We start from the raw sequence: 69788 nt of genomic DNA, 5'->3' as shown, positions 1-69788 counted from the left end.
TTTTTATTAGTAAAAGAAAAATACAACAACCAATAGTTGGTAAAAGACAATACAACATCCACTGTTTTGCTTTACATTTGACTACGTTTCAAGACATTCCCGTGATATCAAAATCATTATAGACATCAAAGGTTAGGTATCTTCTTCCCTCCCTTCCTCTTTCCTTCCCTTGTTTCTTCTTTCCCACTCCCCTTCCTTCCTTCCCTCCTTCTCTCCTTCTCTCCTTCCTTCCCTCCTTTCTTTTCCTTTCCTCCTTTCCTTCCCCTTCCCTTTCCTCTCTCCATCCCCCCCTCCTTCTCTCATATCTTCCCTCCCTCCTTTCTTCCTTCCTTCCCTCCTTTCTCTTCTCTTACGTTCCCTCCTTTCTTCCCTCCTTCCTATCTACTCTCCTTCTCTCCTTCCTTCCCTCCCTTTTCCCCTCCTTGCTTCCCTACCTTCTTCCCTCCCTCCTTCCTATCTTCTCTTTCTTCTCTCCTTCCTTCCTTTCCACCTCTCCCTTCCCTTCTCTCCTTTCTCTTCCTCCTTTTTAACCTTCCCCCCTTCTTCTGCCTTTCCCTTTCGGAACAACCAGGTCTTGGTGGCTTTGCAGAAAGCCGGAAGGGTGTTGAGGGTCCGGATCTCAACGGGGAGATCGTTCCAAAGGGCCGGAGCAGCCACAGAGAAGGCCCTCCCCCGGGGAGTTGCCAGTCGACACTGGCTAGTTGATGGAATTCGGAGGAGGCCTAATCTGTGGGATCTAATGGGTCTTTGGGAGGTAATTGGCAGGAGGCGGTCTCTCAAGTACCCAGGTCCAATACCATGTAGGGCTTTAAAAGTAAGGACTAGCACCTTGAACCGTGTCCGGAGACCAATGGGCAGCCAGTGCAGCTCGCGTAGGATAGGTGTGACGTGGGTGTACCGAGGTGCACCCACAATCGCTCGCGCGGCTGCATTCTGGACAAGCTGAAGTCTCAGAATGCGCTTCAAGGGCTGCCCCATGTAGAGCGCGTTGCAGTAGTCCAGTCTTGAGGTCCCGAGGGCCTTTCTCTTAGTTATTATCCTTATCACCTTTTAACACTTTTAAACATTCATTTTTCCATATAAAAAATTAAATACCATCCCATCCATCTATTTTGTTTCCCCCACCCACCCTCCTTTTCTTTCCTTTTCTCCCTCCCTTCTCTACTTTCTTCATTCCTCCTCTCCTTTCCCTTCCCTTCTTTCCCCTTCCTCTCCCATATACTCCTCTCTACCTCTTCCCCTTCCTGCCCCTCTCTCTCCCCTTCCTATCCCTCCCAATCTGGTAAGTTTTTTTTTTCCCATGCCCATTTCTGACATTCCCTTGGAAAGAGTTGGGGGGTCTCGGGGCCTTTGAAAAGGGGACGCATAAAAGTTTGGTTGGCTTTGCAGCACCAGAACAAGACAGCAGAGGGCGCCTCCCTCCATGGGAAAATCCCCTTGCCCAGATGAAGCGAATTCTTTGATAGGTGGTGGCTTATGGTTAATCTCCAGGCAATGCGCCTATCCAGGAAGGATGCTCAGCTGGGGAGGTTTTGGAGAAATCTCATGCATCCTTGGGAGATCCTGGGTTTTGAACCCTAAGCCAGTGTTTCTCAACCTTGGCAACTTGAAGATGTCCGGACTTCAACTCTCAGAATTCCCCAGCCAGCATTCGCTGGCTGGGGAATTCTGGGAGTTGAAGTCCGGACATCTTCAAGTTGTCAAGGTTGAGAAACACTGCTCTAGAGGCTTTGGTGCTCCCTGAGCTGGGTGGTTTTCTTGCAGACGTTTCATGACCCAACTGGGTAACATCATCAGTGCTAGGAAGGTGTGGGGTTTGTGGAATAGAGGAAGAAGAGGAAGACTGTGGGGGTCCTTGGAGCTCTCTGGGCTTGATAATTTTCTTGCAGACATTTCATGACCCAACTAGGCAACATCATCAGTGCTAAGCTGGGGAATAATACAATACAATAGCAGAGTTGGAAGGGACCCTGGAGGTCTTCTAGTCCAACCCCCTGCCTAGGCAGGAAACCCTATACCGTTCCAGACAAATGGCTATCCAACATCTTCTTAAAGACTTCCAGTGTTTACAACTTCTGGAGGCAACTTCTGTTCCACTGATTAATTGTTCTGACTGTCAGGAAATTCCTCCTTCCTTCTAAGTTGCTTCTCTCCTTGATTAGTTTCCACCCATTGCTTCTTGTCCTGCCCTCAGGTGCTTTGGAGAATCCCTCCCTCTCTTGCTCCTTCCTTCCTTCCTTCCTTTCTTTCTTTCTTTCTTTCTTTCTTTCTTTCTTTCTTTCTTTCTTTCTTTCTTTCTTCCTCCCTCCCTCCCTCCCTCCCTCCCTCCCTCCCTCCCTCCCTCCCTCCCTCCCTTCCTTCCTTCCATAGAATAAAATAGAATAAAATAGCAAAGTTGGAAGGGACCTTGGAGGTCTTCTAGTCCAACCCCCTGCCTAAGCAGGAAACCCTATACTGTTTCAGACTAATGGCTATCCAACCTCTTCTTAAAGACTTCCAGTGTTTACAACTTCTGGAGGCAACTTCTGTTCCACTGATTAATTGTTCTCACTGTCAGGAAATTCCTCCTCAATTCTAAGTTGCTTCGCTCCTTGATTAGTTTCCACCCATTGCTTCTTGTCCTGCCTTCAGGTGCTTTGGAGAATAGCTTGACTCCCTCTTCTTTGGGGCAACCCCTGAGATAATTCTGGGAGTTGAAGTCCTCCAGGTTTAAAGTTGCTAAGGTTGGAGCCCCCTGCTCTATATGGTCATGTTCCCCCCCCCTCTGAATTAAATTGCAGAAGAGAAACAGGAGGCTCCTCCTCCTGTATCTTGCTTTGTGACGGAAAAGCAGAATTAAAAAAAAAAGCGCCATCATTTCCCCCTTCCATTAATAGCCACACTTGCGGCTTGCCTTTTCCCCTTTAAAACAAATAATAATAAAGCTGTCGCCTATTTAACGCTGGTCAAAGTCTGCCTGACCTCTGATAGGGTGTGGAAATGCGCGCATGAGCACAGCCCCCCAGCTGAAAGCGCAAAAGGCTTACGACCGTTCACTTAGCGACCGTTTGAAGTCACGGCGCTGGGAAAATAGGAACCTACGACCGTGTTTCCCACACTTTACGACCGTTGCATTGTCACTAAGTTGACACCGCAACGGCCGTAAGCGTGATCGAAATTCAGGCGCTCAGCAAAGTGGGGACGGGAGCCCGATTCGCTTAACGACCACCTGACTCGCTTAACCGCTGCAGCGGTTCACTGTGGCCAAAAGGTTGTCAAATGGGACAGAATTTACTGAGTGAGTGCCTTGTTTAGTAACGGCCTCAGTTGAGATGGCAAATCAAGGAGCAACGGAATATTCTGCCAAAATATCCTCTTTTTCTTCTTCTGATGGGCGTAAGAGCTGGGTGACTTCAACTCCCATGACCCTGGGCAGCTGAGAATTCGTCCTTATCAGGGAGGGGTGAGGTTAAGCTCGGGTGAAGTGGCGTAAAGAGGAAGCCTGATCTGAGCCATGACTTAAGCGGTTTCTTCATTTCACGTTTTCAGGGACACGGCCGCGCTTGAAGGCATCCAACGGCGGCTTTCAGAGGATCTTTGAAGCTCAGGGTTGAACTGTGGGGTCCTTGGTGGCCTTCTTGCAGACGTTTCACGACCCCTCTACGTAACCTCATCAGTGATAGACGGAGTGGGGCAGTGGTGGGATTCAAATAATTTAGCAACCGGTTCTCTGTCCTAATGACCAGCTGGGTAGGCGGGGCTCAGTGGTCATGTGACTGGGTGGGCGTGGCCAACTCAAGGTCACTCGGGTCGATGGGCGATTAGCTGTGACGATGTCGTAAGGGTTAACCGGAGAGGCAGTTTCTGTAAGGAGGTCAAGAAAGTTTAGGCTAGAAACACTAGAACAGTGTTTCTCAACCTTGGCAACTTGAAGATGTCCGGACTTCAACTCCCAGAATTCCCCAGCCAGAAAATGCTGGCTGGGGGATTCTGGGAGTTGAAGTCCGGACATCTTCAAGTTGCCAAGGTTGAGAAACACTGTCCTAACCACTGCTGGGGGATTCTGGGAGTTGAAGTCCGGACATCTTCAAGTTGCCAAGGTTGAGAAATACTGTCCTAACCACTGCTGGAGAATTCTGGGAGTTGAAGTCCGGACATCTTCAAGTTGCCAAGGTTGAGAAACACTGTCCTAACCACTGCTGGGGAATTCTGGGAGTTGAAGTCCGGACATCTTCAAGTTGCCAAGGTTGAGAAACACTGCACTAAAATGCTTCCTGCCTGCCTGCCTTCCTTACAGGATTAGTCCTGCCAAGTGGAAAAAAACAAAATATTTCTTCCAACAATTGGCTCCCTGAACTATTTAGAAAGTTACCAACCGGTCCTCTCGAATAGGTGCGAACCGGCTGAATCCCACCACTACTGGAGTGGGGTGTGTGTGGAGGGAGGAAGAGGACGACTGTGGGAATTCTTGGTGCTTCCTGAGATTGGTGGCTTCCTTGCAGATGTTTCACGACCCAATTAGGTAACATCATCAGTGCCAGAAGGAAGTTGGGCTTGCTCCCTTTAAATACAAGTATCGCCAGTAATGGTTGGATCACATTTTTCTTCTCGGTGGTCAACTTATTTCGGCTGTCGCTTACTGTTTGGCTAGAGTTGTTCCATCCTTCATTGCGATGTTGTTTACCCGCTGGATGATTAATCTACCATTAACCCCCGTCTGAAAGACACCCCCCTCTTCCCACCAAGCCCTTGCAGAACTTACTCCTGAATTTCAAAGTGATGCGGGAAGCAAGGGGAGAACGAAAGCCATCCTCCAAAATGGGAATAAGTGTAATCTTTATTGCCATCGCACTTAAATACAACAAAATTGTGGTGCAGTGGTTAAGAGTGCAGCACTGCAGGCCACTTCAGCTGACTGCAGTTCTGCAGTTCGGCTGTTCAAATCTCACCGGTTGACTCAGCCTTCCATCCTTCCGAGGTGGGTAAAATGAGGACCCGGATTGTTGTTGGGGGCGATATGCTGACTCTGTAAACTGCTTAGAGAGGGCTGAAAGCCCTATGATTGATTGATTGATTGATTGATTGATTGATTGATTGATTACATTTATATGCCGCCCTTTTCCCCAAAGGGGACTCAGGGCGGCTCACAATTCAATCAGGGAAAGGAGGTACAGACAGGGGCATAAAAAAGACGAGACATAACAATACAAAATTTAAAAACACAACAACCATACCATTCGAGAAGGGGGGCAAAAACTCATCAGCCCCAGGCCTGTAGGAACAGCCAGGTTTTAAGGGCTTTGCGGAAGGCCTGGAGGGTGGTGAGGGTTCGAATCTCCACGGGGAGTTCGTTCCAGAGGGTCGGAGCAGCCACAGAGAAGGCTCTCCTCCGAGTAGTCGCCAGTCGGCACTGGCCGGCGGATGGAATTCGGAGGAGGCCTAATCTGTGGGATCTGATCGGCTATTGGAGGTAATTGGCAGCAGGCGGTCTCTCAAGTAGCGATATATAAGTCTAACTGCTATTGCTATTGCTAAAATAACACACTGGAGTTCATTTTGACTTCACACACACACAGACATACCCAACCCAGAGTATAGGGAAATTATCTCATCATTCTCTGGGCCACCTCACCCAGCACCTCCGTGATGTAGAACGTCTGCGTTGCTACTTTTCGAAAGGGGATGTGGCTTTGCAATCATCCCTGCCTGTGTTTCTGGGCCAAACGGCTCCCATCAGCCCGGCCCAGCCTTTTTGAGTAATGCTCAAAAAGACGGTTTCCCCCACCCACGTCTTCCCTTCTTGACTTGAGTTCCAGAGCTGTCGCAAGCCCGTGGATGGGTTGCTCAAACTTCTAGCATTTGCTGACAGAAGAGGAACCCCTGTTGACATCCAGGAGTTTCCTCCATCAGGGGACCGGAGAGAGTCATGCCTTCGGGGGGACTAAGATGCTCAAACTCCCACGGAGAGAGGAGGAGGAGGCTACAGAGAGGGCTTTGAAAAGTAGAATAGAATAGAATAACAGAGTTGGAAGGGACCTTGGAGGTCTTCTAGTCCAACCCCCTGCCTAGGCAGGAAACCCTATACCGTTCCAGACAAATGGCTATCCAACATCTTCTTAAAGACTTCCAGTGTTGGGGCATTCACAACTTCTGGAGGCAACTTCTGTTCCACTGGTTAATTGTTCTCACTGTCAGGAAATTTCCTCCTTACTTCTAAGTTGCTTCTCTCCTTGATTAGTTTCCACCCATTGCTTCTTGTTCTGCCCTCAGGTGCTTTGGAGAATAGTTTGACTCCCTCTTCTTTGGGGCAACCCTGAGATATTGGAAGACTGCTATCATGTCTCCCCTAGTCCTTCTTTTCATTAAACTAGACATACCCAGTTCCTGCAACCGTTCCTCGTATGTTTCAGCCTCCAGTCCCCTTATCCTCTTTGTTGCTCTTCTCTGCCCTCTTTCTAGAGTCTCCACATCTTTTCTACATCGTGGCGACCAAAACTGATGCAAATATTCCAAGTGTGGCCTTCCCAAGGCCTTATAAAGTGGCATTAACCCTTCACGTGATCTTGATTCTCTCCCTCTGTTGATGCAGCCTAGAACTGTGTTGGCTTTTTTGGCAGCTGCTGCCCACGGCTGGCTCCTATTTAAATGGTTGTCCACTAGGACTCCAAGATCTCTCTCACAGTTACTACAAGTGAGCAAGGTACCACCTATCCTGTACTTGTGCATTTCGTTTTTCTTGCCTAAACGCAGAACCTTACATTTTTCAGTGGTTAAGTGGTGTGACTCAACCTCCATCTGGGTGGTGGAAAGGCCCACATTTCCTCCCTCCCTACCCAACATCTTAAGATGAAGGCCATCCCAGTTTGGAAGAAGATGTTCTCGGTTTCCCCCCAGGGCTTCCACTGAGCTCCTCACTCGAAGAGAGGGAGGGATTCGTTGAGTTAGCAAGAGGCTTCATGAAATCATGGGATTGGAAATCGGGGTGGGATAATACTGGTTCGGACAGGTTTGGGCAACCCGAACCGGTTGTTAACCTGGTAGGATGCCCCACTCTGGTTAGAAAGGACCTTAGAGGTCTTCTAGTCCAATCCTCTGCTCTAGCAAGGGAACTATGAACTATATGAGCCGAGGTGGCGCAGTGGTTAGAGTGCAGCACTGCAGGCCACTTCAGCTGACTGCTATCTGCAGTTCGGCGGTTCAAATCTTACCGGCTCAAGGTTGACTCAACTCTCCATCCTTCCGAGGTGGGTGAAATGAGGACCCAGGACTGTGGGGGAAATATGCTGACTCTGTAAACCGCTTAGAGAGGGCTGAAAGCCCCATGAAGCAGTATATAAGTCTAACTGCTATTGTTATTGCTATTGCTAACTTACACCATCTGGGATGAATGGCTAGTCGATCTTTTCTTGAAGAACTCCAGCAATGGAGCACCCACATCTCCAGGAGGGCAACCTTGATCATTGCTTCAGGTTGAGGATTTCATGAAAATGTGTCAAGCCAACCCTCTCTCTTCCCGGAGGACAGAAGAGCTGCGGACTGTTCTCAGGAGGAGATAATGAATTGCTTATAAGCTCTTGGGACTTTTCTTGCAGACTTTTCATTACCCAACTGGGTAACGTCATCCATGCAGTCCGTACACAGATAAGCAGGGATTAACTCCAGGCAAACGATCTAGCAGAGAAACAATATCTTAATCAAGGAACTAACGAGGGGAAAAGCACACTCCAACCCTCAGAGGTAGGGCCAGCTACTTTATATAAAACAGAGCAAACTCCACACTCGCCAGCACTGATGTTGTTATGCAGTTGGGTAATGAAAGGTCTAGAAGAAAAGAAGCTGAGACAGACCCCCCCTCAAGGATGATGTTACCTAATAGGGTCACTGAAATGTCTGCAAGAAAACAAGCGGGCTCAAGAAGTGGAAGAAAAACTGGAGATCTCTGAGGAGTTATGAAGGCATGAAAAGGGATCAGCTGGTCATTGTAATCCCAGAAATAACCGGAGATAGGTCCTGTTTCTCTGGAGTGGCCAAGAACCGGGAGGAATCTGGTGGCATCTTTTCCAGCTAACAAAAGTTATTAAAAGTCAGAAGGTTCTGCAGAAGCTAAAAAAAGTTTTTGTTAGCTGGAAAAACTGCTACCCAAAAGTGCTTCTGATTTCTGATCCGTGGGACGCTTGTCGTTAAGGCCAAATGCTTTCTTCTGCTTTTCCCTTTCAGTTCTGGATTTTCTAACGATGAGAAATAATTCTAAATAGGGGTCAGAAGAACCACGAGTGCAATAGCAATAGCAATAGTTAGACTTATATACCGCTTCATAGGGCTTTCAGCCTCTCTAAGCGGTTTAGAGAGTCAGCATATCGCCCCCAACAACAATCCGGGTCCTCATTTTACCCACCTCGGAAGGATGGAAGGCTGAGTCAACCTTGAGCCTGGTGGGATTTGAACAGCCGAACTGCTGAACTGCAGTCAGCTGAAGTAGCCTGCAGTGCTGCATTTAACCACTGCGCCACCGAAAGGATAAGGTGTTAAGCTTCCACGTGCTTGTCCCTAACTCTGGTCAAAAAAATAAAATAAATCCACTTCGTCCCCAAAGAATCCTAAAACTCCCAGCGAAACATTTGATTTTTCTTTTTCAAAGCCAGCCATGTTTTGTTCTCATTCCCCCCCTCCCCAAAAAACCCACAATCCCATTTGAATTGGGGAAAAAAGATGCTGGGCCAAAAAAATAAAATCAAATAAAAACAAATGGACCCAGCCAGATTCCTTTGGGAGAAGTCAAGCTGTATTGTGGCCTAGTTAAACTGCGGTGGGTGGTTTTTCATTTTTGCAATTTCCCTGCTTGAGTTTACGTGTGGCGTTTCGCAGGTTTACGAGCCGCCGAGCATCTGGAGATCACAGAGATTTAAAAAAAAAATAAAATCTAAGAAATAAGTTAGATGGAGAGATGAAAGTTTATTTTCGATACTTCCTTTAGGTCTTCAAGTACCCGTCCAAGTTCTCTGGATCTCTTCCCTGCGACCAGCAGCATCCTGCCTGAAGTGGTACCCCCAAAAAGTGAGCATCACTACTCACACCCTGAAGCCAGAGAAGGGCTTTGGAGCCCAAGAGGTATCAAGGAAACCCAGGTGGTTCCCTTGTGTTTCTCCCTGTCCCCTCCCTCCAATTTATCCCCCGTTGGAGGCAGAATGGACCTTCCCTTCTCCTGCACCAGAAGCCTCCTCAGAATGTCCTCAACGTTTCTCAACCTGGGTTAGAAGACCTCCAAGGTCCCTTCCAACGCGGTCATCCTTTCCCAATCCGCTTTTCCCAAGGAGACGGTCCTTCTGTCTCTGTCGGTTCTTGGAGTCTCTCGGGGATGGTGGAGGGGGGCCCTTCCCGCCCAGCTCCCCAGGCCCTTCCCCACTGGCCCCCTTCCCCCCCCTGCCACGGAGCCCCGCAGTCCATCATGTTTGAGCAGCAGGGGGGCATCTCAGCAGACCGACTGGGCTTGGCTCTCCTGAATCTGCAGCGTGGCCGTCCCTTTGGGTGGCCGAAACCAGCAGGGCCAGCTGAGCCGGTAGCAGAAGATTCGACGGAGGCTGCGGAAGACGGCGTGGCGGAAGATGATGAAGAGCCACGGTCCACGATGGGGTTGAGCGCGCTCAGGCGGAAGGCCACCATGTCGGAGGCCTCGTTGTGGTCCGGATTGATGCCACCGATGTAGGCTCGGATCTAGAGGGGAAGAGGAAGGAAAAGGTTAGGAAAGGAGGTCAGGGAGCACCAGGGACCCCACAGCCCTCCTCCTCCTCCTCTCCACAAGCCCCTCTCCCTTCCGGCACTGATGATGTTCCCTAGTTGGGTCATGAAACGTCTGCAAGAACCCTCCCTAACTCAGAGAGCATCATGGGCCCCACAGTCCTGGTTCTCCTCTTCCTCCTCCTCCTCCTCCTCCTCTCCACACACCCCACTACCTTCTACCACTGATCGTGTTCTCCACCTTAGGTCATTAAATGTCTGCAAGAAAACAAGCAAGCTCAGAGAGCACCAAGGATTCCTCCTCCTCCTCCTCCTCTTCTTCTTCCTCCTCCTCCTCCTCCTCCCTCTTCTCTCTTTCTCCTCCTTCTCCCTCTTCTTCTTCTTTCCCTCCTTTCTCCCTCTTCTTCTTCTTCTCCTCCTTCTCCCTCTTCTTCTCCTCCCCCTCTTCCTCTTCTTCCTCCTCCTCACCTCTCTTCCTCCTCCTCTTCTTCTTCTTCCTCCTCCTCCCCTCTTCTTCCTCCTCCCCTCCCCTCTTCTTCCTCCTCCTCCTCTTCCTTCCTCCTCCTCCTCCTCCTCCTCCTCCTCCTCCCCTCCTCCTCCCTCTTCTTCTTCTTCTCCTCCTCCTCCCTCTTCTTCTTCTTCTCCTCCTTCTCCCTCTTCTTCCTCCTCCTCCTCTTCCTCTTCTTCCTCCTCCTCCTCCCCTCTTCTTCCTCCTCCTCCTCCCCCTCTTCTTCCTCCTCTCTCTCCTCTTCCTCCTCCTCCTCCTCCTCCTCCTCCTCCTCCTCCTCCCTCCTCCTCCTTTCCCTTCTAGAACTGATGATGTTCCCTAGTTGGGCCATGAAACATCTGCAAGAACCCCTCCCCAACTCAGAGAGCATCATGGGCCCCACAGTCCTAGTCCTTCTCCTCCTCTCCACACACCCCACTACCTTCTGCTACTGATGATGTTCCCTAGTTGGGCCATGAAACGTCTGCAAGAAACCCCCCCAATTCAGAGAGCATCATGGACTTCCCAGTCCCCTCCTTCTCCTCCTCCTCCTCCTCCTCCTCCTCCTCCTCCTCCTCCTCCTCCTCCTCCTCTCCACACACCCCACTACCTTCTACCACTGATAGTGTTCTCTACTTAGGCCATCAAATGTCTGCAAGAAAACAAGCAAGCTCAGAGGATTCCTCCTCTTCTTCCTCCTCCTCCTCCTCCTCCTTTCCCTCCTAGCACTGATGATGTTCCCTAGTTGGGCCATGAAACGCCTGCAAGGAAACCACCCAGCTCAGAGGGAAGCCCCTCATTTCAACCCAGAGCTACAAATATTCAAATCCACAACTCTTAAAAAATTGCCCAGTTTGGAGATCCTGGCGGAGGTCTTCCCAGATCACTCGAAATCATTCCAAGCTTTGAGAAAGGACCCCCCCCCCCAACCTCCACAAGTCAAGGTTCTGGCTTCCGTGGAGGTTCATCTTGAGAGATACGCAGGGTGAATTCGGTCCTCGGTGCAACGAAACCCCTGGAATTTGGGGCTTCTGAAAAATCACCTTTGTTTTTTTCTGATTTTTCACTCTCTTTTTTTTAACATTTTGTCGTTGCAACAATCCCATTTCAGCTTCCTGGGTGGGACTCCCGAATTTAAGATTAATGTTTTTTTTTCCTGCAAAGTTTTGTTTATTTTTATTTTCCTATAAGTAACCACAAGTATACCATTATATCTTAACATACGCTGTTTTGTGTTATCCAATATTATATCAGTTCCTCTTACCATCAACCCACAACTACTCTTATTTGCTCTTCTGCTTTCCATACAACATATTATGCCCTATTTCACCGCCACCCTACTTTCTCCCTCTCTCCTCCTCCCTCCCTCCTTTCTTCCCTCTACCCTCCCTCTCTTCTCTCCTTCCCCTTCTTCTCTCCTCCTCCTCTGTCCTTTTTCTGCTCCTTCTCTCTCCTCCTCTTTTCCGCCTTCTCCTTTCCTCTCTCCAATCCCCTCTCTCCCTCCTCCCTCTGCCTTTCTCCCTCTTTCTCCACTCAGTTTACATGGGGTATTTAAGATTAATGCGAAGACACTAAGGATGGAGTCCATGTTATTTATAATACCCATGATAGATTTTCAGCCTCGCTTCTATTTTCGTCCCAATTGCTCTGTTCTTCCCCCAAATGAATAGCAGAATTTTTGGTGTTGTTTTTTTCCTTCTTCAAGAAAATGGAGAGCGATTTTGACCTCTTAACTCGGCTGATTGCAAAAGTCCTGAGAATGGAGGGTGGGAAGGGAGGGAGGGGCCCTTCTTGTCCCAAGAGGAAAATTAGGTCTGGAGGGAAGGGGAAAAAAATGCAGAAGTGCCGGGACACAGGTGGCCCAAAGAAGGGGCTCATCTTGAGCACAGATGTTTCCTCCAGCTGCACATCCCCTGGCAAGGAACATCTGGAGTTCTGACCCAGAAAACCACAGGTTGCAAGATCAGTTTGGGTGTCTCAGCCTCTGTGTGTATCCAGGGAAGAAAAATATTTGCAGCTCTGGTTGGAACTGTGGGAACCCAACTAGGTAACATCATCAGGGCTAAAAGGGTGTGGGGATTCTGGAGAGGAGAGGAGGAGGAAGAGGAGGAGGAGGAGGAAGAGGAGGAGGAGGAGGAGAATGATGAAGGGGAGGAAGAAGAGGAGGAGAAGGAGGACTGTGGGTCCTTGGTGCTCTCTGAGCTTGGCGACTTTCTTGAAGATGTTTCATTACCCAACTAGGTAACATCATCAGTGCTAGAAGAGAGGGGGGTTGTGGGGAAGAGGAGGGGAGGAGGAGGAGAATGATGAATGGGAGGAAGAGGAGGAGGAAGAAGAGGACTGCAGAGTCCTTGGTGCCCTCTGATCTTGGTGGTTTTCTTGCAGATGTTTCATGACCCAACTAGGGAACATCATCAGTTGTAGAAGGGAGAGGGGTTTGTGGAGAGGAAGAAGAGAAGGAGGAGGAAGGAGAGAGCTGTGGGGTCCTTGATGCTCTCTGAGCTATGTTTTATTCTTGCAGACGTCTCACGACCCAGGTAGGTAACATCATCAGGGCTAGAACGGAATGTGCACAAAATGGAAGAGAAAGGACATTGTATGACGGAGAAGGGAGGAAAAGGGAAGAGAGAGAAGGAGGAAGACTGTGAGGTCCTTGGTTGCTTTCTTGCACACATTTCATGACCAAACTAGGTAACGTCATCAGTATTAGAAGGGGGGGGGGCAGGAGAAGGATGACGACTGTGGGATTCTTGGTGCTCTCTGAGCTTGATGATTTCCTTGCAGAGAATTTGCTTAATCACTTAACAACTGCAGTAATCTAACAACTGTGGCCAAAAGGTCCTAAAATTGACTGCAACTTACTTAACAATTCCTTTGCTTAGCGATGGAAGTTTTGCTGCCCGCTGTGGTCATAAGTCGAGGACCGCCTACATAGGACATTGCAAATGGGAGGTGATGATGCTGTTCCCTTCCTGACCTCTATTCTCTTGACGACAAAACCCAGTAAAAATTTGATCCGTGCCCAGGATGCAAAAATTAAGCCAGGCTTTGTAACGGAGGTGGAAATTTACAAGTAGGATGGCTGTTTAAGCAGAGCTTGTATTTATAAATGTTGGTCTGTATTTTTAGCTTGGGTCTGTCTGTCAGAATAAAAAAACTCTTCCTTTAAAAAAAAAACGAATGGCTGCCCTTAAAAAAAAAAAAACTCAAGGAATAGTTATTTTTGGCAGAAGTTTAACTCCACAAGAAACTTCAGAAAAGTTTTACCCAGTTGGAGAAACCTTTGACCAGGTAAAAGGAGACCCAGAACCAGCCAAATAAAGGGAAGAATTAAAGGATTTACACAAATTCCTGGCGGAGCGAATGGAAAGTTTTGGGATCCTGACATCGCTTCCCAACTGACCTAAATTCATTAGGAGATTTTTGTGTTTAATAATAATAATAATAATAATTGCACAAACCAGCAGTGGTAATTCCAGTGGTAATTGGCACACTGGGTGCTATTCCAAAAGCACTGGAATTACATTTAAAACAGTTAAAAATTGACAAAATCACCATCAGTCAAATGCAAAAAGCTGCACTGCTTGGATCTGCACGTATATTACGAAAATACGTTACGACGTCCTAGGCCCCTGGGTGGGGCCCGACTAGTAACCAATGCCAAATCCGGCGAAACAACTGGCCGCTGTGATACAATTGTATAATAATAATAATAATGATGATGATGATGAATGGTATCTATCTATATACCACTTTATATCTATATACAGGTAGTCTTCGGCGTACGACCACAACGAACCCCAAAATTTCTGTTGCTAAAGGAGACAGTTCTTAAAGTGAGTCGTGCCCCGTTTTATGACCTTGCTTCCCACGGTTGTTAAGCGTATCCCTGCTGTTGTTAAGTTAGTAACTTGGTTGTTAAAGAGAATCTGGCTTTCTATATATACAATATATTATATCTTCTACAGTACGTATACGATATTCTACATCTATACTCTCCATCCTTCTTGGAGGACGGGATCTTGGAGTCCTAGTGGACAACCGTTTAAATAGGAGCCAGCCGTGGGCAGCAGCTGCCAAAAAAGCCAACACAGTTCTAGGCTGCATCCACAGAGGGAGAGAATCAAGATCACGTGAAGGGTTGATTCCTTCCAAGGTGGGTGAAATGAGGACCCAGACTGTGGGGGAAATAATGCTGACTCTGTAAACCGCATAGAGAGGGCTGAAAGCCCTATGAAGCGGTATATAAGTCTAACTGCTATTGCTATTGCTATTAATACCATTTTATAAGGCCACACTTGGAATCCTGCGTCCAGTTTTGATCGCCACGATGTAGAAAAGATGTGGGCACTCTAGAAAGAGTGCAGAGAAGAGCAAGGAAGAGGATTAGGGGACTGGAGGCTAAACCATATGAAGAAGGGTTGCAGGAACTGGGTGTGTCTAGTTTGACAAAAAGAAGGACATGGGGAGAAAAATCCTTGCTGGATGAAACGCAATTTCTTCAGAATGCTGGTTTATAAAGCACTTTTAAAAGCATTTGTAGGGCCTCTTAACAAAGAAATAAAACGTATGTTTGGTGGTGTTGCAAATACTGCAGCTGTGTTTTTATAAAGTGCCTTTTTGTAAGGGGGTGTTTTCTTTAAAAAAAACAAACGGGTTTATTTTTTTTAATTTAAAAAAAACAAAAACCTATCCGAATTCTCCCTTCCATTAAACATCCATCTGATTCTGGATGGAAAAAACGGTCCATTAGTCAGCTGTGTTAAGATTCCCCTGGTTCCAAATGGAAAACTGGAGTGGCTTTGCCACTTTGTAAAAATGCAACCACTTTGGAAATAGGGTCTCCTCACAAGTAACTTGGAAGCTGCCAAAAACAGCCAAGGCTGTATTAACAGAGGGAGAGAATCAAGATCGCGTGGCGTGTTAATACCCCTTTATAAGGCCTTGGTAAAAGCCACGCTTGGAATATTTGCATTCAGTTTTGGTCGCCACGATGTAGAAAAGATGTGGAGACTCTGGAAAGAGGGCAGAGAAGAGCAAGAAAGAGGATTAGGAAGCTAAAACATAACAGTTGCTGGAATTGGGTGTGTCTCGTTTAACGAAAAGAAGGACCCGTGGGGACATGATAGCATCTTCCAATATTTGAGGGGCTGCCCCAAAGAAGAGGGAGTCAAGCTATTCTCCAAAGGACCTGAAGGCAGGACAAGAAGCAATGGGTGGAAACTAATCAAGGAGAGAAGCAACTTGGAACTAAGGAAAAACTTCCTAAAAGTGAAAAAAAAAAACAGTCAGTGGAACTCCTTGCCTCCTGAAGTTGTGGATGCTCCAACTCTGGAAGTTTTCCAGAAGAAACTGGGCAGCCATTTGACCAGGATGATAGGTTTCCTGCTTGAGCAGGGGGTTGGACTAGAACAGTGTTTCTCAACCTTGGGGATTTTAAGTCCTGTGGACTTCAACTCCCAGAATTCCCCAGCCAGCATAGCTGGCTGGGGAATTCTGGGAGTTGAGGTCCACAGGACTTAAAATCCCCAAGGTTGAGAAACACTGGACTAGAAGACCTCCAAGGTCCCTTCCAACTCTTGTTATTCTCTCTTTGTTTTAGAAAAAAATCTTTGCTCCACTTGGAGAAGCGGCTAAGCCTTTCCAGAGAAAAGGCCTCTCGGGATGCTGGTTGAAAAAATGACTAAACTTTGCTTTGCCCTCATTCGAGCCTCATTCGTTGGGCTGGCCGACGTAGGATGGGAACCGTAGTGCATCGGATCTTGGCTTGCAAAATTCTTTGCCCCCGTTTTGTGAGTCTTTTCCCCCAAGGAATAGAAAGGAATATTCTGGGAAGAGACAGCTGACAAGATGAGCTGAATCAGAAGTTGCAAGAAGACGAGGGTGGAGGACCCAGGATAGAAATGACCAGGAAATGGGATTTCTTGGTAAGTTTCTCAGTGTAGGATGAGTGTTTCTCAACTTTGGCCACTTTAAGATGGGTGGACTTCAACTCCCAGAATTCCCCAGACTGATTGGTAATTTTAGATTTAGATTTTTAGATTTTAATGAGCATTTATAATTAATTAATTTATAGTTAATTAACGTGAAAAGAAGTGGACTTCAGGTCCCAGAAGTCCCCAACCAGCATGGCTAGGGAATTTTGGGAGCTGAAGTCCACCTTTCTTAAAGCACCGAACTGGGGATTCTGGGAGTTGAAGTCCACCCCTCTTAAAGCACCGAACTGGGGGATTCTGGGACTTGAAGTCCACCCCTCCTAAAGCACCGAACTGGGGAATTCTGGGAGTTGAAGTCCACCCCTCCTAAAGCACCGAACTGGGGGATTCTGGGAGTTGAAGTCCATTCCTCTTAAGGCACCGAACTGGGGGATTCTGGGAGTTGAAGTCCACCCCTCCTAAAGCACCAAACTGGGGGATTCTGGGAGTTGAAGTCCACCCCTCTTAAAGCACCAAACTGGGGGATTCCGGGAGTTGAAGTCCACCCCTCTTAAAGCACCGAACTGGGGGATTCTGGGAGTTGAAGTCCACCCCTCCTAAAGCATCAAACTGGGGGATTCCGGGAGTTGAAGTCCGCCCTTCTTAAAGTCACTGAGGTTGAGAAACGTTTCTCCAAAGAAAGGGGGATGCTAGTTGTTATAGACCCCGGGACAGGCTGGCTGGGAATTTTGGGAGCTGGAGTCTCAGCACTTCTGGAAGGCGCCAGATTCAAGAGTCTCAAAACCTTTGGCCGCTGACCAAGCGGGCTCCGCATGCCAGGCTTGTCGTAAGTCAACGGCTGCATTTTGTCTTGGAGGACAAGCTTGGCCAGCAGCCAATGCGGGACCCAATTAAACTCGATCCCACCGCTCTGGGCTGAAAACGGCACTCAACGAAACGCAAGCCTCCCCCCTTCCTCCCCCCCTTCCTGGGTATCCAATATTGCCCTGCTTTTACAATAAAAAGGACATTTGGCCAACAACTCTGCAGTGCCTGGCAGTTTTCAGATGGGAGATGGGTGCTGAGATGAGAGGAGGGGGGAAATTGCCTTCTCCTAGTGCTGGCGTGATTCCCTGGCCCATATTCCACAGCTGGGAGCCAGAGACCGGCAGCAGTTGAAGTATTTTCCCACCTTCCCTGAGACCACAAGGAGATGCTCTCCGGAGACTGGCGGTCTGGAGTTTTTCCGGTCCTACAGAGCGATAATTACCGCCTTAATGGCTTCCTGGCTTCGTGCATGCTTTTTCCAATATCTGCAGCATTTGGGGTAACTTTTTTTCCCAGGGATCATGGCAGTTGAAGCCCCCTCCCTTTCTAAGTGCATGGTAATAGCAATAGCAGTTAGACTTATATACCGCTTCATAGGGCTTTCAGCCCTCTCTAAGTGGTTTACAGAGTCAGCATATCGCCCCCAACAACAATCTGGGTCCTCATTTTACCCACCTCGGAAGGATGGAAGGCTGAGTCAACCCTGAGCCGGTGAGATTTGAACCGCTGAACTGCTGATCTAGCAGTAGCCTGCAGTGCTGCATTTAACCACTGCGCCACCTCTCGGCATGGTCAACCCCTCCCCAACAGTCCCGAATCTACGACCTCCGTTGGGCCCCAAATTTGCCTTGCTGAGCGAGGACGCCGTTCAGGGAGTCATGCCTGATTTTATGACCCTTTTTTTTTTTGGCCAAGGTTGAGCGAATCACTTCCGTTGTTAAGCGAACCATATGGTCGTTAGGTGAATCCTGCTCCCCCCCCCCACTGACTTTGCTGTGTCGGAAAGAAGCCAGTGGGGGAAATCGCGAGATTCCCCGGACGCTCCAACCTTCGTAAATACGTCCTGATTGCCAAGTGCCCCCAATTCTGGGAGGATCCTGAAAGCAGTCGTAAGTGTGAGGACTGGTTGTAAGTCACTTTTCCCAGGGGTGCCGTAACTTTGAACAGACGTTAAATTGAATGGCTGTAAGTCGAGAACTATCTGTAATTCTCTTCCTAATATTTATTTACCCCGTATTCTAAAACAGGCTGGCCTCCTTTTTGTGAGCTGGAAACTTGGCGTTAAAATAAAACCAGCCCAGCCTCGATTCTCCCTTTGATCATATGTTGCTCTTTCCCTCCGCGAGAAATGCCCCCCCCCCCAAAAAAAATCAGGTTGCATGCCGCAAAACCATGCAACGGAAAAACGGGGGTGGCAAACTTGCTCGGTGCCCTAGAAACTCTGCCACCTCCTACCCCTAGATGAGGTTGATAAGGCTGTTCGTGATTGAAGGAGGGCAGAGAACATCGGTGCTTTGCACGCACACAAGACCTCAGCTGGTACATGTTAGTTGGCATCTAGTTACGGGCTGGAACAAAACTTGAAATTCAGTTTGGTTCGTGCAAGATTCTTCTCTCCATCTCCTGGTTTGGAGAGTTAGATTGGCGGGACTTCCAGCCCATAATATGGGGCAAACTTTTGGAGGGTTTTGCCAAAGAACTCCAGCAAAGGAAACCCTGCCCCCCCCAGCCTCAAAATCAGGCAGGTTTGACCCCTTGGCAAGTCGTCTCTTGCCCATTTATCCCTCGTTCTTATTACACGTCTCTGAATTATTGACACAGCCTGACCCAAACAGCCTTTTGTGCTAACGTATCACACGCTGTTGGTTTTCCGTCATGCCAGTCATGTACAACAGCCTTCTACCATCCTGTTTTAGCCGGATCCTAAGGAGCGGCGGGTTGGAATTGCCTGGCATTGGATGGCAAGAGGGCAAAGGCAGCCCTTTGAATACGATAGACTGGAACCACGGGGCCATTTCTAACCAAAACGAAATTCAGCGTAGAGGAAGTTTTACATTTTAGGCAAGAAAACCCCAACGCACAGGTGCAGACTGGGTGTTACATGGCTCAACAAGTAGTAATTGCGAGAGGGATCCTGGATTCCTAGTAGATGATCACTTAAAAGGGGAGCCAGTAGTCTGAGGCAGCAGCCAAAAACGCCAATTTGATTTATTGCATTTCGATTTGATTGATGCAATGCAATCCTAGGCTGCCTAAAAACAGAGGGAGGGAATCAAGATCGCGTGGCGTGTTAGCACCACTTTATAATGCCGTGGTAAGGCCAGCCTTGATGTACGGCGTCCAGCTTTGGTTGCCACGAGGTTAAAAAAAAGATGTTGAGACTCTGGAAAGAGTGCAGAGAAGAGCAACAAAGAGGATTAGTTTAAAACATACGAAGAACAGTTGCGGGAATTGGGTATGTCTTAATGAAATGAAGGGGTGATTGCAGAGGTGCGTTCCTACCAGTTTGTACCAGTTCGGTAGAACCGCTTCGTCAAATCTACCGAACCGGTTTAGAAGAGGTTCCACCAGTGGACCCGGAAAGCAGGCCACACCTACAGAAGAGGTTCCAAAATTTTTTGAAACCCACCACTGATACACACACACAGAGAGAGAGAGAGACAGAGAGAGAGAGAGAGAGAGAGAGAGAAAGAGAAAGAGAGGAAGGAAGAAAGAAAGAAAAGAAAAAAAGAAAAAAGAAAGAAAAAGTGAGAGAGAGAGATGAAAGAAAAAAAGGAAAAAGGGACAGAGAGACAAAAGGAAGGAAAGAGAGAGAGAGAGAGAGAGAGAAAACACATGGCCGGCAAGCCACTCCCACAAAGGAGGCCACACCCGCAGAGTAGGTTCGAGAAACCCACCACTGGGCTATTGGTAGTAGTCTTCCAATATTTGAGGGGCTGCCCCAAAGAAGAGGTGAGCCCACTTATTCTCCAAAGCACCTAAAGGCAGGACAAGAAGCAACGGATGGAAACCAATCAAGGAGAGAAGCAATTAAGGAGAAATTTCCTGATCGCGAGAACAATTCATCCGTGGAACAGCTTGCCACCAGAAGCTGTGTGTGCTCCAATACTGGAAGTTTTTTTTTTAAAAAAAAGATTGGACTACTATTTGTCTGTAATGGTCTCCTTCTTGAGCTGGGGGTTGGACTAGAAGATCTCCAAGGTCCCTCTGCTATTCTGTTATTTGAGGAATATAAAACCACCTTGACAACGTCAAGACTTGTGGACTTCAAACTCCCAGAATTCCCCAGCCAGTAGAAACCGAAGATACAGGATGAAGTCAAAACTCGGCTTAATTTCACGCCCATAAAGCTTCCCTAGATGTCAGCTGCTCTACCCCGCAGTGTACACGATTTCCTATTTTGAACTGCCCATAATTTACAACTTGGAGGATTCTTCTTAAAAAAAAAAAAAAAAAGATGGCTGCCATCTTGACTTTTCTGCCCTCCCTCGCATCTTTCCCAACCAGGAGGCCATTAGCCAACATTGAGAAGACGAGGCTCTGCTTTTCCGAAGCCTCCTCTTCGCTTCGTCAGATTTGCAAATTGCAAATTAAAACGAGGCTTTTGGTTTTATTAACGTGCCTCCTTGCATTTCCAGAGAAATCGAAGGGAAGATAAAAGCGAAAAGACAAGATTAAACTTAAAAGCTGCCACCCCTGCCTTGTTTACATACTGAGGTGAACATGGACAAGCTCCGAATGGCCCAAGATTTGGGTGCATTTTTCCATTATGTAAAGCATTTCTACCTAATTTGGGCTCAGCTTTAATAACGGGACCTTCCAGAGAACACGAAACTGACTTAAATATCGACACCTTTCTGAAGTGGCACCTCCTTCCTTCCTTCCTGTGCATTTGAAAAGAATGAGGTTGACAATGAATTTAAGAGAAACAAAGCTTCAACTGCCAAACCTTTGGCTTTCGTTGTTTATCCCTCTCTAGTCAATTTTAAAAGCCATCCAGCTTCTGAAAATAATCCTGTTTAATCCAAGAGCCCTCCTGGTCAATTTCTCAAGCTGTTCTGGTCAATTTCTTGAGCTTTCTGGTCAATTTCTCAAGCTGTTCTGGTCAATTTCTTGAACTCTTCTAGTCAATTTCTTGAGCTTTCTGGTCAATTTCTCGAGCTCTTCTAATCAATTTCTCAAGCTGTTCTGGTCAATTTCTTGAGCTTTCTGGTCAATTTCTCAAGCTCTTCTAGTCAATTTCTTGAACTCTTCTAGTCAATTTCTTGAGCTGTTCTGGTCAATTTCTCAAGCTCTTCTAGTCAATTTCTCAAGCTCTTCTAGTCAATTTCTCGAGCTCTTCTAGTCAATTTCTCAAGCTGTTCTGGTCAATTTCTTGAGCTCTTCTAGTCAATTTCTTGAACTCTTCTAGTCAATTTCTCAAGCTGTTCTGGTCAATTTCTTGAGCTTTCTGGTCAATTTCTCAAGCTGTTCTGGTCAATTTCTTGAACTCTTCTAGTCAATTTCTCGAGCTGTTCTGGTCAATTTCTCGAGCTCTTCTAGTCAATTTCTCAAGCTGTTCTGGTCAATTTCTCAAGCTCTTCTAGTCAATTTCTTGAACTCTTCTAGTCAATTTCTCGAGCTCTTCTAGTCAATTTCTCAACTCTTCTAGTCAATTTCTCAAGCTCTTCTAGTCAATTTCTCAAGCTGTTCTGGTCAATTTCTTGAGCTTTCTGGTCAATTTCTCAAGCTGTTCTGGTCAATTTCTCGAGCTGTTCTGGTCAATTTCTCGAGCTCTTCTAGTCAATTTCTCAAGCTGTTCTGGTCAATTTCTTGAGCTCTTCTAGTCAATTTCTCAAGCTGTTCTGGTCAATTTCTTGAACTTTCTGGTCAATTTCTCAAGCTCTTCTAGTCAATTTCTCGAGCTGTTCTGGTCAATTTCACAGCACCCAGAAGAAAATTCCTTTTGTTCTTCAACAGCAGCAGCTGGGCATATCACAGAAAACCCCAAAACCCTCAAGGAAGAAAGGAGGCATTTCAAAACTAGGAATCCTGTATTCCTTGGTAAATTATGCCAAGGGTAACCTTGGGAATGTTTGTTTTTTTTTAAAGTCACACTCTCCAATCAAAATCCTGCTTCTTTCTAATGTGCACATTGCACGTAACCATCCCAATCCGAATAGCAGTTGGAAGGGACCTTGGAGGTCTTCTAGTCCAACCCCCTGCTCAAGCAGGAAACCCTAACGGTTGTCCAATCTATTCTTTGGGGAAAAAAACATGAAAGCATCTTCCATTACACATTATAGAAAGTGTGTCCGTCAGATACAAAATTTCTGTGCGTCCCTTAGCAATAGCAATAGCAGTTAGACTTATATACTGCTTCATGGGGCTTTCAGCCCTCTCTAAGCGGTTTACAGAGTCAGCATATCGCCCCCAACAACAATCCGGGTCCTCATTTCACCCACCTCGGAAGGATGGAAGGCTGAGTCAACCCTGAGCCGGTGAGATTAGAACCGCTGAACTGTTGAACTAGCAGTCAGCTGAAGTGGCCTGCAGTACTGCACCCTAACCACTGTGCCACCTCGGCTCCTCCTTCCCTAGTCATCACTTGCAATTCATACCAAATCACATATTTTTAAATCAAATATATTTATATATATATATTACTATTATTGTACCTCAACCTTCAATTGACTATAACTGCTTTTACATCCTTTTATATGAAATATTCTAAATCTAAACTATAAAATGGCATTCCATTAGGTCTTCCTAAAAACATCCAATAACGTTACATCTTTATAACATGTCCAATCTTATTCTTGAAAACCTCCAGTCTTGGAGCATTCTGAAGACAAGTTGTTTCACTGATTAATGCTCAGTTTTAGGAAATTTATCCTTAGTTCCATGTTGCTTCTCTCCTTGATTAGTTTCCACCCATTGCTTCTTGTCCTGCCCTCAGGTGCCTTGGAGAATAGCTTGACTCCCTCTTCTTTGTGGCAACCCCTGAGATATTGGAAGACTGCAATCATATCTCCCCTAGTCCTTCTTTTCATTAAATTACAATACAATACAATATAATAGCAGAGTTGGAAGGGACCTTGGAGGTCTTCTAGTCCAACCCCCTGCCTAGGCAGGAAACCCTATACCGTTTCAGACAAATGGCTATCCAACATCTTCGTAAAGACTTCCAATGTTGGGGCATTCACAACTTCTGGAGGCAACTTCCACTGATTAATTGTTCCAACTGTCAGGAAATTATTCCTCAGTTCTAAGTTGCTTCTCTCCTTGATTAGTTTCCATCCATTGCTTCTTGTTCTACCCTCAGGAGCTTTGGAGAATAGCTTGACTCCCTCTTCTTTGGGGCAACCCCTGAGATACTGGAAGACTGCTATCCTGTTTCCCCTGGTCCTTCATTAATCTAGAGACATACCCAATTCCTGCAGCCGTTCTTCATATGTTTTAGCTTCCAGATCCCTAAAATATATGACAAATAGTTGCAGGAACTGGGTATGCCTAATCTAAGGAAGAGAAGGACCAGGGGTGGCACGATAGCATCTTCCCATATTTAAGGGGCTGTCACAAAGACGACTTTGGGAGTGGGTGGGAATCAACCTATCTTGGCCTTTGGACCTCTTCTGCAAACATTCCCGTTAAGCCCCGTGGTTAGGATTCCGGGCACGCAATTGTTCCCCTTTGTGTCTCTGTTTGACAACTGTGCCACGTTGCGCAAAAATGCCCGTTTTTGGGTAAGACTTTGGCCCTTCCCTCTTGTCGTGCTTCCTGACTGACCTTGAGATGAAAGAGTTTTGTGTTCCTTCCACTTCCCCCTTTAATTTGCGGCTTTCTCACACATGTTTTTCTGTTCTGTTTTCTCCATCCTGTTGATTTTGATGGCAAGCCATCCTGAACGTTAATTTTAATTATGGAAGAGAGGACAGGAAAGTGGCTTTTAACAAGAAAGAATCACCAACAACGTGATGAGCATTTCATAACGCAGCATCTGGGGTTTTCTGTCTTAAAACTGGGGAAGAGAGTTTTGACCAAGGCAGTGTAGAACGAGGATGGTTTTCTGCGTCCATCCCCAGCAAAATGGTACAGTTAGTCCTCGAACTTACAACCCTTCATTTAGCGACGGTTCCAAGTGACAACAGCACTCCTCCCGTTGACCAACCGTCCTGGCATCCCCACGGTCAAGTGACCAAAAATTTGGGTGTTTGGCAACCGGCATAATTGGATGACTTCCTGGCTGGGGAATTCTGGGAATTGGAGACCACCTGTCTTAAAATTGGCAATATTGAGGAACGCAGCTCTAAATGAATAAATAACTCCATTGCGAAGGCTATAAACCTGAAAATGGGCAAGTGTGGAATTGAAAATGTGGGGTGGGGGGAGGAAGGAAGGAAGGAGGAGGAAGGAAGGAGATGGAGGAGGAGGAGGAGGTGGAGAAGAGGAATAATGATGAGTAGAACAGTGTTTCTCAACCTTGGCAACTTGAAGATGTCCGGACTTCAACTCCCAGAATTCCCCAGCCAGCATTCGCTGGCTGGGGAATTCTGGGAGTTGAAGTCCGGACATCTTCAAGTTGCCAAGGTTGAGAAACACTGGAGTAGAAGATACACATCATAAACTGATTGCTAATTATTCTATTGGGGAGAAGGAAGAAGAGGAAGGAAGGAAGGAAGGGATGGAGGGAGGGAGAAAGAACAAGGAAAGAAGGAAGGAAGAAAAAGAAGGAGAAAGAAGGAAAGAAAGGAAGGAAAGAGAGAAAGAAAGAAAGAAAGAAAGAAAGAAAGAAAGAAAGAAAGAAAGAAAGATGTCAAAAAGGTCATACCTTTACTTTTTTTCTGGCTTATTTCTGAACAATTTTTCTCCCTTTCTCCAGAAATGTCCCCTCTTTTAATCAAGACAAGCGACCGGACGTTATCCAAAACTGGGGAGGGGGAACCTCAATGATTGTTGCAAAAAATCTGCCCAGTACCTCTGCATTTACCTAACCCCAGCTGATGAACCTTGCGGGGGGGGAAAATATAAGAACATCCGCCTTGCTATCTCCCTGCTACTGATGGGAGAAATTGCTGGCAACTCACCCACATACTTAGACAAGGGGCACCAGGACCCCAGATGTTTGTGGGGGGGGGAGGACAAAGAGAAAGCAGGGAAATTCAGCTTATCAAGAATCTCTTTTTTATTGTAGACAAGGATGTGTGTAAGCAGGAGTGGTTGAAGAAGAGATGGTTGCCCCTAGGCAAGGGTTCTACGTCCAAGAGAGAAGAACGTTTCCCAAGCTATATTCCAGAATATATATTTACATCTCTAGAAAGTGTCGCTTAGGATAGTGAGATGGGTAGCATATACCGTATTTTTCCGGATTATAAACCGCACCGGGATATAAGACGCACCAAGATTTCGAAGAAGGAAGTAAGAAAAAAAAAAGTTTTTGTCCTCCTTGGCCCCCAGGAACACTCTGCAGGCTTCAGTGGGGCTGGGGAAAGGCAAAAATGCCCCCGTTTTTGCAAAAAATGGGTGGAAAATGGGCCGTTTTTTGCAAAAACTGCAGAAGCCTGCAGAGTGCTTCTGGGGGCCTGGGGGAAGGCAAAAATGCCCCTGTTTTTATGAAAAATGGGCCATTTTTTGTGGGGCTTCAGGAAGCCAAAAATGTATTTGGTGTATAAGACGCACCAACATTTCCATGCCTGTTTAGGGGGAAAAGATGCGTCTTATACTCCGAAAAATGTGGTACATTTAATAAGTAAATATACGCTTCTATCCCAGGGCAGTAACTATATTGAAATCTACGGCAAAGTGCAATATTAATGCAATATCGAGTTTTCAATTTTAATTAGATGTGAAGGACGTGTGTCTGCGTTTTTATTTTTACAGTTGTATATTGAAGATGGCGTTTAATTTCATTGTATGAAGTACAGTGACAATAAACTAAAGTAAACTAAATATATGCATAGATACAATTAATCCTTGACTTACAAAGACAATGGAGCCTGTTGTTAAGCGAGACACTTGTTAAGTGAGTTTTGTCCCCCCCCCTTTTTTAAATTCACTCATCAATTCATTTTTTAATTCACGTTGCCCCGTTTTTAATTTCACTGAGCGCTGAAAGTTGGATAATCCTACACCTTTTCCCCCATCCTAGGGTTAAAATCCGTGCGTCAAAACGCTTCATTTTTGGATTTCGGTCTTAACAAACTGGCTCCGCGTTAAGACTTTCCCTGCAAAAGATCGTCAAGTGACGCTTTTGGACAGGTGGAAATATTTCCCATTTCTCGCCACCCTGAAAGAGGGGACAACACATGCTTGTTATTCCTTTCTCGAAAGGGCTTCTTCTCCGCCAGAGAGACAGAGGCTGGCAGAAGGGATTGAAGAAGGAAGAATGCAGATTGTCCTGTTCTCCCCCCACCCCACCCTGATTCTGGGGGATTATATACTTCAAAAAAAAGGGGGGGGAGAGAGAGATAGCATCAAAGGAAAACAAGGCAAGAGGTAAGGACAGCTTTCTGTGGTTGGATTCTGATGATAATTGTGGCTCTTGCGAAGGAAGTCACAGAGATGTGGCAGGGGCTATTAAAAAAAGGGTCTTGGGAAGGAGAAGGATCTGCTCCCGGCTGGTAAAACCATTTTTTTCTGGAATCTCTCCTCCACAATGCTGGCTCTGGGCTGCATCGAACAAGATACGATGAGCAGGCATTGGGCTGATGGAAGATTTCAAAGGAAGGATGGTGCCCACCACGCCTTAGACCAGGAAAGTGTTCCTCAACACTGGCCACGGGAAGATGGGTGGGCTTCCAACTCCCAGAATTCCCCATGGACAAGTCCCTGCGGTTTCCCTGGCAAGGTTTGTCCGAAGCGTGTTACCATTACCGCCTTCCTACGGCTGAGAGAAAGTGCCTGGCTCAGAGTCACCCGGCGTGGCTTAAGCAGAACTAGAACTCCCAGTCTCCCGCTTTCTAGTCTGACACTTTCACCAGGGCACCAAACTCTCTCTCTTTCCCCAGGAATTCCCCATCTCTTCCAACACAGGCTGTGGAGCGGAGGCAGCCCCCCACCACCCTTTACGTGAGCCCTTCCACTGGGCTGCCGACTGCGCCCGTCGGGGGTGCCACACCTACCGTGAGGGGCAACGTGCAGATGACGAAGATGACCGTCATGAGAGCGAGGAAGATCAGATAGTCCACCTCCTCCTCCCCTCGACTGAACCAGCTCTTCTTCCGGCGCTGGCTGGTGCCCAGGGACCCCCTCCGGCGACGCCTCTGTTTTTGGTACATCTGGCAGAGGCTGACGATGACCAGGCCGTTGCAGAGGAAGATGGCCACGATGAGGAGGGCCATGACGGTGGCGTAGGACAGGGAGAAAGCCACGTCCCTGTATCCCACGACCATATCTTTGTCCATCTCGACGAAGCACCAGGTGCCCGGGCAGTACTGCTTAAACTTGCCCACTTTCAGGAAGGGCAGGGCGCAGAAGAGGCCGCTGAAGACGTAAGTGAGGGGCAGACAGAGCTTGACCCACCGCCGGACGGGGTGCTGGGAGTAGACGTAGGGGTAGCTGATGGCCAGGCACCGCTCCACCGCCATGGCGCAGAGGAGGAACATGGCGGCCAGGCTGAAGTACATCATGGAGAAGGCGAAGAGGTTGCACAGCCAGTCCCGGCCCCCGGCCATGCCCACCAGCGTGGAGTTGCAGGAGTAGGCTATGAAGACCAGCGGGGAGACCACGCAGGTGCCCGCTAGGTCCGTAACCACCAAGCCGGTCACCAGGATGCAGAAAGACGAGGTCTTGGCTCTCTGCTCTTTCTGGTGGACGCCCAGAATGGCCAAGGCTGCCAAGTTGCCCACCACCCCAGCCGCAAACATGAAGGAGCTGAGGGTGGGGTTGCTGTCCGTCTGCAGGGTGGTGAGGTTGCTGCACTGGCGGGGCAGGCTGCCAGAGAAGCCGGGGCTCCGAGTCGGGCACATTGGCACGATGGGGGGGGGAGGGGAGGGGAGACCACCCTGCCAGGAACCTGGAGGGGGAGGGAGCCCCCCCAAGCCGCTTCCGTTGTCCAGAGGAGAGCTTGGAAAAAGGTCAAGAAAGCAGCAGCCGGAGAGTCAGAAGCAGCAAGAAAACGGACTCTTAGTGGGAGAGCTCCTCACTGAGGACTAGCAGCTTGACAACATTCCCCCCCCCCCCGGGAAGGAGAAGAGCAGAATATCTGCGCCTACTTGGAAGGCAGAAAGCAGAAGTCCGCTCCTGGGGCGTTCCGACTTTCCTCCGGCGGTTGGGGTCCGGGTGGGGTGGGGGGCTCCGTCCCAAAGGGTGGCTGGGCCGGGGGTCGCCTCTTCCGCCTCTTCTGGGCTGGCCGGGAGGGTCGGAGAGACGCACGAGCATCCGAGCCGTCCGGCGCTGCCTGCAGAAGCGGCGGGGCTGAGCTGCGGCAACGGGCGGGCGGGGACTGGGGGGAGTCTGGCCGCCCCCACCCCGGGGGGGGGGGTGGGAAGCCAATAGGCAGGCGGGCTTCTGTCTACCCTCCACCGCCCCGCCCCGCCACGCCCCGGCTCTCTCGGGCTCAGGATCCCGCTGACCCTCGGGGACCCGCCTGGGGGCTCTTGCGCAACGCGCACCCACCCACCCACCCAGGTCGGGGGGCTGCTCTCCCACCTCCTCCGATCCAGAAGCCGCGGAAGGGCTGGCTTGGACGGGCACCCTTCCCAGCGTCTGGAGGGTGGCGACGGCTAGGCAGCGGAGGGGTGGGCTGCTAGCTGGCCGGAGAGGACCCCCATCCCCTTCCCCACGTCCAAAGTCGGGCTAGGGGAGATCTCTAAGAAGAGGGATCAGGGATCCCCAAACAAGGTGGAGGCGTTGGAAGGCCACCCCCACGCCAGGGCACCGTTCCCACGGTTTCTGACACCCCCCGACGACCCCCTACCCCATTTACAGCCTGCTCCTTGTTTCCCCCCCCCCAGGGGAAAGCTGGAGGCAGCCTCTACGGAGCTGCCCCCTCCCTCCAAGGATGAGGACGCCCCCAGTTGGAAAAAACCCAAATCGCCCTTGCCTCCCACCCCCCACCCCAGAGAAGCGGGCTGGGTTGGGGTCGCCGCGCAGGGCTGGCCGGGGACCGCGGAAAAACGGCTCGGCCGGGGGATGGAGGAAGGCTGGAAGGCCGTCAGGTGAGGCTGGGGGCAGGGGTCTCTCCCGCTGCTGGAAGGAGGGGAGAAAGCCCCCCAACCCAGCAGAGAAATGAAACTATAGATCAGAGGGGTCCAAACTTGGGGAACTTTAAGACTTGTGGAGTTCAACTCCCAGAATCCCCCCCCCCCCAGCAAAGCTGACTTGGGAATTCTGGGAGTTGAAGATGGTTGGGGGGGGGGTTGGGAGCATGGAAGGAAGAAAAGGAAGGAGCCGCACCGGTTGAACCTCTGCCTGTCCCCAGGAATCCGAAGCGCAGCGCCTGGATGGCCCGGGGGGGTCTTGCGCAACTCAACCGGGAGCCTTGCAAAAGGCCAGGGAGAAACTCTCTTCTAGCGACCCCTGCTGGCTGACGTCGGGAATGAAGGATCGGAGGCGAAAGCAGAGGAGAGCCGTCCCGGGCGGATCAGCTGCCTTCTCCAACCTGTCGCCCGCTGCATGCCTTGACTTAGGACCCCCCCACACTCCCAAATTCCCCCCTCCCCGGGAAGGCTGGCGCCAGGACTCCCATCCCAAACTCCCAACTTCAGAAAGGGCTTAATGAGCGCTTTGCAATCCTGGCCTGGGATTCAGAACTCTACCGGTTGGACAGCTTGGATTGGAAGCACCGCTCAGAAAGTTGAAGGAAAGAGGGCAAAATGCTCCATATCGAGGCCTGGGATCTGGGATCTGGGATCCAGTACGGGCAGGGTTGGGAGCTGGAGGCCCTGGGCATCCTGGCTAAACCGTGGTTAGTTCAAGGGATTCTTCTGATTCTTCTCCATTCGTGGTTCCTTTATCCCTTCTTGACCGTTTCCCTTTCAGAGACCCCAGGAGCTCTGCCCCCCCTACCCCACTGTCCTCTGGTCACAACCGGTCAAGGGGGGGCATGGCCGTACAATTGAAACCCCTCCTTTTGGGGGGGAATTATAGTCTGACCCCCTGGGAGGACACCCGGTTGGGGAAGAGGGATAGAATAAGGCAGTGTTTCTCAACCTTGGCAACTTGAAGATGTCTGGACTTCAACTCCCAGAATTCCCCAGCAGTGGTTAGGACAGTGTTTCTCAACCTTGGCAACTTGAAGATGCCTGGACTTCAACTCCCAGAATTCCCCAGCAGTGGTTAGGACAGTGTTTCTCAACCTTGGCAACTTGAAGATGCCTGGACTTCAACTCCCAGAATTCCCCAGCCAGCGAATGCTGGCTGGGGAATTCTGGGACTTGAAGTCCAGGCATCTTCAAGTTGCCAAGGTTGAGAAACACTGGAATAAGGGACCTCTGTTTTCACGGACCTTAATAATGACAGGTTTAACAACCATTCGTTCAGTGACCGTTCGAAGTTACGTCAGCCCTGAAAAAAGTGACTTACGACCAGTTTTCACACTTACAACGGTTGGAGCGTTCCTGTGGTCACGGGATCAAAATTAACTGACTCATATTTATGACGGTTGCAGCGTCCCGCAGTCACATAAACGCAATGTGTAACCGTCCCAGCTGGTTTCCGACAAGTCAAATGGGGGGATGGGGGGAGAGCAGACTCCCTTAATGACTGTACGATTCACTTAACCACCGGAGCAATTCGCTTAACGACTGTCATAAAATGCTCGCGAAACCCATTTCACAACTTGGCTTGCTTAGCAATGAAAGTTTTAGGCTCGGCTGCGGTCGCAAGCCGAGGATTACCGGGAGAATAGTAGCTGTTTGGGAAAGCTGCGTGGAACTTCCATCGGCAGAAGCAGTGTATCCTCAAAATGAGGGGAGATCTGCTGTTTTGTGGCTCTGCAGGAGCGTTGCAGGGTCTGGCCTGGTTCACTGTCCATCCGTTTCGGGTGCCCTCCCTCTCCGCCTGGCACTGCCAGAGAGCTGGGGGCCAATTCTGTCCTTCCTCCCCCCAGAACTGGCTGGTTCTTTAGACACGGAGCTCTGGTGGAAACGTTTCCATGCCACTTCAGAAGCAGCAGGAAGAAGGGGACGGAGAGGAGGAAAGAAGGAAGTAGAGAAGGAAGGGAGGGTGAAAAGAAAAGAAAGAGAAAATAAGGTGAAATGTGGAGGAGAGGTAGGGGAAGAAGAAAGAGAGAAGGAGAGGAGGGAGGAAGAGAGAAAAAGAGAAGGAGAGAGGGTAGGAAGGAGAAGACAGAGGGTAGGAGTAGGGGAGAAATAAGGGAAGAAAGAAGGGGAAGGAGAAGAGGAAGGAAGGAAGTAGAGAAGGAAGGGAGGGAGAAAAGAAAAGAAAGAGAAAATAAGGTGAAATGTGGAGGAGAGGTAGGGGAAGAAGAAAGAGAAGGAGAGGAGGGAGGAAGAGAGAAAAAGAGAAGGAGAGAGGGTAGGAAGGAGAAGACAGAGGGTAGGAGTAGGGGAGAAGTAAGGGAAGGAAGAAGGGGAAGGAGAGGAGGAAGGAAGGAAGTAGGGAAGGAAGGGAGGGAGAAAAGAAAAGAAAGATAAAATAAGGTGAAATGTGGAGGAGAGGTAGGGGAAGAAGAAAGAGAGAAGGAGAGGAGGGAGGAAGAGAGAAAAAGAGAAGGAGAGAGGGTAGGAAGGAGAAGACAGAGGGTAGGAGTGGGGGAGAAATAAGGGAAGGAAGAAGGAAGGAGAAGAGGAAGGAAGGAAGTAGAGAAGGAAGGGAGGGAGAAAAGAAAGAGAAAACAAGGTGAAATGTGGAGGAGAGGTAGGGGAAGAAGAAAGAGAGAAGGAGAGGAGGGAGGAAGAGAGAAAAAGAGAAGGAGAGAGGGTAGGAAGGAGAAGACAGAGGGTAGGAGTAGGGGAGAAGTAAGGGAAGGAAGAAGGGGAAGGAGAGGAGGAAGGAAGGAAGTAGGGAAGGAAGGGAGGGAGAAAAGAAAAGAAAGATAAAATAAGGTGAAATGTGGAGGAGAGGTAGGGGAAGAAGAAAGAGAGAAGGAGAGGAGGGAGGAAGAGAGAAAAAGAGAAGGAGAGAGGGTAGGAAGGAGAAGACAGAGGGTAGGAGTAGGGGAGAAGTAAGGGAAGGAAGAAGGGGAAGGAGAAGAGGAAGGAAGGAAGTAGAGAAGGAAGGGAGGGAGAAAAGAAAAGAAAGAGAAAATAAGGTGGTGTTATAGCAGGTGCGAAGGATGGTAAACAAAGCATTCCAAACTATACCTTATAAACTTTTAAATGGAATAATAATAATATAAGAATGGCAAAGAAAAAGAATAACTATGTGAATGTATACCTACAACTGTATGTAAGAGAATAAATGACAGTAAAAATATAAAGCATAATATAGGTAAATAATATTTGGTCATAAGTAGCTAAGTTTAAATAAATAAAGAAATGTACATAAAAATGGATGACAAATAATGAGATTATGAACGCAAGATAGAAATGTATAGTAGGGAAAACACTAACTGTAAAGAAACCGAATTCGGAACTGCGGTATGATGTACGATGGAACTTATTGTTCCTATGTTGTTTTTAAGTCAGGTGTTTGTTTCTGTTGATGTGCTTATGTGTTTAAAATAAAATTAAAAAAATTATCACAGAAGCAGCTGGTTTCACCTCCCGAGCTTTGCCAGGCAGACGCGCATTGGCCTGGTCCTGGTTTCCTCTTGATGCGATTTTTTTTTTAAATTAAGAATCTTTGCGTCACTATAAAGCCGACCTAAAGGACAAAAAACACAAGATGGGAAAAGAGAAAGAATGGAAAGAAAAGGAAGACGGAAAGAGGGGAAGAGGACACGAAGCGAAGGGGTGGGGGGTTGTGATCCAGAGACGGGCAAGGGTGCCCTTTTGGGTCCTCCTGCCATCCGTCTCTTTCCGTGATTAATGGACCCTCTTCTGCCGAAGGCATCTTGGCACAGCCGGCCGGCTCTGAAGGGGTATGATTTGTGCGCTCTGAATGCCCATCTGGTGTGGCCTGGCGGCTTCCATTGACGTCTTTAGGAACCTGGGTGCCGGTTTCCGTGGGAGAGAACAGAGCAGCCGTTGGGTAAGGCGTAGAGGGGGTCTTTGTGGGATTTCCCACCCAGAACTCTCTCACACACAGAGACAGCCTAGTGGTTAAGGTCTTGGTCTACGAACCAGGAGATGGCAAGTTCTAGTCCCACCTTCAGGTGAAAAGCAGCTGGCTTTGGGCCGATCCACCAGGAGACGCTGAGTTCTAGCGCCGCTTTAGGGATGAAAGTCAGTTGGATGAATTTGGGCCGATCACCAGGGGGTCGGGAGTTCTAGTTTCACCTTAGGAGTGAAAGCCGGCTGGGCGACGTTGGCCTAGTTACTAGGTGACTGGGAGTTCTAGTACTATCTAGTTCTAGTACTATCTTAGGCACAAGAGCCAGCTGGGTGCCTTTGGGCCAGTCGCTCCCTTTCAACCCAAACCACCTCACAGGGTTGTTTTTTGTGGGGGGATTAGGAGGGGGGGAGGAGTATTAGATATGTTCACCGCCTTGCGTTGTATCTAATAAACAACTAAATTTTCCCTCTATGGACTTGAGGGCGATTTCCCCCCCCCCCAAAAAAAATTGAGTGTGATAGCCGTGTTTTGCGTCCAGCCGGAGCCTCAATTCAGTGGCACCCGCAGAGCGCCTGATTTACGGCGCTTGGCCTAAAACCCCAAGTTCCTTAAAAAAATAGACCTTGATTGACGGCCCACCATCGAGCCCAGAATTTATGCTGCTGAGCAAGACGTGTGTTAAGGGAGTTTGGGCCCATTTTGCGACCTTTCTGGCCCACAGTTGTTAAGTGAATCATCGCAGTCAAATTAGCGACGCGGCTCTTAAGTGAATCTGGCTTCTCCATTGGACTTTGCTGGCCAAGAATGTCACAAAAGCCCCTCCCTGAAAATCTTCTCATTGCAGAAATGGCCCGTTTCCTACGCATCTTTGCCAAAAAGACCCCTCTCTCCCACCCACCCACCCACCCGGCCCGGCAGCTGTCAAACAGAGCTTGAGACAATTTTCAGCGGAAAACCCATTAAAAATAACTCCCCCCCTTCCGATGCCAAGAAATTATGCCGGGCAGGGCGAGGTGAATCAGAGGGAAGAGCGTGGGAGAGTTCGGGGAGAGGGGGGGACTGTTCCCTGACTTGCAAGGACGGGGAGGCAGGCAGGGGGCACATGCAGGAGGAGACTTGGAGCTGGGTCCCTGTGCCAGAGATAAGGCCGCTGTGGCAGGATAGAGAGCCCCCCCCCTCCAGTGGGTGCTTCTGAGCATCTTCGTGCAACATCAGAGAAGGGTGGCCAGAAACCGCATCTGTGGTCCTTCCCCAGAAGGGAAGATTTGGGGAGGGGGTGTCGGGTGCTGAGTGGTGGACGATCCGCCTTCCCATTAGGAGCGCTACGACACGCGATTCTGCAATGGACGGACCGAACACCCTTTCCGATATCCGTATGACACGTTCCGTGTCTCCGTGGGCTGGACGACGGTGCCTGAGCACCACAGACGGGGCTGAGATGGGTGGGGAAAGAAGGGGGCTGATGTGATGCACAATGCTCCAATCCTCTGGGGTGGGGTGGGGAGGGAGGGAGGGAGGGGGGGCATCGTGGTCCAGGGTTGGGACCGGCCGAGCATCGGTCTCACCCGTGGGAAATCACTCCCTTCTCCAAGCCATAATTATGAGTCACAAGGCTTTTGTTCGCAAACCGGGTGCCGAGTCATTGGACGGGAAGAGCCAGGAAAATATCCCTGGGACTGTCCCACCTTCAGTGACTTCGTTTTATAATTTTATGGCTTTATCTTCTATTTGATTTCCTTTTATTACGTTGTTGTATTATTTATTTTATTTTACATTATTTTATTTATTGGATATTTTGTTATCTCACTCTTTATTATTTTTTATTTTATTTTATTTCTACTTCATTTTAGTTACTTGACGATTGTCTTATTCCATTCAATACATTTTATTCGTTTTGCTTTTTCATTATCGTGTGTTACACGTTTTATTTTGCTTTTATCTTTTATCTTCCTTGATTGTATTCATTACTTACTTTATTTATTTGTGTTGCTTCGTTGTGTTCATCTCATCTTTTCATTTTGATTTTTTTTTATTTTTGGATGTTGCCTATTTTACGTCAGGTTTCATCTTGCTTTATTTTATTTACTTCGTATTTTATGATTTCATTTTCAAGCCGTACAAAGAAGGGCTCTCTGCTTTTCCCACGGATATTTTCGGTGTTGTGTGACTGTCATCATTTCTGACCTACCCAGCTGATGATTCACTTAAGAACTTTAGTGATTCACTTAACAAAAAAAAAAGGGTAATAAAACTGGCCACAACTCCTTAACAACCCCCCTCGTTTAGCAACAGAACTTCTGGCCGTGGCTGTGCTTACAATTCCAGGACAAAGTGATACGTCACTGTTTTTCAGTTGCCGTCGTAACTTGGAGCAGTTGCTAAACGAACGGCCGTACGTTGAGGACAACCTGCAATTACAGTTTTTATTATCTTCACTTTGTAAGGGTGGAAAGATTGTTGGGGGAGTGCAATTGTGCACAGGGGGGTCTTGAAGGCCAACGATGACCCCATAACAGTGGTGGGTTGTAAATCCCGTTCCAACCGGTACAGCCGGCGGCATCCTCTTTGACGGGCACAGTGCGTGCGTGCGTTTTAGCACCTCTGCGATGCTCTGCGACACTTCAGCTGCTCCGCAGAGCGTCGCACAGGTGCTGTACGCACCATGTGCCTGCGCGGAAGCGTAGAAGCCTTTAAACTCCGGTAAGGAGCTCGGCCGAGCGGGTCCTCCGGAGCACCGTACGGGGACGGTATCTGGTGCTCCGGGCTGGCTCCTGTTACGCCCGTACCGGGGTGTGCCTCTTGCAACCCACCACTGCCCCAGCTGGCGTCTCCCTTGCCGTCTTCTTCCTCTCTGGCTGTTTGCAAATTGGATTTTGGCTTTGAGGGGAAAAATCCATCACACGTTTCCGGCAATTTTCATTTCCAGAGCTCTGGAGTTGCGGTAATGATTTTACGATAATGGAAGGTTATTTAGTCATTCCACCACAGCAGAGAACAAAGTGGAGATTTAATCCATCATTCGTAAGCCGGTTATTGTTGCTGTTGTTGTTGTTATTATTATTATTATTATTATTATTATTATTGTTATTATTATTTTACAGACGCTTAATGGGTTACTGACAAATTTTGTTTGGATGAAAATAAAAGCAAAGAAGTGGGAAGAAAGGACTAAACATTTATTAGCATAAACTCAGGTCAAGAAAATTTCGGGCGGTTTTAATCTTCCAGGCAACTGGATCTCGGTGACGATGAGGACTAGAAGCTTCCTTTTTTTTTCCAGTTGAAACCAGGCTGATCCGGTTGTTGTACGATGCTTCTTGTTCAACTTGGGAGAAACAATCCGGATATTTATATTTGTAAATATATATATTGCAGGGAAATAAAAAAGCAGGACGCATTAGAGCAGTGTTTCTCAACCTTGGCGACTTTAAGTCCTGTGGACTTCAACTCCCAGAATCCCCCAGCCAGCACAGCTGGTTGTAAGTCAAGGACTGCCTCCATGCCATCCCTCCCTATTAAATCCCAATTTTTGTTCCTAGGCCGAAGGATTTTGGGGAAGGGGCTTCTTCTTCTTCGGGATTGGGCAGCCTATAAAAGACCCGAGGTGGCGCAGTGGTTAGGGTGCAGCACTGCAGGCTACTTCAGCTGACTGCAGTTCTGCAGTTCGGCTGTTCAAATCTCACCGGCTCAGGGTTGACTCAGCCTTCCATCCTTCCGAGGTGGGTGAAATGAGGACCCGGATTGTTGGGGGCAATATGCTGACTCTCTGTAAACCGCTTAGAGAGGGCTGAAAGCCCCATGAAGCGGTATATGTCTAACTGCTATTGCTATAAATCTAATAAATTAAATTAAATTAATTAATTATTCTTCTTACCCAAAGCAGTTGGGGAGGGGGCCGTCCTGGGCTCACAGCACAATGCAGAAGAGCCGTTTCTCTCGGAAAGGGTTCTCGGCCGAGGAGACGGGCATGACCAAAGGGTCCTCCTTGGCGTGAGCTTCGCAGTAGGCCAGGAGATCGGCTGCCGCCTTGGACACCTGAGCCAGAGGAGGAAGGAGGAAGCGCGGAAGACAGACATTAGCTAGACTACTGCACTGCATGACTTCGGGAGCAGCCCTAGACGTCTGTTCATTAAGCATTTGATGTTCGGGACTCACTCCCTTGGCTCCCGAAGCCTTTCGCTAGACTACTGCATCGCATTATTTCAGGAGCAGCCCTGGGCAACTGTTCAGTGGGCATTTCTTGGCTCCCGAAGCCTTTCGCTCAGTGTTTCTCCTCCACAAGTCTTTTTTATTTCCATTTCATTCTATACAATCACATGTTTACTGTGCATAACCGAGGCATATAACATTGGGTAATAAACACAGCCCTCACTTTTATAGAAAATGCCCCCTACAATACAAACCCAATATACCACCTTAGCCCACCATTCACCCTCTTTCATCCCCCTCCAACTTTCATTCTTCCTTCTCTCATACCCCTCTACACCTACTTCCCCTCCCCCTCTATCTAACCCTAACCCTATCACTCCCTCTCTTAATCCATTCCCTCCCTTCCTTCTCTTCCTCCTCTCTCTCACTCTCTCCACCCTCCTCCTCCTCTCCACCCTCCTTCCAAGGTGGCGCAGTGGTTAAATGCAGCACTGCAGGCTACTGCTAGATCAGCAGTTCAGCGGTTCAAATCTCACCGGCTCAGGGTTGACTCAGCCTTCCATCCTTCCGAGGTGGGTGAAATGAGGACCCAGATTGTTGGGGGCAATATGCTGACTCTCTGTAAACCGCTTAGAGAGGGCTGAAAGCCCTATGAAGCGGTATATAAGTCTACTGCTATTGCTATTTCACTCAGCTCCTCCCTTCGGTATACTTCTATTACCTTCCAATATATTCGGTTTGTTCTGTTTTGACACTAACATTAAAAAGCCACAGTATACAAGTGCAATCATGCTTTAGAATTTAACACATATTATATTTCCCCCCTCCCCCCCCTCCCCCTAGATCCCCACCTCCCTTCCCCCCCCCCCGACTTCCCAGAGACCATACATGGTATAACTTTTTGCCAATCACAGTCTAAAATTATCTCTACATTGAACTCAGCTTCTTGCTGTTACCCAAATTTTTAACAGTTTAAGTTATTACTGATTTTAAGCATAAGCTATCTGAAGAGCTCAGTGTTTCTCAACCTTGGCGACTTTAAGTCCTGCGGACTTCAACTCCCAGAATCCCCCAGCCAGCTGTGCTAGACTACTTCACCATTTTACTTCAGGAGCAGCACATGTTCGGGCCCCAACTTCCTGGCTCCAAAGGAGACACCCCCACCCCACACACACACGCACACTTACCTTCATGCGGTCGATGTTGACCTCGAGTTTCAGCTGTTCTACCGTCTTGCGCGCCTCCGCAATCTTGGCCATGTTGTTGGACATGCCGCTCCTACACACGCACACACACGGAGGGGGAGGGCGCGGGGGACACACCTTGCAGGTTGGCACACGGAGACAAAAAAAACCAGTTGTCGCGTTCGGAGCGAATGGGGAAGCGCCGAGTCCCTTCCCAGGCGAGAAGATATTCATGCAAAAGAGACATTTTTTGCATTTGCCATCATCAACACAATCCTCGGCTTTCAGAATGCACTTCTCTCTCTCTCTCTCTCTCTCTCTCACACACACACACACAAGCCTGCATGGTCTATACCAGTGTTTCTCAACCTTGGCAACTTGAAGATGTCCGGACTTCAACTCCCAGAATTCCCCAGCAGTGGTTAGGACAGTGTTTCTCAACCTTGGCAACTTGAAGATGTCCGGACTTCAACTCCCAGAATCCCCCAGCCAGCATTCGCTGGCTGGGGAATTCTGAGAGTTGAAGTCCGGACATCTTCAAGTTGCCAAGGTTGAGAAACACTGGTCTATACAGTGTCTAACAGTCCCGCTCAGTGACCAAACTCCCCCAATTTGGAAAATCCCATCCGAGAGGAACACAAGTGATTAAAGATATCCAGTTCCTGCAACCGTTCATCGTATGTTTTATATCCTCCAGTCCCCTAATCCTCTTTGTGGCTCTTCTCTGCGCTCTTTCTAGAGACCAATTAATTAACCCATGTTGGTTTCCTATGCCCAGCCATCTTTCTTGCCAGAATTAAAGAGAAAATGACAGAAAAGAATAACAGAATTGGAAGGGACCTTGGAGGTCTTCTAGTCCAACCCCCTGCCTAGGCAGGAAACCCCGGGCCACTTCAGACAAATGGCTATCCAACATCTTCTTAAAAACTTCCAGTGTAGGGCATTCACAACTTCTGGAGGCAACTTCTGTTCCACTGATTAATTGTTGTAACTGTCAGGAAATTTCTCCTCAGTTCTAAGTTGCTTCTCTCCTTGATTAGTTTCCACCCATTGCTTCTTCTTCTACCCTCAGATGCTTTGGAGAATCCCTCCCTCCCTTACTCCTTCCTTCCTTCCTTCCTTCCTTCCTTCCTTCCTTCCTTCCTTCCTTCCTTCCATCCATCCATAGAATAAAATAGAATAGAATAACAGAGTTGGAAGGGACCTTGGAGGTCTTCTAGTCCAACCCCCTGCCTAGGCAGGAAACCCTATACCGTTTCAAACAAATGGCTATCCAACATCTTCTTAAAGACTTCCAGTGTTTACAACTTCTGGAGGCAACTTCTGTTCCACTGGTTAATTGTTCTCACTGTCAGGAAATTCCTCCTTCCTTCTAAGTTGCTTCTCTCCTTGATTAGTTTCCACCCATTGCTTCTTGTCCTGCCCTCAGGTGCTTTGGAGAATCCCTCCCTCTCTTGCTCCTTCCCTCCTTCCTTCCTTCCTTCCTTCCTTCCTCCCTCCCTCCCTCCCTCCCTCCCTCCCTTCCTTCCTTCCTTCCTTCCTTCCTTCCTTCCTTCCTTCCATAGAATAAAATAGAATAGAATAACAGAGTTGGAAGGGACCTTGGAGGCCTTCTAGTCCAACCCCCTGCCTAGGCAGGAAACCTTATACCGTTCCAGACAAATGGCTATCCAACATCTTCTTAAAGACTTCCAGTGTTGGGGCATTCACAACTTCTGGAGGCAACTTCTGTCCCACTGATTCATTGTTCTGACTGTCAGGAAATTTCTCCTCAATTCTAAGCTGCTTCTCTCCTTGATTAGTTTCCACCCATTGCTTCTTGTCCTGCCCTCTGGTGCCTTGGAGAATAGTTTGGCTCCCTCTTCTTTGTGGCAACCCCTGAGATATCGGAAGACTGCTATCCTGTCTCCCCTAGTCCTTCTTTCCATTAAACTAGACATACCCAGTTCCTGCAACCGTTCCTCGTATGTTTTAGCCTCCCGTCCCCTAATCCTCTCTGTGGCTCTTCTCTGCACTCTTTCTAGAGACCAATTAACCCATGTTGGTTTCCTGTGCCCAGCTATCTTTCTTGCCAGAATTAAAGAGAAAATGAGATGGAGAGGGGAGGGGGCAGGCTACTGAAGGGATGAAGGGACCGAGTGACAGTGGGAGACTCAACGCCTGCCCTACTTTCCAAAGGAAAAGGGCACCGGACCCCCAACCTGGCAGAGCGACCATTTGCAGGGGGGGCAAATGCTGTTAATTAGCTCCCTCCTTATGCCACCCACCCACCCGCTGCTCCCTGGCCTGCGTCTCCAGGTTCAAAGCCACCAGCTAATTGCACAGCCCTCCTGCGCGGCAGATGGAAGGAAACTGCCGGGGGGAAAAAAGCTTAGGACACAGCTAGAGATTTCGGGTGGGTGGGTGGATGGATGTGCCCGTGTAGGAAGGGGGGGGCCCTTTGGAGGCAGCCCCTCCCTGCCAAAGGCTCCTATTCTCATAAGAGGCGAGGTGTTAATATGGCTTCGTAATCCTTTGGTGAGGCCACGCTTGGAATCCTGCATCCAGTTTTGGTCGCCACAATATTAAAAAAAAAAGATTTTGAGCCTCTGGAAATAGCAGTTAGACTTATATACCGCTTCCTAGGGCTTTCAGCCCACTCTAAGCGGTTTACAGAGTCAGCATATCGCCCCCAACAATCCGATAGATAGATAGACAGAAAGACAGACAGAGTTAGATAGATAGATAGATGATAGATAGATAGATAGATAGATAGATAGATAGATAGATAGCAATAGCAGTGAGACTTATATACCGCTTCATAGGGCTTTCAGCCCTCTCTAAGGGGTTTACAGAGTCAGCATATCGCCCCCAACAACAATCCGGGTCCTCATTTTACCCACCTCGGAAGGATGGAAGGCTGAGTCAACCCTGAGCCGGTGAGATTTGAACAGCCGAACTGCAGAACCGCAGTCAGCTGAAGTAGCCTGCAGTGCTGCATTTAACCACTGCGCCACTTCGGGTGCAAGAGTGCAGAGAAGAGCAAGGAAAAGGATTAGGGGACTGGAGCCTAAAACAGTTTCTGGAATTGAATCCGTTGAGTTTAAGGAAAAGAAGGACTAGGGAGGGACATGACAGCACTCTTCCAATATTTGAGAGAGTCTAATATTTGATATTCCCAATACTAATCCTTCAAAGCCCCTGAAGGCAGGACTAGAAGCAACAGATGAAAATTAATCCAGGAGAGAAGCAAACCTAGAACAAAGGAGAAACTTCCTTAATTGCTAATTAATGAAATGCTAACTAATTAATTCAACGGAATGAAACCTCCATAAGTTGTGGCTGGTCCAACTTCTGGAGGTTTTTAAAAACAGACTGGGCAATTATTTGTCCAGAATGGTATAGGATGGTATAGGATGGTATAGGATCTCCTGCTTGAGCAGTGGGGGGTTAGACTAGAACAGTGTTTCTCAACCTTGGCAACTTGAAGATGTCCGGACTTCAACTCCCAGAATTCCCCAGCAGTGGTTAGGACAGTGTTTCTCAACCTTGGCAACTTGAAGATGTCCGGACTTCAACTCCCAGAATTCCCCAGCCAGCGAATGCTGGCTGGGGAATTCTGGGAGTTGAAGTCCGGACATCTTCAAGTTGCCAAGGTTGAGAAACACTGGACTAGAAGACCTCCAGGATCCCTTTCAACTCTGTTCTCTTATTCGGTTAAGAGTTCGTTTTGGGCAGTGCCTCTGAGAATACGCAGAGTCCTTTCGAAACCCACAAGGGGGGTCAAGCCCCTCTCTTTCCCTCCCCCTTTCCAATTTCTGGGGACTAACCCCAAATTTGGAATCCGGAATGTTTCTGGCAGTTCGCTCTGTTGTTTTTACTCATTTTCTGGGGGATTCTGGGAAGAAATACAATTGGCAGCGCTGGCAAAATCAAAGGGTGGCAAAACCAGCTTGCAGTGCCAGGTGCCCGGTGCCAGTTGCCGAGAAAGGAAGACTCTGAGCACACACAGAGGGCTTTTTAACTGTTTTTTTCTGCTTTCCTGGTAGGGAAGCCAGATCTTTCAGCTGCCCTGCCCTGCCAGCTGGGACCCAATCCAGCTCGGCTTGGCACCTGATGCCAAGGGAGAAGACGGCTCCCTCATCTCTGCTTTGCACAGATAAATATCAGGAAAGAGACCCCTGGAGATCCTTTGCACAAAGAAAGGACCTCGGGAGCAGAGAAAATAGCATTTAGGGATCACACACCCTACAGCTTTAGGTTAGGTTAGGGCGGCTGGCACAAGCGAGAGGCATTTCATTAGGGCTTAAAGATGGCTAAAATATTTAAAAGCGAGTTCTTTTAAAATAAAGCGGTGAAATGTTTAACGCCAATATTCATTATTGCAATGTTTTAAGCGTTTGTTCTGTTGCCTTCCTTTGTTCTAAGCTGCCTGGAGTCATCTCTAAGTGAGATGGGCGGCATATACATTTCGTAATAAATAAAATTATGATGCAAAGGGAAGGATTAAAAATAAAACTGCCATGATCCAAGTGGTTTACATTTATGCTACTTCCTTTTTTCCCTTAATTAAAAATAGGAGGGAAACCCAAACTTACTTTTCAACAAGGACCTAGTTAAACCAGTGTTTCTCAACCTTGGCCACTTGAAGATGTCCGGACTTCAACTCCCAGAATTCCCCAGCCAGCGAATGCTGGCTGGGGAATTCTGGGAGTTGAAGTCCGGACATCTTCAAGTGGCCAAGGTTGAGAAACACTGTCCTAACCACTGCTGGGGAATTCTGGGAGTTGAAGTCCGGACATCTTCAAGTGGCCAAGGTTGAGAAACACTGAGTTAAACGTTCAAATTTGCTTTCCCAAAAAGACTATAATTGTATTTATATCGTATTCAGAGACCGCAACTCTGGACGTTGATAAACAAAAGTAAACAAAAGCTTGCTGGTTTTAGAAGTTTCAAATTAAATTGATTTTTAATTGCAGCAGAAAAGCATCTGGTACTTCTACAGCGATTAAGTCCACATTTCCTCTGAGATGCTGAAGGACTGCCAATATAGTATTTCAGGAGGCAGCGCATGAAACATTAGTGCTTCCTAAACTGCTAATATTCCGAATATTCCATCTTGGCTCTCACTGTTAGCTGTAGGTAACTTTCTCCTATAGGCAGGGGAAAATGGGAATTTCTGATCTTCGGAACCTTTAATGTGTGAGGATGCAAATCAAGTGAAACATTAAAAAGTTTGCAAAGAAAGAAAGGAAGGAGGGAAGGAGGGAGGGAAGGAAGGAGAGAAGGAGAGAAGAAAGGAAGGAAGGAAGGAGGGAAGAAAGGAGGGAATCTAAGAGAAAAGAAAGAAAGGAAGGAGGGAAGGAGGGAAGGAAGGAGGGAATGTATGAGAGAAGGAAGGGGGGAAGGAGAGAGGAAAGGGAGGGGGAAGGGAAGGAGAAAAGGAGAAAAGGAAGGGGGGAAGGAAGGAGGGAAGGAGAGAAGGAGGGAGGGAAGCAAGGGGAGTGGGAGAGAAGAAACGAGGGAAGGAAAGAGGGAGGGAGGGAAGAAGAAGCCTAACTTTTGATGTCTATAACGATTTTGTTATTATGGAAATGTCTCGAAATGTAGTTAAATGTAAAGCAAAACAGTGGTGGATGTTGTATTGTCTTTTGCAATATATTGGCTGTTGTATTTTTCTTTTACTAATAAAAAACAATAAAAATAAAAAATAAAAAAAAAATAAAAAGTTTGCAAAGATGCAGAAAAAACAGGTTGGTTCGCAGCAGCCCGAAATCAAAATTCAGGTAGCTTTTTAAAAAAATGAATAATAACCTTTCATTCAAAGCCATCTTTGGACTCAGGGTTTTAAAAAATCCGACTGGACTTGACTTAAAGACATATTGCACCTTATTTAATATAAGGCTTTTGGTCTCTTGCTACCTTTTAGATGGAATCGAGAGAAGAAAAAGTGAAAAGTGGTTTTTTTAGCAGGTGGGCGCTGAGTATTTATCGGTGTTGTTTCTTCAAACTTAGAAAGAGCTGGATGGATGGCTAATACCTCTGTCTTGAAAAGAAACTAGAGGTCCCTTGTCTTTGATGTTTCTTTTTGGTGAGTTTTTATTTTATTTTATCATTCCCCTAGTTTGTATTTTAAGGTGGGATGTCACCACTGAATAAAGGAACTCTTCAGAAAAAGCATCTGTTTTGATGCCTCTGGATCAAATCGGTTAGCCAGAAAAGATGCTACCAGACCTAGGTGAGTCCCGACACCTGTCCATCAAAACACAGGTGCAAAGAAGCAATTGAAATCTTGGTTTTGATCAAGAGGGGGGTCTCCAAACCCCTTCCCTCCTCCCACCCCAAATCCTGGCTTTAGAAGAAGGCGGTTTTTCTGGGGGTGCAAGAGTTGTTTGTTTCATCCTCCCATTTCTCCAGAATCTGGGGTACCAAATGCCAGCTACCCACCCACCCCGAAAACACACAATGCCCAAGTGGGAGACTTCTTCTTTCTCCATTTCCCCCCTCCCTCCAAAAATCCAGTGGCTCCGGGTTCAAAGAATAAGAAATCACGGAGAGTTCCTACCTGTTGCAGCTTCAGGGAGGGAGTGCTGGGTCTCTGGGTGGTGTGAGCAGCTGGTGGAAGGTCCCTGCTGGGGTTTGGCAGACAAAGAGCAGAAGAAAGGGACTTGCGGCTGCCAGTGGCTGCTCCCCCCCCCCGCCCCCCGGCTAGGAGAAGCTGTTTTATATGCAGAGGGGAGGCTGGGCCAGAAGATCTAAGGTTGGAGGCCTGCTTTATGGAAGCATTTGGAGATGTCCAAGATCCAGGGTTTCAGGATTAGCAACTTGAAGAGGAGTGGACTTCAACTCCCAGAATTCCCCAGCCACCGTGCTAGTAAACATTTAAGGACGGGAGGACTTCAACTCCCAGAATTCCCCAGCCAGCGTCCTAGTAAACATTTAAGACGGGAGGACTTCAACTCCCAGAATTCCCCAGCCAGCGTCCTAGTAAACATTTAAGAGGCGAGGACTTCAACTCCCAGAATTCCCCAGCCAGCGTCCTAGTAAACATTTAAGACGGGAGGACTTCAACTCCCAGAATTCCCCAGCCAGCGTCCTAGTAAACATTTAAGATTGGAGGACTTCAACTCCCAGAATTCCTCAGCCAGCGTCCTAGTAAACATTTAAGACGGGCGGACTTCAACTCCCAGAATTCCCCAGCCAGCGTCCTAGTAAACATTTAAGACGGGCGGACTTCAACTCCCAGAATTCCCCAGCCAGCGTCCTAGTAAACATTTAAGACTGGAGGACTTCAACTCCCAGAATTCCTCAGCCAGCGTCCTAGTAAACATTTAAGACGGGCGGACTTCAACTCCCAGAATTCCCCAGCCAGCATCCTAGTAAACATTTAAGACGGGAGGACTTTAACTCCCAGAATTCCCCAGCCAGCATCCTAGTAAACATTTAAGATGTCCGGACTTCAACTCCCAGAATTCCCCAGCCAGCGTCCTAGTAAACATTTAAGACGGGAGGACTTCAACTCCCAGAATTCCCCAGCCAGCGTCCTAGTAAACATTTAAGATGTCCAGACTTCAACTCCCAGAATTCCCCAGCCAGCGTCCTAGTAAACAGTTAAGATGGGAGGACTTCAACTCCCAGAATTCCCCAACCAGCGTCCTAGTAAACATTTAAGATTGGAGGACTTCAACTCCCAGAATTCCCCAGCCAGCGTGCTAGTAAACATTTAATACGGGAGGACTTCAACTCCCAGAATTCCCCAGCCAGCGTCCTAGTAAACATTTAAGATGCGAGGACTTCAACTCCCAGAATTCCTCAGCCAGCGTCCTAGTAAACATTTAAGATGCGAGGACTTCAACTCCCAGAATTCCCCAGCCAGCGTCCTAGTAAACATTTAAGACGGGAGGACTTCAACTCCCAGAATTCCCCAGCCAGCGTCCTAGTAAACATTTAAGACGGGAGGACTTCAACTCCCAGAATTCCTCAGCCAGCGTCCTAGTAAACAGTTAAGATGGGAGGATTTCAACTTCCTGGCTAGCTGGGGGATTATGGGAAATGAAGTCCAGACGTCTTCAAGTTGCTAACTTTGAGAAACACCGCATTAAGAGTCCTGGACAGGGGCTTTATGACCGAGGTCCATGTACAAGGTCTCAGCATCCCACGCCTTTGGCCAGGTTAGAACTAACCGAGTTTCGTAGCAAGGTATAGGGCAGTGATGGTGAATCTTTTCGGCATTGAGTGCCAAAAAGGTTGCGCAGAAACGTCGCACATGCGTGCTTGTCAGGGTCGTGGTGCTCCGGAAAAGCTGAACTTCTGGGTTCTGGTGCGCGTGCACTGCACGCCCAACCATCAGCTGCCCGGCGCCCATGCGCAGGCTGGTTTTCAGCAGTGCCGTGTGCACGAACAGCTGATCGTCCCATGTGCGTGCATGCCAGAAACCCAGAAGACAGACAGGCAAGGCCGTGTATGCCAGGCAACATGGCTTCGCATGGGAATGTAGGTTTGCCATCCCGGGCTTAGGGTACCAATCCCAAGAGATAATGTTTCTCTACGTTATGTTTTTTTTTCTTTAAAAAAAAAGACAAAAATCAGGGGGGTGAAAATTAGCTCTGGGTCTCACAGGTTGACAAGATGGTTCGGAATAAAATTCTGGAGAATTTTGTAAAAATCTGCCAGCAATGTTAGATTTTTTAGCATCGTTTAGAGCAGTGTTTCTCAACCTTGGCCACTTGAAGATGTCCGGACTTCAACTCCCAGAATTCCCCAGCCAGCGAATGCTGGCTGGGGGATTCTGGGAGTTGAAGTCCGGACATCTTCAAGTGGCCAAGGTTGAGAAACACTGTCCTAACCACTGCTGGGGAATTCTGGGAGTTGAAGTCCGGACATCTTCAAGTTGCCAAGGTTGAGAAACACTGTCCTAACCACTGCTGGGGAATTCTGGGAGTTGAAGTCCGGACATCTTCAAATTCCCAAGGTTGAGAAACACTGATTTAGAGGGAGGGTGGAAACCACCTTGGGTGCAGTGCCAATGTTGGCCACAGGAGGGCAGAGCAGGCAAGACAATCACCCCACGGAAGGCATCTATTACTAACAAATATTCTTGGAAAATTCCTCCCAGCCTCTGAAATTCGATCCCGCTACCAAATTTGGAGATCAGGCAACTTGCTAGACCTGAGTGAGCAAAAGGGAATTTCTGAGCTCATATAAATATGTGGCTGGCCTGATTCTTATCACCTGGTTAATGCGGTCTTTCTCAACTGTGTTGACTTCAAACAGTGGTTCTCAACCTGTGGGTCGGGGGGGGGGGGCTTTGGGGGTCGAACAAAGGGTCTCCTAAGTCCTAAGACCATCGGAAAACACATATTTTTTAGGAAAACACATATTTTCGATGGTCTTAGGAACCGAGACACCAATTTTATAGTTGGGGGTCACCACGACATGAGGAACTGTATTAAAGGGTCGCGGCATTGGGAAGGTTGAGAACCACTGCCTTAAAAAAATCTGTGTGGACTTCAACTCCCAGAATTCCCCAGGCAGTCCTGTTGGAGTTAATAGAGTCCTGCTGGCTGGGGAATTCTGGGAGTTGAAGTCCACATATCTCACAAAGTTGCTAAGATTAACAAACACAGTGGTCACAAATGCAGAAGTTGAGTCTCCATTGCACACTTAATTATAGCAATAGCAATAGTTAGACTTATATACCGCTTCATAGGGCTTCCAAATGCTTTCTTCTGCTTTTCCCTTCCAGTTCTGGATTTTCTAGTGATGAGAAATAATTCTAAATAGGGGTCAGAAGAACCACGAGTGCAATAGCAATAGCAATAGTTAGACTTATATACCGCTTCATAGAGCTTTCAGCCCTCTCTAAGCGGTTTACAGAGTCAGCATATCGCCCCCAACAACAATCCGGGTCCTCATTTCACCCACCTCGGAAGGATGGAAGGCTGAGTCAACCTTGAGCCTGGTGGGATTTGAACAGCCAGAACTGCAGTCAGCTGAAGTAGCCTGCAGTGCTGCATTTAACCACTGCGCCACCTTATATGTCTGCATTTGTTAGATTTTTTTTTGCTGGGCACTGGGACCCTTACAGCTGTCATAAATAACAAGCCAAGGGTCTAAATTTTGATCACGTGGCCACAGGAATGCAGCAATTGTGAATTGTGACGGTCAGAGGTCCCTTTTTTCCAATGCTGTTGTAACTTGGATCAGTAACTTGGTCGTAAGTCGAGGACTAGTAGTACCCATAGAAGGGGAGATTTTTGACGCCCCCGGGGGCTAAATCCTTGCTTGTCTCTTCCAGAGATCCTGGGTGATCTCTGTGCCTCCAACACAGAGGAAGGCAGCTGAGTGCGAGTGTGGGTCTTCCTGTCTGTGTTTGTGTGTGTGTGTGGAGTTCTTTTGCACAAGGGCTGCATGGGAGCCTGATGGAAGCCAGATGAAGCTCAGTTCCTTTGACCTGATGTCATGTGGCTGCCTTCGGCTCAGGCATGTGTGCGCACAGCGTGTGCCTCTGTAGCAGCCCCTTCTGGCTCCCCTTCTGCCAGCTGCGATAAGGGGGCTGCAGGGGGGCTAAAATTAACCATGGGGGGGGGAGGAAGGAAATTCTTGGGGCAGCGTCTGGAAGAGATCAGAGCGTTGCCAGACAGCCGGTCGGGGAAGGAGAACGACGGAAGCCAAGCAGGCACAAAGGAGAGGCTGAAATGGAGCCTTTTTCTTCCGACCAGGGAGAGCAGGGTGGTTCAGGGCAGTCTACCTGCAGGATGGGGCCAGGGAGGGAGTTTCTGCAAGGCCAGAGGGAGCAGAAATCCTTCTGGGTTTTTTTTTAGAACTGCCGGCAAGCAAATCTTTGCCTCCTTTTTTTCAGGAAAAGAAGAGTGCAGAGGCAGCAAAGGTTGATCCCTTCGGCCGAGAGGGGCTTGGAGGCTCCCCACATGTTGAAGGAGGCACTGGTAGTTTTGGGGTCCCTTCATTCTGTACGGATATTTATGTTATATGGGAGTGGGTGAATCTGTGCGTTTCCATTTCTATGAAGAAAAAACACCAGATAGAGGGAGGGGGGAGACGAAAAGAAAAAAAAGAAGGAAGGAAGGAAGGAAGGAAGGAAGGAAGGAAGGAAGGAAGGAAGGAAGGAAGGAAGGAAGGAAGGAAGGAAGGAAAGAAGAGGGACATGAGAGGGAGGGAGGGAAGGGGAAGACAAAGAAAGAAGGAAGGAAGGAAGGAAGGAAGGAAGGAAGGAAGGAAGGAAAGAAAGAAAGAAGAGGGAGATGAGAGGGAGGGGGAGGGAGGGAAAGGGAAGACAAAGAAAGAAAGAAAGAAAGAAAGAAGGAAGGAAGGAAGGAAGGAAGGAGGAAGGAAGGAAGGAAGGAAGGAAGGAAGGAAGGAAAGAAAGAAGAGGGAGATGAGAGGGAGGGGGAGGGAGGGAAGGGGAAGACAAAGAAAGAAAGAAAGAAAGAAAGAAAGAAAGAAAGAAAGAAAGAAAAAGAAAGAAGGAAGGAAGGAAGGAAGGAAGGGGGAGGAGAGAGAGGAAGGGAGGGAGGGAGAGAGGGGGGAGGGAGAGAAAGGAAGAAAGAAAGAAAGAAGGAAGGAAGGAAGGAAGGAAGGAAGGAAGGAAGGGGGAGGAGAGAGAGGAAGGGAGGGAGGGAGAGAGGGAGGAGGGAGAGAAAGAAGAGAAAGAAAGAAAGAAAGAAAGAAAGAAAGAAAGAAGAAGGAAGGAAGGAAGGGGGAGGAGAGAGAGGAAGGGAGAGAGGGGGGAGGGAGAGAAAGAAGAAAGAAAGAAAGAAAGAAAGATAGAAAGGGAAGGAGGAGGAGAGAGGGAGGGAGGGGGGAGTCAAAGAAAGAAAGAAGAAAAGAAAGAAAGAAAGAAAGGAAAGAAAGAAAGGGAAGGAGGAGGAGAGAGAGAGGAAGGGAAAGAGGGGGGAGAGAAAGGGGGGAGACAAAGAAAGAAAAAGAAAGAAAGAGAGAGAGAGAGAGAGAAAGAGGGAGGAGAGAGAGAGGAAGGGAAGGAGGATGAGAGGGGGAAGACAGAGGAAGGAAAGGAAGGAAGGAAGGAAGGAAGGAAGGAAGGAAGGAAGGAAGGAAGGAAGGAAGGAAGTGGGGAGGAGAGAGAGGATACAGCAGAATTTCTCAACCTTGGCAACTTTCAGCTGCTTGGACTTCCATTCCCAGAGTCCTCCAGACAGAGGACTGGGGAATTCTGGGAATTGAGGTCCAAGCACCTTCAACTGCCCCAGTGCCACGGAGAGATAGAAAAATAATCATCCTGCCCTTAGAACCCCAGGGGGAAAAAACAACTTTGGCTTCACCCTGGTCAGGAGAAAGGCCCTCTGCACATGCTCCCAGCATCCCTGCCATGCCTTCCCAGGGTGGCTCATTTGAACGCGGCACCCACTGGACGGCTCAGCCTTGTCTTTGGCAACCCCTTGAACCCAGGGCTGGGTGGCAGCGCCCAGAAGGCCTCGCCCTCCAGAGCAGCAGGCGGGAGAAATCCTCTCTTGCTGGAGAATGGCATCCCACCCATCCCTCCGGCCTCATGTGGACTAGAATCTTAGCCTTTCTTGCTTAAGGAGGAGAAGGGGTCTGGTTGGCGTCTGCAGCCTTTCCAGAGCGAAGGTTGCTTGCCAAGGAAGATAGAATCCAGGCAGGGGGGGGGGCAGAAATTAACCTCCCCCCCCCCATTCCCTTCCCTTCTCCCCATCTTCTCGGTTCTCTTCTGCTCATCCTCAGCTGACTCTTCAGCATCTCCAGACGATGAGGCTGGTTGGTGCCGTCGCCATAGCAACCCTGCCACAAGCACCCGCATCCCTTCTGCCTGGTGGGTGAGGAAGACAAGCATCTCCCGGCAGGCGGGCATGTGGGGGGGGGGGGAGAAAGATATCAGTCCTCTCTGGCTCCCCCCACCCACCCACCCACCCACCCACTGCCAAGGCTCCGCTCCTCCAAAACCTTTTTACTCAGGGCGCTGTGACCCAGAAGGGGCGTTCCGCATGGCGTGGGAAGCTGGGCTGGCAGAAACCGGGATGAGAGGGGTGGGTGGGTGGGCTTCGTGGCTTGTGCATTTAGGGCCACTCCGCAGATCCAGAAATGGGTCAACTGAGTAAGCAGGTGAAATGGCTTTTGGAGGAATGCAGCAAATGCAAGCAGAATCGATCCCCCCCCCCCAATTTCCTGCAATTCTAAAGTGGCCACCGATTCGTTTCCTTGCACGGCCAGGAGAGCACAGGGAGTCCTCGGCTTATGACCACCACCGAGCCTCAAATTCTCAGTGAAACAGCCGTTAATGCAGTGTTTCTCAACCTTGGCAACTTGAAGATGTCCGGACTTCAACTCCCAGAATTCCCCAGCCAGCGAATGCTGGCTGGGGTATTCTGGGAGTTGAAATCCGGACATCTTCAAGTTGCCAAGGTTGAGAAACACTGTCCTAACCACTGCTGGGGAATTCTGGGAGTTGAAGTCCGGACATCTTCAAGTTGCCAAGGTTGAGAAACACTGTCCTAACCACTGCTGGGGAATTCTGGGAGTTGAAGTCCGGACATCTTCAAGTTGCCAAGGTTGAGAAACACTGCGTTAAGGGAATGTCAAGAATTCTTACGACCTCCCTTGCTTGCCACATCCGTTAAGCGAATCCGTGCAGTTGTCAATCAATCTGGCTTCTCCCTTAAACCTGCTGGTTGGGGGGGGCGGTCGCAAAAGGGGGTCACGTAACCCTTGGGACACTACAACCGTCGCAAACACAAGAGCCGAGGTGGCGCAGTGGTTAAATGCAGCACTGCGGGCTACTTCAGCTGACTGCAGTTCTGCAGTTCTGCGGTTCAAATCTCACCGGCTCAGGGTTGACTCAGCCTTCCATCCTTCCGAGGTGGGTAAAATGAGGACCCGGATTGTTGTTGGGGGCGATATGCCGACTCTGTAAACCGCTTAGAGAGGGCTGAAAGCCTATGAAGCGGTATATAAGTCTGACTGCTATGGCTGTTGCTATAAATACACCTCCGTTGCCAAGAGTCTGAATTTCGAGCAGGTGGCGACTCTGCTGAAACGGTCGTACGGGTGGGAAAACGGTCGCAAGTCCCTATTTTCAGTGCGTTTGTAACTTCGAAGCAGAGGTGGGTTCCAACCAGTTCTGACTGGTTTGGCCGAGCAGGTCGTAACTCAGCCTGCCATCTTGATTTTTGCAGAAATTCATTTCCCCCCCCCCCCCACTTTTCTAAGATTGTGCGCATGGAGAGACTTTTTCAGGTGCAAATACACAGGCGGGGGAAGCGGCTGTATTGCTGGAAGCAACCCCCCTCCGCTGCTTCGAATGGTCGCTAAGCGGACCCCCTGCAATGACCGACAATAGCAATAGCAATAGCAATAGCAGTTAGACTTATATACCGCTTCATAGGGCTTTCAGCCCTCTCTAAGCGGTTTACAGAGTCAGCATATCGCCCCCCAACAACAATCCGGGTCCTCATTTTACCCACCTCGGAAGGATGGAAGGCTGAGTCAACCCTGAGCCGGTGAGATTTGAACTGCCGAACTGCAGAACTGCAGTCAGCTGAAGTAGCCTGCAGTGCTGCATTTAACCACTGCGCCACCTCAGCTCTCTAATAAAACACACACACACACCCTGAGTTGTTGAGCCAAAGAACACACCCAACACACAACTGCTTGGCTGCGGCCTTCTGTCCACAACGGACAGCCCTGTTCTCAAAACTTTTGCCAACTTCGAGTCCGCCGTCCATCCGTTGGGCTTCAAGCCAGCTTTGAGCCCCCAATGCTATGGGGGTGACAGACCCCCCCCCCCTGCAGCACGCTTTCCTGAGGACCCAGATTGTTGGGGGCGATATGCTGACTCTCTGTAAACCGCTTAGAGAGGGCTGAAAGGCCTATGAAGCGGTATATAAGTCTAACTGCTATTGCTATTGCTATTCCAGGCGCATTCAAAAGAGGGTCCGGAGCCATCCTGCTCAATCTTGTCCGGCGGATAGGCAGACACCTCCTCCCACCCACCCCTCCTTGTGAAACTTTTTAACAACTCTTGTTTTTTTTGCAAAGAACATTTTATAGCTTCGCTTGTGGGCGGGTGGGATGGAGGGATGGATGGCTTTATATGGCCTTCTCTGCAAACCCTCCTAATATTAAGCGATTGCTGGTTTGGGAGAAGAAGCCCCCTCGGGCTGCGGAGTAAGACAGGAGAAGAGGAGGAGTGGAGGTGGGGGGGGGGTCTTTTGTCTCCCATCTGGAAAAGATTAGGAGAGGCCCCTGTCCCCTCGCCAGGTTCAAGTCAGCACACTGGACAGCCAAAAAAACCTCGGGCTGCCGACAAGATTCCTCTCCGGCTTCCTCCAGCTCAGATTTCGGTCAGTCTGTGTTTCCCCCCCACCCCCAAGGGCTCGGCTGTGAAGGAAGCCCCCCCCACCTCGATTGGTGCCAGCTCTGGGCCATCGGTCAGGCCGGAGAGGAGGGGCAAAAGCCCCAGAAGAGGTTCGTTGCTGCACCCCTGCCTGAGTGGCTGATCGGAGTTTGGGTGTCTTCTCCTTGGAGTGGAAAGGAAGGTGGAGGAGATGGGAGAGAAGAAGAGCAAAGGGAGGGGGAGGAGGAGGAGGAGAAGCAGAATAACAGAGTTGGAACCTTGGAGGTCATCTAGTCCAACCCCCTGCTCAAGCAGGAGACCCTACACCATTTCAGACAAACAGTTGTTCAGTCTCTTCTTAGAAATGGACTTCTGGAGGCAAGCTCTTCCATTGATTAATTACTCTTACTGGTTAGGAGGAGGAGGAGGAGGAAGAAAAAGAAGGGGAAGGAGAAGAAGGAGAAGAAGAAGGTGATGAAGAAGAGGAGGAGGAGGAGAGGAAGAGCAAGAAAAAGAAGAGGAAGGAGAAGGTGATGAAGAGAAGGAGGAGGAGGAGGAGGAAGAAAAGAGGAGGGAGAAGAAGGAGAATAAGAAGGTGATGAAGAAGAGGAGGAGGAGGAGAGGAGGAGGAGCAAGAAAAAGAAGAGGAAGCAGAAGAAGGAGAAGAGGAGGAGGAGGAAGAAGAAGAAAAAGAAGAGGAAGGAGAAGAAGGAGAAGGTGATGAAGAGAAGGAGGAGGAGGAAGAAGAAGAAAAGAGGAGGGAGAAGAAGAAGAATAAGAAGGTGATGAAGAAGAGGAGGAGGAGGAGGAAGAAGAAAAAGAAGAGGAAGGAGAAGGAGAAGAAGAAGGTGATGAAGAGGAGGAGGAGGAGGAGGAGGAGGAGGAGAGGAAGTAGAAGAGGACAGTGGGGTCCTGGATGCTCTCTGAGCTTGGTTGTTTTCTTTCAGATGTTTCATGACCCAACTAGATAACATCATCAGTGCTAGGAGGGGGTGTGATTTGCAGAGAGGGAGGAAGAGGAGGAGGAGGAGAGACATTCCATCCAAGCCCACCCTTAAAGAAACTGCAGCTGAACTGGGACTGCTCCCAAGAAAGGGGGCGGGAGGAAGAGGCCGCCCAGCCAGCCAGCCCCCCACTCCCACCAAACTGGGAAGCCAGGGAGGGAGGGAGGGAGGGGAAGGGAGGGGGGGAAGGAACCCCTTGTTCCCGGGGAAAACATTTGGAAGGCTTATTTTCTGGCTGCCTTTTCTGGCAGGGGGGGGAGCGGGGGGGGCAGCATCTGCTTCTCATAAGGGACTCTGGGCTGGCCAGGCTGCAGGACTTGGAAGCAGAAGGGCGCCTGAGAGGGGCGTGTGTGTGTGTGTGTGTGTGTGTGTGTGTGTAGGGGGAGAGAGGAGGGGCTGCAGGGGGGGGGAAGAGATGGACCCCCGATAGCCGGATGGAAAGTGGAGCTCAGATGGGATGCACAGCTGGGAACTGAGCAGTGGAGTGTGTGTGTTGTATGTGTTGTGTGTGTGTGTTGTATGTGTTGTGTGTGTGTGTTTTGTGTGTGTGTGTTTTGTGTGTGTGTGGTGTTTGTGTGTCTGATGTGTTTGTCTGATGTGTGTGGTGTCTGGTGTTTGTGTGTGTGTTGTGTGTGTGTGTGTTGTGTGTCTGGTGTGTGTGGTGTCTGGTGTTTGTGTGTGTGTGTTATATGTGTTGTCTGTGTTGTCTGTGTGGTGTTTATGTGTGTGGCGTTTGTGTGTGTGTGTTGTGTGTCTGGTGTGTGTGGTGTCTGGTGTGTGTGTTGTGTGTCTGGTGTGTGTGGTGTTTGGTGTTTGTGTGTGTGTTTGTATGTGTGTGTTGTGAGTGTGTCACAGGAGGCCTGGGTCCACTTCACCCTCTATCTCAAGGTCGGTGGGACACAGCCAATCCCCGACATACAACAATTTGTTTAGGGACCGTTCAAAGCTACAGCGGCATGGAAAAAAAGGGATTTGCAGCTGTTTTTTCCACACCTACGACTGTTGCAGCATCCCCGCGGTCACGTGATCAAAATTTGGACGCTCGGCAACCGACTCGTATTCATGACGGTTGCAGAGTCCCAGTGTGTGTGTGTGTGTGTGTGTGTGTCATGTGATCCCCTCTGGCGACCTTCTGAGACGCTGCAGGGATTCACTTAACAACAGCGGCAAGAAACGGGGCGAAACTCGCTGAACCTGTGATTCGTATAGCAACAGACATTATGGGGGTCCATTGTGGTCGTACATCGAGGAATGTATCCTCCTCCCCTGAGTAACCACGCTGGCGGGCGGCCTCCCCTTCTAACTACAGTAGCATTTCCCTTTCATCTTCCTCGAGTGACTTTGGGTAAACAGATCAAATCCTTCCTTGCTATTTGCTTGAAGGACATTTGTGTCCCTGTGTGTGTGTGTGTGTGTGTTTGTGTGTGTGTGTGTTTGTGTCTGTGTGTGTGTCTCTGTGTTGGCCTTGGTGTAAAGTCGCAAAATCTGCAGCCATGCCAAAAAACGGTGCAGAGCAGAGAGAGAGAGAGAGAAGCAACGTTGATTAGGAGAGTCCATATTCCGGGGCTGACAGTCGCCCCTCCTTAAATCAGGGCTCTCCCAACTCGGCAATTTTTTAAGACTTGTGGACTTCAACTCCCAGAATTCCTCAGCCGGGAAAGCTGCCAAGTTTGGAGACCCCTGCAAAATACATCTCAAGCAGCGGGGAGCCTAAATACAAATATATCTGCAAAATCGTTTTTTTGCCGAAGATGGTCCCACCAATGGGCTCGGTGGGACCATCGCCCTCTCTTTCAGATCCCTGCAGATTCCCCGTACTGATAAGATCAAGGGAGCCCTGGGGGATTCTGCGGAAGCTTACAAGTCGATCAACAAAGCTGGGAGTTGAGCCCTCGGGGAGTTCCCAACTTCGGTGCGAGTGGATGAACCTTAGGCGGGATCTGCAGGGGCCCCAGTGAAGATTCGGCCTGCTGCAGGTTTATGGGCTACACAGGAAGTTCACGTCCCTCCGGCTTGAAGTGGAGATCAATCACCGGAGACCTTTGGGGTCCGAGGTGCCTCCTTTGAGCCCAAACATTTAGGAGGTCAACCCGGAGGCGAGCGATAATTCCAGGGAGGGCCAGGAGGTAAGACAGATACTCTCTGCAAGCAGGTTTATTTTCTTCTTTTTGTTTTAAACGTGGCTTTTGAAGAGTTGGTTTTTGAAATGCTCCTTCTGGGACGCAGGAAGCCGAGCCAAAGGTTTATTCAAGCAGCTTTTCAACGGAAACACACACGAACAAAACCATAGATTTTTATTTACACGGTGAGAAGAAATATCTGTATACAAGATCGGCAGGGTGGACTCCGTGTTCAGGGTTTCAAAACAAAAACGTCTGGAAGAGAAGAGAGAAGAAAGAAAGAAGAAAGGAGGAGGAGGAGGTGTGGGGGGGGGAGAAAGAAGGAACTGAGGGATGGAAGGAAGGAAGGAAAAAGCAAGAAAAAGAAAGAAGAAATAGAAAGGAAGAAAAAGAAAGAAAGGAGGAAGAGGAGGTAGGGGGAAAGGCAGGCAGGCAGGAGGAAAGAAAGAAAGAAGAAAGAAAGAAAGAGAAAGAAAGAAAGAAAGAAAGAAAAGGAAGGAAAGAAGGGAAAGAAGACAGGAAGAAAGGAAGGAAAAGCAAGAAAAAGAAAGAAAAAGAAAGAAAGGAGGAGGAGGTAGGGGGAAAGGCAAGCAGGCAGGAGGAAGGAAGGAAGGAAAGAAAGAAAGGAAGGAAGGAAGGAAGGAAGGAGGAAGGAAAGAAGGGAAAGAAGACAGGAAGGAAGAGAAAGAAAGAAACTTAGAGAAAGAAAAGAACGAAAGAAAAAGAAAGATGGAGGTAGGGGGAAAGGCAGGCAGGCAGGAAGAAAGAAAGAGAAAAAAGAAAGAAAGAAAAAGAGAGAAAGAAAAGGAAAGAAGGGAAAGAAGGCAGGAAGGAAGGAAGACAAAGAAAGAAACTTAGAGAAAGAAAAGAAAGAAAGAAAAAGAAAGAGGGAGATAGGGCAAAATGCAGGCAGGCAGGAGGAAAGAAAGAGAAAAAAGAAAAAGAAAAAGAAAGAGAGAGAAAAGGAAGAAAAGAAGGGAAGGAAGACAAGAAGGAAGAGAAAGAAAGAAGGAGAAAGAAAGAGAGAAAGAAGAAAAGGGACAAAAAGAAAGAAAAGAATGGAAGGAAGGAAGAAAAAGGAAGCCATAATAAATACCTCCCCTTTTAGAATGGATGGAGTTAGCAAGAAGGGCAGCCAGGAAGCGCCAACCTCAGCAGTTTCCGTGCAGCTGGGGGGGGGGCATGGGGGGGCCGGGGGGGGGGGAGAAAGACGGACCAAATCTCTCTTCCTTCCAGCCAAGGCCGCGTCGTTTTTTTCCAGTGTTTTGCCTTCCAGCCCAGACGTAAAGTGGAGCAGTCCCTGGTCTGGCACCAACTGGAGGCTGGCAGCTGAAAGGGAAGAGGAGACACATTCAAGGGGAACTTTCTGCCCCCCTGCAGAAAGTTGGGGAGCCGACAGGATGTGGCGGGAACCGACTGGGCTCCCTTACACCGTCGTCATGACTTTGAGCGAGCCGGATCGGAAGCGCATGATTTTCTTCTTGAGTGCGTGAGAGGCCTTGATCTTGACGAAGACTTTGGGCTGCCCGCTGGTTGCCTTTCCTGGGCCGGACGCCGACACCAGCTGCGGGGAGAGCTGCTGCGGCCACACGAGGCCCCCGCTCTCGTCTGTATCGCTGGACGCGCCGCTGCTGTACGGCGGTGGCGAGTCCCCGTCACTCAGGCTGGAATCGCTGTCTCCACCGACCAGGCCCTCCTCCAGGCGGCACACGGGGGCCCTCCTGGCTGGCTCGCCCGAACACTCGGAGTCGCTGCCCGTATAGGTGTACCCTGTAGGGCCTGGCCCCTCTTGACCCCGTGGCGGCTCCATGGTGCTCCCGGGAGACAGCTCCTCTTGCGAGATCTCGGCTGTCGAGCTCCACTTGCGGTAGCCGCTGCCCACGTTTCCCTGCAACTGACGTTGCCGGGACTGTTTATGCGCTGATTCCTCCCGGTCCACGGTCCCGTATTTCAGCCTGGACCTGTTCAGGAGGCTGTTCTCCGACTGGGACCTGGCGGCCTTCTTGGATTTGGGGGAACTTTTCCTCCCGCTGCCCTTTCTCCCAGCCCCCTCGTTCCCCTCGTCTGTAAAGCGGCACTTCTTGGCGGGGGCCACCACCCGCGGCCGATCCCTCACCAGCAGAGGGACCCGCTCGGGTGACAGTTCCATCGAGCGGCCTTTGGTCAGGGGTGGGGGCTTCTTCCGGCCCGCCCGGTGAGCCTGTTGGGCCCAGGGGGGCTGCTGGGCAGGGATGTACTGGGCTTTGACCATCAGGCAGCCTCCTTCCTCCGACTCGTAAGAAACCGGCTCCTGGCCACTTCCCCGCGAGGACCCATCTTCCCTGTCCAAGAGAGGGACGAGGGGTAGACAGTGTCGTAGTGGTCTAGGGAGGGAGCCCTCCCTTGGGCCAAGGCCTGCAGCTTAGGGGGCTTCCGGAGACTGGATGGTGGTGGGTGAAAGTCCTCCGCCATCCTCTTGGCGACCAAAGTCCTCTCGGCTGCAGCATCCCACGAAGACCAGACACGGGCGGTGGTGACAGCAGTGCCCCCCTCGTGTCCGCAGGGCGAAGGGGTGCTGCTGCCCCTCTCCATGGCCGGCGGGTGCCTGCGTTCAGCCTGCACAGAGAGCAGATCGGAGGGCCGCTTGCAGAGGCTGCTCTGGCGCACGACGCCACCCTTGGCCAGCGGTTCCGAGCCGAGGCTCGTCCGGGGCTTGCTGCCTCTGACCAGCTGGCTGCGGCGGCGGAGGAGGCGCGAGATGTAACTCTCCACCCGCTGGCCCTGCGAAGCCGCCTCCGTGTAGAGCTGGAAGTCGTTCCCGTAGGCCTCCAAGTTGCCGTCGGGGTCCTCCGGGTAGGACAAGGCCCGGGAAGCAGCCGAGGAGAAGGCGGCGTCCTCGTACAGGGGGCTCTGGAAGAAGGGGCTCTGCAGCGCCACCGCATGCAGGGGGCTGGGGTACAAGAAAGGGTCTGGGGTGAAGCAGGCGGGCAGCGGCTCGGCAGGCTGCTCTTGGGACGAGGCGTAGGGCGCTGAGAAGGAGCGTGGCATGCTGCTCCGTTGGGTCCTCTCCTTGCTGTTGTTGGCGACGTCCCCTGTGGAAGGAGAGAGAGAGAGAAAGATGGGCAGGTGGGGAGATGGACACCCACCCACACCCTGAGCTCCGAAGGCCAAGGGCGTCTCGGCATCGTCCTCACTGAATAAGTCTACCTTCGGGGCATCCGGTGTCTCTCTGGGCTGGCTTGTTGTCTTGGAGACATTTCATTACTCCAGCTAGGTAACACCATCAGTGCTGATATTGTTACCTAGCTGGGTCAAGAAACGTCTGCAAGAAAACCACCAAGCTCGGAGACTACCAAGGACCACAGCTACCATCTCTCCTCTTCTTCCTCCTCCTCTTTCTTCTTCTACTTCTCCTCCTCCCCCTCTTCCTCCATCATGAAACATCTGCCAGAACACCCCCAAGCTCAGAGACTACCAAGAACCACAACTACCATCTCTCCTCCTCTTCTTCTTCCTCCTCTTTCTTCTTCTACTTCTCCTCCTCCATCATGAAACATCTGCAAGAAAACCACCAAGCTCGGAGAGTACCAAGAACCACGACTACCATCTCTCCTCCTCTTCTTCTTCCTCCTCTTTCTTCTTCTACTTCTCCTCCTCCCCCTCTTCCTCCATCATAAAACATCTGCAAGAACACCACCAAGCTCAGAGAGCACCAGGGACCCCACAGTCCTCCTCTTCCTCTTCCTCTCCCCTCCAATCCCTCTACCTTTTCACACTGACGACGTATCTGCTCAGGAAATGAACCATCTGCAAGGAAGCAACCAAGCTCAGAGACCACCAAGGACACACACACCCCCACCCCTCAACCCAACCCTGATCTACAAATACTCTCCTTTCCACCCAGGACCAGACGGGTGCCGATCAACACACCCGCTTCCTCTTACCTACCTACAGATTTGGGCCGCTCGTTGGAATAACCAAGGCGGGATTCTAGGTGGCCGATCCGGGAATAGGAACCGGATGCCGAAGGGATGCTGGGTGAAGAATCTTCGAACCCGGAAGCTGGTGAGTCGGAGGCCACTGCTGACTGTTGACCCTCGTGGAAACCTGGGGAAGAAGGGGCATCTCGATTACTGGCCTCCTGTGACCCCCCCCCCCGACTTTCTGGACCAGCAAGGAAGGCCAGATTGCCCGTGATCCCACTTCCGACACCAGCCACAGAAGTGGGGGAGGAGCAAGAGGGGACCCAGCCGGCCAACCGAGTCCCAGCCAACCCAACGGAGGACCATGTATCAGGGAGGTGCCATGCTCCCTTCTCCCCGTACCTGAACTAGGCCAGCTGTCTGTCTCAATGGCCTCCCCGCATTTCTTCTCGTTGCCGTACAGTCGCAATAAACCCAGCTGTTGTTCCATTTCCCACATCAGCTCCGGAAGGGCATCCTTGAAAAAGGGGAGAAATCATCAGTTGGCCTCTTAAGGAAAGCAGATATGATTGCCTCTTTGGAATCTATTATAATGGGTATCGTAGTATCTATATCAGTGTTTCTCAACCTTGGCGGCTTTAAGTCCTGTGGATTTCAACTCCCAGGTTATAGCAATAGCAATAGCAATAGCAGTTAGACTTATATACCGCTTCATAGGGCTCTCAGCCCTCTCTAAGCGGTTTACAGAGTCAGCATATTGCCCCCAACAACAATCCGGGTCCTCATTTTACCCACCTCGGAAGGATGGAAGGCTGAGTCAACCTTGAGCCGGTGAGATTTGAACAGCCGACCTGCAGAACTGCAGCCAGCTGAAGTAGCCTGCAGTGCTGCATTTAACCACTGAGCCACCTCAGGTTATTATCTATGATTGGACAGGCACTTGTCTGAAATGGTTCCACCACAAAACCGCGTTCGACTAAAGCGCGCTTGACGAAACCGCGTAGCTGACGTCATCACAGTGCGACGAAAAAAGCACGCTGTAAACGTTAAAGCTAAAATTAAGCCCTAACCCTAACCCTAACCCTAATGCTAAACCTAATCCTAACCTTTAACCTAACCCTAACCCTAACCCTAAACCTAACCCTAAACCTAACCCTAAACCTAACCCTTACCTTAAGTTGAATCGGCTTGCTTTCAAAGCGCTATTTAAAGCGCCCTTTTTTCTCCGCGGTCGCTGTTGTCGCCCTGCTGATGACGTCAGCGACGCGGTTTAATCGGGCGCGCTTTAGTGGAGTGCGGTTTTGTCGTGCCACGGTCTGAAATGGTATAGGGCCGAGGTCCAGCTGGAGAATTCTGGGAGTTGAAGTTCACAGGACTTAAAAATCGCCAAGGTTGAGAAACACTGATCTATATAGTATGCTATCTATAGTAGCATTGTAGTAGGGAATAACTAGGTGTCTATTGATCAGGTATCATACACTCTGTTAGGATAGAGCTGGAAAGGATCTTTGAGGCTGCTCAGATAAGACACCTTACTCCAGGAATCCCCAAACTTGGCAACTTTAAGACTTGTGGACTTCAACTCCCAGAATTCTCCAGCTGGACCTCGGCCCTATACCATTTCAAGACAAGTGCCTGTCCAATCATAGATAATAACCAATTACTACTAATAATAATTAATAATGATGCTATTATTACTGTACTAGGTATATAAATGATTGAGTATATACAATATAGGATAACATAGTAATAATTACTCCGTGTGTGATTAGTACATGGAGTAGGTATCACCTCGCTGCGATACCTACTCGATGTACTAATCACTGCTGCAGTGTCCAAAAAATAGGGAAATCAACACAACCTCCTAGTCCGGAAATCTGGAAGAGGGGAGGACTCACAATCACTTCCTTCCCCATCGCTCTCTACTCAAAGACGCACAACTCTCTCAACACGACGCTTCTAGCTGCAAGTAGCCTTTTTGGAGACCTGTGTAGGGGGTCCTTGATGTGACCCCCTTTCCTTTCAAGCCAAAGTGGATTCCAGACGTGGGATCTCAGAGAGGGGGATGAGGTCAGCAGTCCACGCAAGGATTATTGTGTTAGCCAGATGGAACATGGAGATCTTGGTCTCCAGAAGAGACAGAGAGGGAGGGAGGGAGGGAGGGAGAGAGAGAGAGGAGAGAGAGAGAGACAGAGAGAGAGAGAGACAGAGAGAGACAGACAGAGAGACAGAGAGACAGAGACAGAGAGAGAGACAGAGAGAGAGAGACAGAGAGAGAGAGAGACAAAGAGAGACAGAGAGAGAGAGACAGAGAGAGAGAGAGAGACAGAGACAGAGAGAGAGACAGACAGAGAGAGACAGAGAGAGAGAGAGATTGTGTAGAAGGAAAGACAGGAAGGAGAGGAGAAAGGAGAGGAATAGGAGAAAGGGAAAGGCAGAGGAAGAATGGGAGGGAATGTAAGAGTAGGAAAGAGGGGAGGAATCGGAAGAAGGGGGGAAGGTTAAAGGGGAGGAAGAGTAAGGAGAGAAGGGAAAGGAGAGGTGGAAAGAAGGAAGGAGAGAAGAAAGAGAAGAAAGCGGGGTAGGAAGGAGGGAGGGAAGCAGGGAGGGAAGCAAGGAGGGAAGGAGGGAGGGAAGGAAGGAGAGAAGGAGAAGAAAGGAAGGGAGGAAGGAGGGAAGAAAGGAGGGAATCTAAGAGAAAAGAAAGAAAGGAAGGAGGGAAGGAGGGAAGGAAGGAGGGAATATATGAGAGAAAGAAGGGGGGAAGGAGAGAGGAAAGGGAGGGGGAAGGGAAGGAGAAAAGGAGAAAAGAAAGGAGGGAAGGAAGGAGGGAAGGAGAGAAGGAGGGAGGGAAGGAAGGGGAGTGGCAGAGAAGAAACGAGGGAAGGAAAGAGGGAGGGAGGGAAGAAGATGCCTAACTTTTGATGTCTATAACGATTTTGTTATTATGGAAATGTCTCGAAACGTAGTCAAATGTAAAGCAAAACAGTGGCGGATGTTGTATTGTCTTTTGCAATCTATTGGCTGTTGTATTTTTCTTTTACTAATAAAAAATAATAAAAATAATAATAATAAAAAAAGAGATTGTGTATCTGTCTAGGAGTGGATGTGTAGATGTGAAAGAGAGAAAGGGACTGGGAAAAGAAGGAAGGGGGGAGAGCTATGGGGCAGCTTTTGACCTTCAGACAGATGGTGGCCCCAGGGACAAAAACGAGCCCTTTGGGAACATCAATCAAACTCCGGACAGGAAAACAATGGGGTGAAATTCTCACCCGGCCCAAATTACATGTGTGTGGGGTGGGGGGCTGCGTGTGCCTGTAATCACAAAGTAGCATCTGTTGGGAACCACAAAGCTCTTCGGACGTCCCCCATCCCGCCAATCTAACCGGAGATGGCAAAGATGGGAGGGAAACACCACCAAATCTTGGAGGAAGTCCGGCGGGCAGCAAAATCAAGCAAAAAACTCCTTAAGACACAACACATCTCCACCATATCATCCAGGCCAAATATTTCCGATGGCTCCTGTTGTAAGCATTTAAGCATTCCAAGTGCTTAAGGCACGTACCACCAGGGCCCTTTCGGAGAGGGAGCGCATTGGTTTGGTTGCAATTGGAAAGGACCGGCAGTAGGCAAGGGCGGGGGGTTCGCAAGTCCACCCAGGTTGCCACCAGCGAGGGAGGCTTAACCATCAGGAGATCTCGGGGGCCGGGGGAGAAGGCAACCTGTGTGGCTTTTTCTCACGCCGGCCGCTGCGTTTGAACAGAGTTTCACCCAAGTTCAGGTTTCGTAAGCGAGACGGGCATCGGATTTAGAAAATGCGGAAACTGGCTTGTGGTTTAATTGTGGCAGGAAGCAGGGAGATGGATCTCAGGCCATGTTTTTTTTTCAAACGTGGCCCCTTTAAGATGTGTGGACTTCAACTCCCAGAATCCCCCAGCCAGCTTTGCCAGGTTGAATTCTGGGAGTTGAACTCCACACGTCTTAAAGCTGAAACCCTGGCTGGAGAATTCGGGGAGTTGTTGAAGTCCTCCCATCTTTCATGGGGAGAAAATACCGATGTAAGTCAAATAAAGTTGGGAAACAGACCGGGAAAGAATCTGCAGCATCCTTAAGCCAGTCTGTGGTCATGGGTTCAGCGGATTCCTTTGAGCTCTACTGGTGAATTCCCGTCTGTTCCTCCCTATCAGCTGCTAGGCTCAGCAGGAGTTTTCCTTCCAAGTTGTCTGGATGAGGTCATGGAAGAAAACATCTCCCGGCTCAGCTATTATCCGTAGCGGCTTGTTTTGTCTCAACCTAACCAGTGGATTTCCACTCACGGAAAATGTTATTTTCTTCTGATAATTTCTTGCACAACCGTCAGCTCTGTGCACAGAATCCTCTGGCGCGCCACAAAAGCTTTAGCTAAGTCTTAAGATTTCCAAAGTTGGACACCCTCATTCTAGAACGGGGGTCCCCCAAACTTGGCAACTTTAAGACTTGTGGACTTCAACTCCCAGAATTCTTCAGCCAGCTATGCATCTATAGTAGTATTGTAGTAGGTAATTATTAGTATCTATTGAGCAGGTATCATGCACTGTGTTAGAATGGAGCTGAAAGGGACCTTGAAGGTCTTGGAGTCCAGCCCCCTGCTCAAGTAGGAGACCCTATACCAGGAGTCACCAAACTTGGCAACTTTAAGACTTGTGGACTTCAACTCCCAGAATTCTCCAGCCGGCACAGCTGGCTGCAGAATTCTGGGAATTGAAATCCATAAGTCTTAAAAGTTGCCAAGTTTGAGGTCCTCTGTTCTAGAACATCCCGGTGAAATGGCTGTCGAGTTTCTTCTCAAAAACCTCCAATGTTGGAGCACTCACAACTCCTAGTGGCAAGCTGTTCCACTGGTTAATTGTTCTTGCTGTTGGGAAATTCCTCCTTAGTTCCAGATAGCTTCTGTCCTCGATCGGTTTCCATCTGTTGCTTCTTGTCCTGCCTTCAGGGGCTTTGGAGAATAAACTGACTTCCTCTTCTCTGTGGCGGCCCCTCAAATATCAGAACACCGCCATCATATCACCGCTGGTCCTTCTTTCCGTTAAACTAGATGTGCCCAATCCCTGCAACCGTTCTTCGTATATTTTAGTCTCTAATCATCTTTGTTGCTCTGCTAAGGATGTGGCCATCCCAGATTTTGCATTCCCAGTTTGCACATACCTAAGAAGGAAGAGACCCTCCCACCCTCACCTGTCAAAGTTTACATCTAAGTTACTCAGAGGTGGGTTCCTACCGGTTCGTCAAATCTACCGAACCGGTTAGAAGAAGTTCCACCAGTGGACCCGGAAAGCAGGCCACACCTACAGAAGAGGTTCCAAAATTTTTTTGAAACCCACCACTGCCACACAGACACACACACACAGACACACACACACACAGAGACAGACAGACTGACACAGGGAGAGAGAAAGAGAAAGAAAGAAAGAAAGAAAGAAAGAAAGAAAGAAAGAAAGAAAGAAAGAAGAAAGAAAAAGAATGAGAGAGAGATGAAAGAAAAAAAGAAAAAAGGAACAGAGAGATGAAAAGAAGGAAAGAGAGAGAGAGAGAGAGAACACATGGCTGGCAAGCCACTCCCACAAAGGAGGCCACACCCACAGAATAGGTTCCAAAAATTTTGAAACCCACCACTGCCACACACACACACAGAGACAGACAGACTGACACAGAGAGAGAGAGAGAGAGAAAGAAAGGAAGAAATAAATAAATAAAAGAAGAAAAAAGAAAGAAAAAGAGGGAGAGAGAGATGAAAGAAAAAAAAGAAAAAAGGGACAGAGAGACAAAAGGAAGGAAAGAGAGAGAGAGAGGGAGAGAGAGAGAGAACACATGGCCGGCAAGCCACTCCCACAAAGGAGGCCACACCCACAGAATAGGTTCCAAACTTTTTTGAAACCCACCACTGACACACACACACACAGAGACAGACAGACAGACTGACACAGAGAGAGAGAGAGAGAAAGAAAGGAAGAAAGAAATAAATAAAAGAAGAAAAAAGAAAGAAAAAGAGGGAGAGAGAGATGAAAGAAAAAAAGAAAAAAGCGACAGAGAGACAAAAGGAAGGAAAGAGAGAGAGAGAGAGAGAGAGAGAGAGAGAACACATGGCCAGCAAGCCACACCCACAAAGGAGGCCACACCCACAAAATAGGTTCCAAAATTTTTTGAAACCCACCACTGCCACACACACACACAGAGACAGACAGACAGACAGACTGACACAGAGAGAGAAAGAGAAAGAAAGGAAGAAATAAATAAATAAAAGAAGAAAAAAGAAAAAGAGGGAGAGAGAGAGATGAAAGAAAAAAGAAAAAAGCGACAGAGAGACAAAAGGAAGGAAAGAGAGAGAGAGAGAGAGAGAGAGAGAGAGAGAGAGAACACATGGCCAGCAAGCCACTCCCACAAAGGAGGCCACACCCACAGAGTAGGTTCCAAAAATTTTTGAAACCCACCACTGCCACACACACACACAGAGAGAGACAGACAGACAGACAGACTGACACAGAGAGAGAAAGAGAAAGAAAGGAAGAAATAAATAAATAAAAGAAGAAAAAAAGAAAGAAAAAGAGGGAGAGAGAGATGAAAGAAAAAAGAAAAAAGGGACAGAGAGAAAAGGGACAGAGAGAAAAAGAAAAAAGGGACAGAGAGACAAAAGGAAGGAAAGAGAGAGAGAGAGGGAGGGAGAGAGAGAACACATGGCCAGCAAGCCACTCCCACAAAGGAGGCCACACCCACAGAACAGGTTCCAAATTTTTTCGAAACCCACCACTGACGTAACTTATTACCTGGCGCCGTTGAGTTGATTCCAGTTATGGAATGTGGAAGAAATCCCTTATAAGGAAAGAGAAAGGAGATCTTCAAATAATCTACCCTGGAGGGAGAGGGACTTGATTCCTTCTGCAAGACAGACTCCGAAGGGATGATATCCTCTTATCTCCTACCTGCCTTGTCTCCCCCCCGGGGTGTCTGTCTGTGTCCAAGATCGCAACAATGACATGGATAGATTGCCTTCAGTTGACTCATGACAGCCTCTGTGTCTTCAGCAGAGATTCTCCCTCATCCACGTTGTCCCGAAGGTGAGGTGGTTTTTTTTTTCCGAAGAGGGAACTGGACTTTCTGGTTTTTCTTTGAGGTTGTTTCCCTTCTCATCCCAGAAGCTTCTTCAGCTCTGACTGGACGGTGGGGAATGGAAGGATCTATGCTGCTTGCAGACAGCTGGTCCTTTGCATCCTTTGGGAGGGTCCTTGAGGCCACTTGGGGATTTATCTGTGTCCTCAAGGTCACCTAAGTCAGTAGTCTCCAACCTTGGCAACTTTAAGACTTGTGGACTTCAACTCCCAGAGTTCCTCAGCCAGCTTTGCTCAGTCAATCATGGCTACTGCAAGACTTGCGGACTTCAATTCCCAGAATTCCTCAGTCAATCATGTCTACTGTAAGACTTGTGGACTTCAACTCCCAGAATTCCTCAGTCAATCATGGCTACTTTAAGACTTGTGGACTTCAACTCCCAGAATTCCTCAGTCAATCATGGCTACTTTAAGACTTGTGGACTTCAATTCCCAGAATTCCTCAGTCAATCATGGCTACTTTAAGACTTGTGGACTTCAACTCCCAGAATTCCTCAGTCAATCATGGCTACTTTAAGACTTGTGGACTTCAACTCCCAGAATTCCTCAGTCAATCATGGCTACTTTAAGACTTGTGGACTTCAACTCCCAGAATTCCTCAGTCAATCATGGCTACTGCAAGACTTGCGGACTTCAATTCCCAGAATTCCTCAGTCAATCTTGGCTACTGTAAGACTTGTGGACTTCAACTCCCAGAATTCCTCAGTCAATCATGGCTACTTTAAGACTTGTGGACTTCAACTCCCAGAATTCCTCAGTCAATCATGGCTACTTTAAGACTTGTGGACTTCAATTCCCAGAATTCCTCAGTCAATCATGGCTACTGTAAGACTTGTGGACTTCAATTCTCAGAATTCATCAGTCAATCATGGCTACTTTAAGACTTGTGGACTTCAATTCCCAGAATTCTTCAGTCAATCATGGCTACTTTAAGACTTGCTTTGCTGGCTGAGGAACTCTGGGAGTTGAAGTCCACAGGTCTTAAAGTCGCCAAGATTGGAGACCACTGTCCTAAGTGGTGCAAATAATTCCTGCAGTCTGCAATTTTCTTCTCTTTTAGTTACCCAATTTGGGATGCACCCCCTTGGAGGGGTGTGGGAGTCGGAACAGATTTCCAGGAAGTAAAAATTGCAGACCACAGGAATCATTTGCACCACTCAGGTGACTCCGAGGTATATAAATCCTTCCCATTTCCCCACCATCCAGTCAGAGCTGAAGAAGCTTCTTGGATGAGAAGTGAAACGTCCTCGAAGAAACTCCAGTTGCCTCCTGGGGAAAAAAAAAACCACTTTGGGGTCTCCTTTCTGAATTTCTGTGCGTTTCCTGTGAACAGCCAGGTTTTTTTCCCTTCAGATTTAGCAGTTAGAGTTTTTAAACAGCCCTAGAGATCCACTCTGCATGATCCCTCACGGTCTTAGGAGCTGGATCTACCTTGAAGCCACTAAAGAAGAGCGGATTAAAAAGTGCAAAAGGAAACCATAAGCCTCCTTCTCTAGCAATCCACACCCCAGATGTGCAGAGATTAGCACCAAGATTCACACTCTTAGACCAACACTCAACAATCAACAAGGCCCCAATCAAGGCGTTACCAACACAGGCAAAAAGTTAATAGTAAACGCCAGCATGATCAAGGAACCACCAAGAATACTCCCACCAACACTGGGGATGGGGCAAGCCATTTTTAGATGAAAATAAGAGCAAATCCCACTCCTTTCTAGCACTGATGACATTACCAAGTTTGGTAATGAAACGTCTGCAAGACAACAACCAAACTCGGAGAGCCCTAAGGAAGCCACAGTCGTCGTCGTCCTCCTCCTCCTCCTCCTCCTCCTCCTCCTCCTCCTCCTCCTCCTCCTCCTCCTCCTCTCCACTTTACACACCCCACTTCCCTCTAGCACTGATGACGTTACCTAGTTTGGTAATGAAACGTCTGCA

The 69788-nt window shown here is 48.8% G+C and overlaps 3 protein-coding genes across 3 annotated transcripts; all 3 read right to left on the bottom strand.

The window, feature by feature from the left end:
- Positions 1-9332: 9332 nt before the first annotated feature.
- PTGIR (prostaglandin I2 receptor) lies at positions 9333-27890 on the bottom strand. The gene is given in 3 exon segments (XM_087727238.1): positions 9333-9600; positions 9603-9690; positions 27045-27890. Coding segments are annotated over 3 exon segments (1086 nt in total). The 3' UTR covers positions 9333-9448.
- Positions 27891-36922: 9032 nt separating this feature from the next.
- On the bottom strand, positions 36923-38534 carry GNG8 (G protein subunit gamma 8). Its single transcript, XM_087727061.1, has 2 exons — positions 38379-38534; positions 36923-37077 (listed from the first exon to the last, which is right to left on the bottom strand). The coding sequence occupies exons 1-2, from the start codon at positions 38460-38462 to the stop codon at positions 36949-36951; spliced, it is 213 nt and encodes a 70-aa protein (XP_087583187.1). The 5' UTR covers positions 38463-38534; the 3' UTR covers positions 36923-36948.
- A 19503-nt stretch (positions 38535-58037) lies between these two features.
- Positions 58038-61240, bottom strand: DACT3 (dishevelled binding antagonist of beta catenin 3; the record flags this gene model as incomplete). Its single annotated transcript, XM_087727941.1, is given in 4 exon segments — positions 58038-59143; positions 59146-59877; positions 60734-60892; positions 61111-61240. Coding segments are annotated over 4 exon segments (1932 nt in total), but the record flags the coding sequence as incomplete, so codon positions are not given.
- Between the last annotated feature and the right edge of the window lie 8548 nt (positions 61241-69788).

The sequence above is a fragment of the Thamnophis sirtalis genome, unplaced genomic scaffold, assembly GCF_051295495.1.
Source record: "Thamnophis sirtalis isolate CommonGarterSnake01/CBP01778 unplaced genomic scaffold, rThaSir2_p1.2 scaffold_13, whole genome shotgun sequence".
Classification (NCBI taxonomy): Eukaryota; Metazoa; Chordata; class Lepidosauria; order Squamata; family Natricidae; genus Thamnophis; species Thamnophis sirtalis.
This window is presented reverse-complemented; position numbering and strand designations above follow the sequence as displayed.

Coding starts and splice junctions, on each gene's coding strand:
- GNG8 (XM_087727061.1), bottom strand. CDS start 38,462: ATGTCCAACAACATGGCCAAGATTGCGGAGGCGCGCAAGACGGTAGAA. Junction 37,078..38,378: donor TCAACATCGACCGCATGAAG/GTAAGTGTGCGT, acceptor CCTCTGGCTCAG/GTGTCCAAGGCGGCAGCCGA.